Here is a 72,089-nt window from a genome sequence, read left to right as displayed (position 1 = left end):
CTCCGGCTTAAGATCAGCAGAATGCCCCTAAGATGATCGCCTTCGAACTGTGTGCCATTGTACTGGTACTGTGCTCCCTTCCCCCAGGCAGATGTTCCAGCCCACAGCAGTCTCACAACTTGACCTGGGAGGTGATCAGTGGGACAGGGAACGTAGTTTGGAGTGTGTCAAAAATAGCACACCCCTATTCCTGGTGGCCAGACCTGTACCCCGACCTGTGTACATTAGCAATAGATGCAGCCAATTGGGGTTTGGAAGGACACACAGACTTCCAAAAACCCCCCTCCTCCCCTGGGAGCCTAGGATCGCCCCCTTGGGGAGGATGCGGAGAACCCAGCAAGAGGAGAGAGTTGAAAACCCTCACTTTCTATGTCTGCCCTGGTTACCATCGTAGCCAGGCCCTTAATTGGAAGTGTCAAGGATTATCAGATTTTTACTGTGCAAGCTGGAGTTGTGAGACCTCAGGTGACACCTACTGGCGGCCCTCCTCCTCATGGGACCTTATTAAAGTCACTGCTAATTACACCCACTCAAATCGGGGCAACGATGGCACGTGCAATACATGGTGTCACCCGTTGCGTATCGAATTCACCAATCCTGGGAAACGGAGTACTAGTTGGACAACGGGGGCCACATGGGGACTGAGACTCTACCAGAGTGGCTATGATAATGGAGTCTCGTTTACAATCAAGCTTAAAGCAGAGCCTCTTCCAGCTGTCCCAGTAGGACCCAACGCTGTCTTGCGAGACCAGCCGCGTCTCCCAGCCCCGCCCGCGCCAACCCTAGCCCCACCTGCAGACGCTGCCACCCCTTCCTTCGCCTCCACTCTTAACCGACCCACCTTCCTTCCTAGCACCGGATGGCGCTTTCTCAACCTCCTTGAAGGAGCTTTCCGAGTTCTAAATACCACCAACCCAAATTCTACCGAATCCTGTTGGTTATGCTTTTCCTCTTCACCTCCTTACTATGAAGGACTAGGATTGTTAGGCAATTTTAATAATACGACCAGCCACGAAGCCTGTAGCTGGGGCTCGCAAAAGTTAACCCTGACTGAGGTAACTGGAAAAGCTACATGTTTAGGAACAATTCCCTCAACCCATAAAAGTCTGTGTAATCACACCCTACCTATAGTTTCCTCAGGCGAGAACAGGTATCTAGTCCCTCCCCGTCAAGGATGGTGGGCTTGTAACACTGGACTAACACCGTGTGTTTCCACCTCTGTTTTCAATTCCTCCCATGATTTCTGTGTTATGGTTCAACTAGTACCAAGGCTTATATATCATGATGATTCCTCATTTGTCACTGAGTTCGACCCTAAAAATAGGTACAAGAGAGAACTAGTCTCGTTGACCCTAGCCACATTAGTGGGAGTAGGAATTGCAGCAGGAGTGGGAACAGGGACAGCTGCCATCATCCAGGGGAACCAAAACTATGAAGGGCTGAGAATCGCCATTGACGACGATCTAAAAACCATAGAACAATCTATTACCAAACTTGAAGAATCTCTGACTTCCCTTTCTGAAGTCGTCTTGCAGAATAGACGGAGGCTAGATCTACTGCTCCTAAAAGATGGAGGTCTGTGTGCAGCTTTAAGAGAAGAATGCTGTTTTTATGCAGACCACTCCGGAATAATAAGAGATTCAATGTCAAAGCTTAGAGAAAGGCTAGACCAGAGAAAGAGAGAGCGAGAAGCTAGCCAAAGTCCCTTTGAGTCCTGGTTCACTAAGTCCCCATGGCTCACAACTCTGATCCCCACCATCCTTGGACCCTTAGCAGGACTCCTCCTTTTAGTGTCTTTTGGCCCTTGGGCCTTAAGAAAACTAACAGCCTTTATTCGAGAGCAGGTTGACCAGCTCGTCAAGCCAGCAGTTGCTGTTCATTATCACAGACTTACAGCCTGTGATGAAGAGTCTAATACCGAGCCAACCAACGCTCCCGGTCTCCAGTTCTCAACTTTACAGGCACCTCAACCATGGTACCATCGATTCTGGCACCGTAATTAATGTGGCCCATATGCTGGTCGGCCAGAACCAGACATACCCCATTACCATTTATGAGGGTATAGGCATCGAGATGAGTGCGAGACAAAGTACCGCAAGGGAGGGTTCTTCCTAGAACCTCTCTGGTCCTCCCTGAGAATATGCCTGGCTTGCATAGAGGTTGGTATCCATATGTACATAAAGCCTTAATATCAGCTAGCAATTTGGCTTTCAGCTCTGCCTCTCCTCCCTAAAAGATACCGAGAGCATATAGGTAGACATTCGCAAGATGTTACCTTACTGGAGGAGCCAGGCCTCTATTCCCTCACTCGATTAAGGCCCACCTTTCTGAAATAAATAGAAAGGGAGGAGATGTTGGGAGCCACACAAAGACAACAAGATGGCCACAGTTCATGAGGTTCCTGCTTCACTTCCTGGAGATTAGCTGCGAGCCCGCGCGCGCCAACAAGAAAGCCCGCGCGCGCCAAGAGATACTCTTCTCCCCCTCCTTCCCCATTATCATATGCCAATCAGAATGTAACTCGCTGCGTCATCCCTGCTGTGCAGCCAATCCCCTGCTTACAAGTATCCTATGGCCCACTCTGCCCCTGAACATTAGTATATATGTACCCCCGTCTTACAATAAAATTTGAAGGCTTGATCAGAATACTGTCTTGCCTTCGCTCTTCTCTCGCCCCCATTTTCTTTCAGGTCGGATCTCCCTCGTCCCCACAAATAACTAGGTCCCGCTGGACGGGACAAGGGGGATAACTTGGATGGCCCTTTTTGATCTACCTCCAATTTGGTCTAAAGCAGGAATAGGGAGGCTCTGATTATTAGGGACCACTCCAATGTCAGGGAAAATTACAGCTGGAGCACAAAGCCCCATCCAGTCTGTCAGGAGAAAGCCAAATGCGTCTTCCCCACAAATGAAGACTGTTCCATTAGGGGGACAGAGAAAGGTATTGTTCACAGTAATATTTTGTTGGCAAAAAGAATAGTGGATTCGACCTACATCTATCCTACTAGTATTATCAATACAGGGTTCAGCTTTGAAGCATAGGCCTTTAGGGGAAAGAGGGTCTAGATAGACTCTAGAACTTGGGGGTAACAGCTGGCACTGGGGCTTGGTCTATGACAGGTTAACAAGAAGAGCATTGACTCGTAATGGTCCTGGCTTCAGGCACAGCCAGCAATCCTTAGCTAAATCGGGATTGGTTCTATTGAGTAAGGTAAAAGCAGCCTGTATGATTGATTGTGTCTCAGGATCAAGAAGCAATTCTCCCCTGATCTCCGGGAGGCTAAGAGGGTGGTAAATTGGGGGATTTTGGTCTTCAATCAGCCTGTCTACCAGTTTTTAAATTTTGGTACTGTCGAGCCTGATCTTGGACTCCGCCCCCATCAGAGGCACCTATAGGGTCAAATTTATTCCAGCAGACGTTCTCTCCCCTATTCTTTCAACAGTCAGCATATTCATCCTTGCCTTTTATCAGAGTTGCATACCAGTATGTTTTGTTCCGGTGAGTGCAGGGGATAACCTACTGATAGCATTGAGCATGAACAGAGGCAAGAAAAGTGGTGCAAGGACACTCAGAGGGGGATTTCCCTTGGGCAGGTGAAGATATTTTGGGGCCTGGCCAACAATAGTGAGAGAGAACTCTCCCAGGGCATCCATTTTCTGTCCCTTGCATAAGTGTAACTGCCTGTTGCCCATTAGGGCAGGTTTTGGTAGAAGTATAACAGTGTGCGGGGGGAGGGGCCTTGGAGTGAGCGCAGGCTGTGCAGGCGTCTCCGATGGTTTTTCGTAGTATGGCTCTTGCTTGACCGGGATCTCCAAATCCTGTCCTAGCTAATGGGAGATTTATTGCCATTAACAGGAAGACCAGCATCATTGGGTTCATTGCAGACCCTGAAAGAGAGAAAGAAGAGAGATATCCTTAGGAGGCGAGGGGCTGTCTGGGTCATCATTGACATTAGTGAACTCCCCCTCCATAGGGGGGTAATACTTGAGATCCCTTGCAGGGACCCATAACGGCCTTTTTTCATTGGTCGGAAAGAACAGCCGAATCCCCTTCCAGCTGTAATGAGGGGGTCTGGGCCCCTCCATTCTCCAGTAAGGGGGTCCTTCCATCAGGCTCTAATCATCCGATAAGTTAACAGTTGTTGTCCAGTGCTTTTGGAAGGGCGAGAAGTGTTCACCTTTGGCAAAATTTAAAATATTTAGAGTAAATAATGCCATCTTTAGTTGATCATGGGGGGGGAGTGTTCCCCCTTTTTGTTTTATTATTTGACATTTGAGGGTATGATTGTGTTTTTCCACGATTGCTTGTCCTTTAGGGTTATGAGGAATTCCAGTGGTATGGGAAATTTGCCATTTACTCAAGAATTCAGTGAAAGATTTACTAATAAAGCAGGGACCATTATTGGTTTTGATTTGATCTGGCAGGCCAAGAACAGCAAAGCACTGGAGAAAATGGCTTATGGCATGTTTAGATTTTTCTCCCATATGGGCTGTAGCCCAACAAGCATGGGAGAAGGTATCAACTGTTAGAAATATGTATTTAAGCTTCCCAAAAGGGGCAAAATGTGTGACGTCAGTCTGCCAAAGGTTATTGGGCCTCAGGCCTCGAGGGTTCACTCCGCCCTTTTGAAGCGGAGGAACTTGTAGAAAAGGCTGGCATGACTTACATGTCCTAATGATCTTTTTTTTAAGTCTCTGATGGGGACCTGAGGGAACCAATGGTGTAGTCCCCTCCAATTAGCATGTGTAAGTTGATGAAAAGAGGTGGCCTCCTGTACTGTGTAGGCTGAAGCTAGTCAGTCGGCAAGAACATTGCCTCTCGACAAAAAGCTTGGCAAATCTTGATGTCCCCTTAGATGTTGTACAAAAAGGGGAACTAGTCTCTGTTTTAACAAATTGCGGGCTTGAATCATTAAAGGAGTGATGGGATTATTGTCAAGTCTGATGTGAGTGCCCACAAGGTTGGGCAGTAGATTGACAATGTAAAGGCTATCTGAAAACAGATTAAGAGGGCCTTGGATCTCAGATAGAGCTAAAACAACAGCATAAAGCTCTTTAAACTGGGCAGAGCCCTGTACCTCATGAAAGAGGGTTACTGCTGGAGAGCATTCACTCGTGCCTTGGGGGAACATTACTATAGAGGCCCCCCATTAGCCCCCATCGGTAAAAACAGAGGGGAAAGAGGGGTCTGCCTCAGTGAGGAACATTTTAGGCGGCTGCCACACCAATTGGCTAAAGGAACTCATCCACTTATAGGGACCATAGTGACAGTCTACTATCCCTCGAAAGCCCTCCATGGCTATTGCCAATCTGGAATTATTTCTCTGTAGCTACGAGAAATCACTGACCCGAAAAGGGATGATCAAAGAGTGGGGTTCACTTCCAAAAAGATGGACAGAAAGATCTCATCCCTTGACAATACAGTCAGCCATTTGATCCACCATAGAGTACACCCAGGGTGCTCCTCCCACAGATAGATGTATCCAATGTACGGGATCTCCCTCCTGAGCCAAAAGGGCAGTGAGGAGGGTCTCTCCCACCATAATATAGAGGATTAGTGGCAAGTTTGGATTATATCTTTTTAAGGCAGCGTTATTAATGGCATGTTGAACTTTTGTCAATGTGTCTCTATGTATAGGGGTTAAAGTCACTGTTGAGGCTAGGTTAAGGCCTTTTAATAGGTCGAAAAGAGTGATAAGATCAGCTGTGGTTATAGGAATCCAGGGCCTTATCCAACTGATTTCCCCCAGCAGTTTCTGGAGCTGTGGTAGTGTATACACTTCCTGAATACATAACTGGGGCTTAACAGGAGAGACAACATCTAATGTCAAAGTAGTCCCCAAAATTTAAAAGGAGCTACCTGTTGAACTTTATCTGGGGCAATCTGAAACTTATAGTTTTTGAGCAGGGAAAGGCACCTTTTAAAGAGGTCATCTAATTTGCAGGAACAAGTGGCCCCCAAGATAGTATCATCCATATATATGTAAAAGAGTATGTCAGATTCTTCTCAGCTTGTTGCTGGCATTCCTCTTTATACAAAGCACACCACTTAATATAAAGGGGGCCAGGGAGAACCGCCCAGGCAAGAGCTCTCCAATCTGCGGTGGTGCATGGATGGTGAGCAAGTCCTTGGAGGATGGTCTCAGTCCAAGGAGCATTGGGGCCGTCCTCAAGAACGGCCTTCTTTGATTTCTTAAGGTCACCTGGCTCCCAAGGGTACCAGGGGGCAGGGCGGTTACCTCCAGGATTAACATTGACCGGAAATAGCTGACATGGCCCTGGGTTGGGTTGTGGGTGGAACAATGGATTCTCTTGGGGTTGGCAGTCAATGGGAGAGCATGAGTCCTTATATGGGAAAGGAGCTGGAACCTCTGCCCGTTCGCAGCCAATAGGAGAGCATGAGTCCTCATATGGGAGAGGAGCCGAAACCCCTGCTCCTTGGTATGGAGGAGTGGGGGCTGATGATGATTTGAAAGGGTTAGAAGAGGAACTAGTACCAGGAAGTGGTGGGTACAAAGGAGCCATGGATTTGGGAGGCCAGGGGGTGGCATCAAAAGGGTCGAGGGCGCCATTGCCACAATTCTCATCCGGCTCTTTATGGCTTTCTTGTCCTGCCAGCATGGACTCAGCCTGAGGAAGGGGATCAGAATCTCCCCAAGAAGAGGCTCCCGACCCGGTGGTTTCCCTGTCTATTAAGTTCTTGGCAGCTGGCTTCAATGGCCAAGGAGGGAAGCAACTCTTAAGGGCTGCTAAAGTGGGGAAGGTCCCCAGAGGGGGGATATCACCCCGATTAACTTGGGCTTTGCATACGAGTTGCTCCACCCTGTCCCAAGTTTCCCAGTCAAACAAATTACTTGCAGGCAGCCACGGGGCGACCTTAACTAAGGTCTCCCAGGTTTTGATAGCTTGGCTGTCAGAGAGCTCTAGGCCTCTGCTTCGAAGGAGGACCCTAAGGGATTCAAGAGAGGGATCGGGCTTGGAAGAAGAATGTCCCATATTTTATGGGATTACACTTACCCGCAGTCCGATTAGCTCGTCAGCGAAGTTCCTTGTTCCTCACACGGGGCTCCAGTTGTTGCTCTTCAGCAACAAGAAGGCGGGGGGACAAGCAGGACCAGCCTGTTATCCCCGGGGCTGAGTGAGATGGCAAGTGTTGGCGGCTTGGACACCCTCCCCTGAGATCCGGGGAAAAACAAAACCACACCAAGCCGGGAGATGTGTCAGCCTCAAGGGCGCAGCAAAACTCAGCTTTATTCCATCAGAGGCTTAGTTATATAGGGGAAGATAAGGAAGTAACAGAAACCAATGGGAATTGATTATCTCATCTGTCACTAGGTTCTTTAGGCAGGTTTCGGGTTAGGTGGAGAGGCAGAGTTAGGGCCAAGAGCACGCGCGCAGGAAGCTAGTTAGGCCATGAACGCGGAAGTAATGAGAGAGGATGGAATCCTCCAGTCAGCAGCCGTCACAGGCCTAAAAGAGGCAAAAGGTCCCAACAGATACTGCCATGCCTTCTGTAACCTAGCCTCAGAAGTCATGTGCTGTCACTTTCATAAGTCCTTTTGATCACACAGGTCAGCTCTGGTATGTGTGGGAGGGGACTGCAGAAGGGTGTGAACACCATGTGATGAGACCCATCAGGGACGGTCCTGGGGGCTGCCTATCACACTGGTCAGTTCACACTATGCCTGGCTCTTCTGAGCCGCAAATAGTTAAAAAGGCTGTTGACCAAACAAAGCTGACAGGAGTCAAATTCTGCCTCTACCAAGAGTCAGGAACCGGAAATTACCTTCTTGGAGAAAATATGGTTGAACTAAATGGGCATGGTTAGCTCAAAAAAGATTTCAGGTGAAGATATTGTCAATTATTTGAAGGACTATAACATAGAAGAAAGGGTAAACTGTTTTGTCTCCCCAGAGACTGGAATGGAATTAACAGATGAAGATGTATTGAATGACTTGGATTCCAGGCAGCCTTCAAGGAAATTGGGCTAAAAAAATAGCTAAGACACAGTCTTACACCCTGAAGAACCCAGTATTTAAGAGCTGTGGAAAAACATAATACTTTTGTATGTGCTTAATATGATATAGATATTTAATATAATTATTGGTGATAATTTAGACTAAAGCATGGTTTTAGAGAACAGTGAGGATGAGATGGCCTCTGGGCTCTACTTTAGTTTTATGATGTTGGGAATAGTCTTCAGAAGTTTGTGAATTTAAAAGATAGCATTGAAGAAAACCCAGCACAACTTGTATGTCACATTTATAGCATCAATTTAAATCATGTGAGTAGCCATAGATATTATTCTAGTGTAATCTAAGAGAATTGACATGGATTTTACAGATTTATTATAAAAATCTTTGGAGGCAGACATTGAACTAAATATGTATATACAGTGTGAAATGATCAAGGAAAAAATGAAAACAGGATGATTTCATACATGCAGCCATCTAGTTAATATTTACAAATCACTAACTATATGCCAGGCTCTGCTGCAGGAATTGGGAAGACAGAGAGAAATAACCTGAATATTTCTCTGCTGGTGTTTAAGATGATACAGCATAGTGGTAAGAACATGGGATGAAGAAACATAGTGTTTAGGTTCAAAATCCTGGTTCTATCACTTTCTTGTGTGGCCTTAGACCAAGTTATCTAATGTCCTTTTGCTTCACTTTGTATATATGTAAAATAGGGATGAAAATTCTACCTACATTATAGGGATGTTGGTGAGGCTAAATAGGTTGATATGTGCGAAGCGCTTAGAACAGTGCCTGCAATACTATGTACACTATATATACACGTTTGTTTCCTTTCCTAAAAAAAATAGATCTGTCCTCAGGAAGCTCCCAGTCAACACTAGTTACCTTCTCCCCCTCTCCCTCAGTCACTGCAGTTGGGGAGATGACTAGGAAAGCATACGGAATCTCTGTTGCTCTCCAAAGGCTTCGCACATAGCTGTACTGTATGCACCCTTCTTAACCCTTGCACACTGGAGCAACAGAGCTATTTTCTACTGCTTATACTCTGAGAACCATAAACTCTAACCTTGGGATACATCATGCCAATTTTATGCCAAAAAGAATTTTTGAAATGATCGGTGTGGGTTGAGGGGATTCATTTCCTTTTTTGAATTATACTATGAGTAAAGACCAAGTAAAATACCTCAATCACTTTCCCAGAGGACTGAGAAGTTTGAATTTCTCAAGACAATTCTCAAGACAGCTCTCCTGATGCAATTTAAAATTCTTCCTCTGGAACTGAATATTTCTGTTCCTGAACCACATTTCCTAATATCACATCTACTCTGTCCAAATAAATAAGGTTCAAGAACAGAAAACATCATACATTATTATTACTATTACAGTCCCTATCACTATAATTAGATATGAATAGCCATAGAATACTAAGAAGTAAAATCGTTAATGAAGGGCCCTCAACCATAAGATGGTGAACTTCCTGCTTCTCTTCCGGGTCCTCGGTTCCCGCTGGCGCCACCTGAAGCCCAATCACCCCTCACCCATCTAATCCCAGCACCTAGCCAATAGCCACCAGCCCCGTAGAAGTGACACATCAATCAGCTCATGCCCCTTCCTATATAACCCAGCACCTTTCCCTAATAAAGTGGAATTCTCCGGTGAATTGCTGCTGTGTGTCGCTCCTTTCCTTTCATTGGTGCCGAAACCCAGGAGACGGGACACCCCAACTGGGCCCCGTCTTCCCCCGACACTAGCAGCAGCTTGCCCTCGTCCTCTTTTTCTGGCGCTGGCTCCTCACACTCACAACTTCTCTTTGGCCTTTGGGTAAGTTTTCCCCTGGAGTGGGCTGCTCTTCCCTGAGCTATCGCAGTGCCATTGACCGTGATCGTCTGGCAAGGCCCTGATGCTCCGGGACGAGGAGAGAACTCTCCCACCTTAGGCCTTCATGGCTGCGGCGGACCCTCAGGCCCCTCCTACAACAGCCATAAATGAGGTGACTCCTTTGCTATCCCCGCCTTAGGCCTTCATGGCTGCGGCGGACCCTCAGGCCCCTCCTCCAACAGCCATAAACGAGGTGACTCCTTTGCGGATGAGAATGCTCCCTACTCCCCCCTTTCGTTCCTTCCGCCGAAAATTCCTTCCGCCGAAAATTCCTAGTACTAGGTACCTCGTGACTCCGGCACTTTGCCTTCTTAGAGAAGTCTGGGTGACGACCCACACTTCCTAAGAAACCGACTCATATATGAGTTTCCGCAGACCACCAAGGATCATCGGGGATGCCCTTTGTCTCCTTGCCGTCTGCTCCCAGTCCAAGGATCTCCGTTCGTCTTCCCCTGTTTGTCTCCTTCTCTGTCCTTTAGCCATGGGAGCCTCGTCATCCCTCCCTGAAAGTTCACCTCTTGAATTCCTGCTCAAGTATCTAGCCACCCGCTCCCTGACGCCTGATATAAAACCAAAACTTCTCCTTAAATACTGCTCCCAAGATTGACCGACATACCCCCTAGACAATAACAACCAATGGCCCGCAGGGGGAACTCTTGATCCTAACATCACTCGCGATCTCTTTAACTACTGCCAGCGCCTGAAAAAATGGAAGGAGATTCCCTATACCGAAGCTTTCCGCCTCCTCCTCCCGGCTCCCTCGCTGCCGCCATCTCCTCCTCCCCCCACCGCCCCCCAAGTTCTCCTAGCCTGCAAGCCGTCTCTCCCGCAAAAGCCTCCCGTTCACTCCCTTCCCCCTCCTCTCCTACAACAGCCCCTCCCCCTTCCTCCACCACCATCTCCTCCCCCACCTCACCCCCCTGCAGATCAAGCCTGAGCCTTTCAGTCCCCCTCTAACTAAGTCCCAGGTGCCTCCTCCATCTTTGCCCCCATCACCTGTTTCTCCCCAACAGACTGAGCCAGAACCCTTCAGTCCCCCACTGCCGTGGGTCGCCGCTCTCGAGATATTTTCACCTCCTGCTTAATAGCAGGTCTGAAAAAGGCAGCTTGTAAAGTAGTCAATTTTCAAAAGCTCCAAGACATAATTCAAAGGAGGGAGGAAACTCCCTCCGAGTTCTTAGACAGATTCACTCCAGCCCTATTACAGTTACCAGCCTGGACCCAGAAACGCCTGACGGGAGACATGACCTTATGACATACTTCCTAGCTCAAAGCTACCCCGACATTAAAGCTAAACTCAAAAAGTTAGAACAGGGCCCCGCTACCCCAAAGACTGAGATCCTAACAGTGGCCTTTAAAGTCTTCCATAACTGGGAGGAGGAGAAAGAACGCCGTAAACAAAAGGCTGATCAGGCCAATTTCCAAATGTTGGCCCAGCTGATAAAACGACAACCTGGACGCCCCTTTACAAACAAGCCCCCCCCCCAGGAGCTTGTTTCAAATGCGGAAAAGAGGGACATTGGTCAAGGGCGTGCCCCTCCCCAAGATCTCCTACCACCCCATGCCCAAGATGCCACAAAAAGGGCCACTGGGGGTCTGATTGCCCAACCACCCGAAGGGGAGGCTGGACGAACAACCCCCATCCTAAGCCCACCATAGTGGGGCTGGCAGAAGAAGATTGATGGGGTCTGGGGGCTTCTCGTCTGACCATTTCCATCACCAAACAGGAGCCCAGGGTTACTTTAATAGTAGACAGTCGCCCCATCTCCTTCCTCCTAGATACAGGAGCCACTTTCTCAGTCTTGCAAGAATACCGGGGCCCTACCACGCCTGTCATTACTCCTATAGTCGGGCTAGGAGGTAAACAGATTTTCCCATTAAACCCCCCCCCTTTAATGCACAATCCAAGACAATCCCATACCTTTCTCCCACTCCTTCCTGGTTATGCCACAGTGTCCCATCCCTTTACTAGGACGGGACATCCTTTCTCTCCTCCATGTTTCCATAACTATAACCACTCCCATAGCCCCCAGTACTCCCTTTCTGATGGCCCTCATAGCCGACGACCCCCCTCTACCCAATGAAAGCTCCAGTTCCGCCCTCATAAACCCTGTAAATCCCAAAGTTTGGGACATTACAAGCCCCTCCGTGGCTCTATGTCCTCCTGCCTCTATCAAATTACGACCCCTCTCAGTATATCTGTCAGGCCCAATACACCCTAACCACTTCAGCCCTCATAGGCCTTCAACCCATCATCCAAGATCTTTTAAACAAAAATTACCTCAGACCCACTCACTCCCCGTTTAATAACCCCATATTAGCTGTTAAAAAAACCAACGGATCTTTCTGCCTCGTCCAAGACCTTCGCCTCATCAACATGGCCATCGCCCCTATCCATCCCTTAGTCCCAAATCCATACACCCTTTTATCGCGGATCCCTGCCTCAGCCTCCCACTTCTCAGTCCTAGATCTCAAGGACACATTTTTTTTCCCTCTATCCTTCTGGACCCCTCCTCCCAAGATTTTTTACAGAAAACGGCTCCTCTCTGACCTGCCCGTTCCCAAAACCAAGACAGACATCCTTTCCTTTCTAGGACTGGCTGGGTATTTTAGAGCGTGGATCCTTAACTTCTCCCTGTTGGCAAGACCCCTATACTACATCAGCAAGGGCCCCCCTGAAGAACAATTATCCTCCTCACCCCAACACTCCTTCACTAAGCTCCGTCAATCCCTTGTGGAAGCCCCAGCTCTCCATCTTCCTGATTTGTCGAAGCCCTTCTCATTATACATTCATGAGAGGTCCAGTCAAGCTCTAGGAGTCCTAGGCCAACATTATGGCCCATCCTTTGCCCCAGTAGCTTATCTTTCCAAGCAGTTAGACCCCACAGTTTGGGGATGGGTCCCCTGCCTACGGGCATTAGCCGCTGGACAGCTCTTGCAGAAGGAAGCTCATAAACGGACATTCGGGGCACCCCTTACCATTCTGTCCCCACATCACCTAAACGATCTCTTAACCTACAAAAGTTTACAGACTCTCCCTCCCTCCAGACTCCTGACCTTACTGTCCTCTTTCCTCCAAAATCCCATTCACCCACTTTGCCATCCATACCCGAATCATGACTTTTTCCTCCTTTACTGCTCCCTCGCTCTCTCTCGCTTTTTTTCCTCATTCCTATTGTCTTCCTCGCCACCCCAGCCTCCTTTGTATGGTGATTCAAAGTCAGACAGACTTACACACAGCATCAAACAAAAATTACTGCCCTCATTGCCACATCAGACTGCCCTCTGAAAGGCTGCTCCGAGCCTTAATACCTCCACTTTCCTCCCTCCACCAAGTGTTCACTAGCAGCTACCTTTATTCTCCCTACCTCTGCTTCCTCTATGACCAAAAACAAGCCTGTTGCAGGTGATGGCCAGACACCTACGGGGGATGTCCCTACTGGTCTTGCGCCATTCACTACATGGGTAACTCCCGGTACCCACAGTATTTCTCCTCCAACCCATTCTCTTCAATACTAACAAACCCCTTCCTTACCTGGCTTTGGCCCATTGCAGGCCCTATAATAATCATTCTCCTCGCCTGTCTCTTCTTGCCTTGTAAAGTTTATCAAATCCCAAGTTGGTAAAATCTCTAATCAAACTTTCAACCAGCTTTTACTCTGGAACTACCAGCTTTTAGCCACAGAAGATCCCTCACCCTCACGTAACCTCCTCATCACACGCTGAGATGGACCCCTCCCTCCGCTGGAAACTGTTCCTGGAAACAATGGCTGCAGATGCCTGGCTTCTGGCACCCATATCCTCTTGGCACCATTAGAATCAACAAGTCCTCGACCTATGGTTACAGGGAACCTTCATTGATCTCCAACCTGAAGAAGTCCACATCTACTCGTCCTTACTGTGGGGAGTCCTATCAACCCTTTCTTCCCAGTCCTCAAGCCCTCACTCCCTTCTCCGCCCCCGTTCAGCAGCAAGCAGTCAGAGAGAAGGCAACGTCCACAACCCTTTAGAGGAGAAAGGGGGGAATGAAGGGCCCCCACCCATAAGATGGCGAACTTCCTGCTTCTCTTCCGGGTCCTCAGTTCCCGCCGGCACCACCTGAAGCCCAATCACCCCTCGCCCCCCTAATCCCAGCACCTAGCCAATAGCCACCAACCCCGTAGAAATGACACCACAATCACCCCATGCCCCTTCCTATATAACCCAGCACCTTTCCCCAATAAAGCGGAATTCTCTGGTGAATTGCTGCTGTGTGTCACTCCTTTCCTTTCAGTTAACATACTCTGCATGGTTACTATGTTCCAGGCACTGTATTCTAGACCCCATCCCATTTGCCTTTTTTCGAAGTCATATGCTAGATATGATCCCTTCCTCAACTAATTTCTTTATTTCAGCCACTTCTTTATCACAAATTAGGTGTAAATTTAGATATGGCAGTCAAGCAGGGTATAGGCCTGGGGCTTTGATTTTTCACCAGAGACCTTTATTTCTCCAGCACAGAATTCCAGGAGAAAAAGTTTTCACACTGCTTTTGTGGGCCCATGGGCACAGTTCTTCTGGTTTCTCTGGCAGCTCTTGCTGGTTGGCTATGGTGGTCCTGCCATGAACCTGCCCATGTCCAAGTCTCTGATCACAGCAAGAGTGTTCAAAATCTTGACTCTAGCTGCTTGGGCTTACTTCTGGTCTCTAATCCCCTGAGCCTCTCCACCCCACTCTTCCTCCTCCTAGCTCCTCAGTGTAGTCTATATGATCCCTTCCTCAACTAATAACCTGACAAACTATCAGTCTATCACTCAAACTTTAACCTTTATCTTTGCTTCTGGTACTAAAAAGTTTCTCCTCAGTTTTGAATTCAATATTTCCTGGATGACTATTTCTTAATAGCCTTTATTTTTTAGAGCAGTTTTAGACTTTAAGAAAAATCGGGAGCACAGTACGGAGAGTACAGATACTCCTGCACACCATTTTTTCTATTATTAACACCTTACAGTATGTTTGCTAAAATTAACAAATAATTGATTCAATATTATTAACTATAGCCCATGGTTTATTGTGATTTCCTTAGTTTTTACCTAACTTCCTTTTTCTGTTCCAGAATCACAACCAATGTACCAGATTACATTCAGTTGTCATGTCTCCTTGGGCTCCTCTTGGCTGTGATATTCTCTCAGATTTTCCTTGTTTTTGATGATCTTGATAGTCTTCAGGAATACTTTTGAGGTATTTTGTAGGATACCTCATTATTGGAATTCATCTAATGATTTTTTTTTTACTTAGAGTGGGGCTGTGGGCTTCTGGAGGAAGATCAGGAAGGTTAAGTGCCATTTTCATTATATCAAATCAAAGGTACGTGTGTTAATGTGATTCATGGCTGTTGATGCTGACCTTGATTACCTGGTTGCAGTAGTGTTTATCAGGTGTCACCACTATAAAATCAGCAAATTTTACTAACAATAAAATATAAATTTTATTATCTAAATTTATTACACAGATTTATTTTATTTATAATAAAATAAAATTGCCCCCTTTTCATAATGCACTATTTGGAAGGAGGTCTCTATGTATAGTCCACACTTAAGGAGTAGGGAGTTATGCTCCCCTTTATTACTCTTTTTAAAATGACTATATCTGATCAAGGTTGTCTATGTGTTTGTAGAATCAAGGGGTTCTGTGTTGGCTCTGTTTGTCAAATTGCTGGTTGTGGAAGCTGAGTCCTTCTCCTGGATTTGGTGTTCTGCTAAACACAGTAGACACTGTTTGGATCAGCTCTGCAACTTAGAGGGACGATTACTACCTCCTTCTACTTTTCTCTCCCTATACTTTAACACCACACTTGCAGTTGACCTCTCACCACTCTGGCTACTTCCCCTCAGCCTCCTTTGTCATTCACTCTCCCTCTCTCCATCTCTAATCACTGAAATGCCTTGTCTTAAATCCTCTTATCTTCTCACTCTCTCCCTAGACCACCTCTCCTCTTGGCTTTTGAGCCATCCTGGTCACTTCTATGGCTACTGATACCATCTATGAGCTGATGGATACCAAACATATTTATTTCCTGCCAAGACTTCTCTTTTGAGCATTCCCTCCATCCTTATTCTTGTTCTTCCTTTCTGTCTTATCTATCCATCCATCTGCACATCTATCCATTTGTCTACCTTTATCTATGTGCTTCTTGACATCTCTACTAGGTGTCTCACATTCCACAGACTGAATCTATTATCCTCTCTGACAAATTTGGGACATCTTGAGGTGTGGTTGAACTCCGGGGACTTAAACATCACGCGTGGTTCATCCCTTGGCCCTGCTTTCCTCATTCTTAGGCAAGTTTCTACCATTGCAAGAGCACTATGGCTTCTAGTAGATTCATAGAAAAAGAGACTCCGCCACCCCAATAGCTCTATTGAAAGTCCTGATATTGAATCTCATTGGCTCTATCTGAATTGTGTATCCATTCAAACCAATTACTGTGCCCCAGGGCAACTCATGCTGTCTTATCTGCCAGCCCAAGGCCATTTGTGCACTCTTGGGACTGAGTATGTGGTCAGCTTAACCCAGTCACACGCACTCAGAGTGGGGGAGTTACGATTTACCACAAATCGTCTGGACACAGGGGTTATGTGCTGTTGTCAGAAGAAGTAGGGGATGCATGCTGGGTAGGTTGGGCTCTTGGTCTCCTGTTTGGGGATTTTAAAATGCACATTTGATAATGTCACAGTCTGGCTTCACATCCTCAGTGCAGCTTTTTTACTTCTAGGGTAAACTTTGACTCCTTACCAAGGCCTTCAGGTTTCTAACAGCCACTTTGATCCCATGTCAGTTTGGCTCGGCCTTCCTTACTGTGGTCCAGCCACACTGGCTTTGGCTTGTACCTGATTTGGTCCATGTTAGGCTGGAGAAAGGAAAAACAAGGACATGCAAACAGCACAGAGAGATGCCATAGGGGGAGAACAGACCAGACCCCAAAGTCCATGCCGTATGTGGAAAGGGGACAGCTCTCCCTGAATTCCATCCTGATGTGCCTACTAAGACCTGGATGTCAGCCTCCTCCCTCTTGGAAGTTAAAAAGTTTCTAGTTGTCTATTATGTCACCTTTAGCCAATCACACCTCTCCACACCCCCTAGGATAGCTTGCCCACTCCTCCCCCTCCTAATCCTTTATAAGCCCCCCACCTCCCTAACTGGGTGTGACTTCTCTGGCCTCTCGCAAGAAAACCACAGAACCTCACCTGGGGGTATTTAAATAAATTACCTGGCCCTTTGTTGCCTCTCTTTGCCTGCTTATTCCTGTTAGAATTTATCTTACAGTCCATGCTCTTTTTTGCCTTGGGATCTTTAAACATTGTTACTGAGTGAATGTTTGTGTTCCCCCACAATTCATATGTTGAAATCTTCACCTCCAATGTGATGGTATTAGGAGGTTGGGGCTTTGGTAGATGACTGTCATGAGGGTAGAGGAATACATTTCTGTTGTTTATAAGCCACCCAGTGTTCTAAGTGGTATTCTAACTAAGACAAATATGCTGTTCTCACTTCATGGAACTTTCTCCTTTCTTCTATTTCCCTACCCTTATATTTTCGCTTAACTCATCAACTTAAATGTCATTTCTCCAGAGAAGAATTTCTGATTTCTCAGAGACAGGTAGGTCTGTTCACGACACTCATGGTCCCCTGTACATCTCCACAGGACTGATCACAGTTCTAATAGTTCATTATTTTTATAATTATCTGTCAGCCCTCCATAATGGACTTTATGCTCCATGAAGCCAGGGACTGTTTTTTGTTTACCACTCCTAGTTCCTGGCACAGAGTATGACACATGGGAAAAATTCAATGCATATTTGTTTAATGAATGAATGAGTCAACAAATGAGGGATTAAATGTTGTCTTAGCTTGGCCTACCATACCAAAATACCATAGACTAGGTAGCTTAAACAACAGACATTTATTTCTCACAGTTCTGGAGACTGTAAATCCAAGGTTAAAGTGCTGCCCTATTTGGTTCCTAGTGCGAGTCAGCTTCTTGACCTGAAGGTAGTAATCTCTTTTCTGTGTCCTTACAGTGAGGGAAGGGTTGTGGAGATAGCAAGCTCTCTGGTCTTTTCTTATAAGGACACTAATCCCATCTGAGGATCCCACCCCCTCAACTTCATCTCAACCTAATTACCTCCCAAAGACCTCTCCAAATACCATCACACTGGGGGTTAGGGCTTCCACGTATGAATTTTGAGGGGACACAGTACAGTCCACTGCATGTGCATTACTTCACTTCATTCTTGATAACCCCATGACATAAGTTCCATTTCAGGGTGAAGGAAAGGAAGCTTAGAAAGTTGAGTCAGTCCAAGATCATTTAGCTAGGTAGTGACAGACCTTGGAAGTTTACAAATCTAGGAATATTTGCCTTAAAAACAACTGAATATTTGTTGCCTCATGAGGGCCCTGAGGCATTATCCTCTTCGGTTTGGAACCATTTGGTCTGAAGGTAAATGTGAGAGTGTGTGAAGCAGGAGTGTGGAGCAGAACGTGTCTAGGGAGGACTCCATCCAGCAGAGAGCAGGAGAGCACCTGAGCATGAGGGACAAGGTACTGAGAAGGGGGTTCAGTAGAGACAAGGGAAGGGGTGCAACAGGATCCTGGAGGGTTGAGGGAGCAGTTTGGGACTATGATGTCAATGAGCATCAGGGAGACTCATCTTTCTCACCCTCTTGGCCTTGTTCCCAGGCCCCACACCCCTTTGCTAGCTCTGACAGGTTTTTCAGAGCTGGAAAAAGGAAAGCAAAATAGGAAGAGCAAAAATAAGGCAGTCGCCACTTTGCATTGAGGCAATGGGGGTTACAAAGATCTCTGTTGAATAGATCTTAGAATAAGAACATTTTACCACAAAGAACCAGTGTTAAGGGAGAGGTTCTCACATTTATCAGAAGCTAAGTTAACTCATGATATTCTAGAAATAGTGCTGGTAACAATATATCTCAATTCACATGACATTTATTGAGCTCCTTCTCTGAAGCAGAAACTGTGGAAAGTGCTGGAGATTTAAGGAGGTATGGGTGACATCCTCTGCCCTTGGAAAGTTGTCAGCTATGTGATGACCTAGATACTTTGAGGCACTAGCCCCTTATCTTGGCCACTGTTTCCACAGAAAGGTGAATTCTCAGTCACAGCACTCTGGATGTGGGCCATGCCTGAAACATACTGACCTCCTTCTTCTAGGTCCCTTTTCATACCCTCCCATTTGCAGACTCTCCTTTAACTGAATACAGCCACTGGTCTCCTGCTTCCTGCCAAGATGGAAATTCAGGGGCCTGGCCTACCCATTGTACTGGAGTCGAAACTCTGAGTTTCCTTATTAAATAGCCATTTGGCCATGAGAAGGTCACATAACATTTCTGAAAGTAGGGAATAAGTTATATCCTCCTTGGCTACCTCACAGAGTTCTTGGGGAATATTAAATGATATGTATGTATGTGCTTCATAAATAGTAAAACATTACATAATGCAAAAAAAATTGTACAGATCCTCATAGAACTGATTAACTGAATGGGAACTAGAGATGCCCTTTTGTTGCCCCATATTTACCATGTGCCAGGCCCTCTTCTAAGCATCTCACATGTATTAATCCATTGAACCTGTAGAGCAGTCCAGTGACTTAGGTGGTATTATTATCCTCATTTTATACATGAGGAACAGAGAGGTTATGTGACTTGTGCAGGGTCACACAGTAAGTGGAAGAACTGAGATTCAAAGGCAAGCAGTCAGGCTCCAAGCCCATTGTTAACCACCAAACTATGCTACCTTCTGTGCTATGTTAGACCCTCTGTATATTACTCTGGCAGCACTTGACAAAATAACAAGTGCTTGCCTTAGTGATAAATAACGCACTTGGAGGCAGGGACTGTTAGCTCATCCATATACACAGATACACCCCCCCCCACACACACACATGCACATGCACAGTGCCTGCCACATGTTTGGAGGTCAGTAAATATTTGTTGAAGGAATAGATGAATAAACGTACTCTGGGGAAATATACAGTAGATACATCTACTGTGTTTTCCCTTCATCGTTTATTAGCTAACCATGTTCATTTCCTTCAACCATTCCAGGAGGAGATTTTTGGCATTTCTCTCTGTCCTTGTCCTCTTTTGCACTTTCTCAACTTCAACAATGACCCATCTAAGGAGAAGGGAACTGCAGGACATGAACACTGTAATAGGCCAGCTTTGGGTCCACTATGCTACCCTTTCCTGCTCGCACAGTATATGCTCATTATGCAGGACTCTTTAAGGAGCCTGCTCCTGCCCCTCATGATATGTATGCTCAGGCAGGTTCTTGACCATGAAATCAAGTATCCGAAGTGACACTTAGCATTTACTAATTGTCTGGGCAGGTAAGCTGGATACATTAAACTCTTCTTCCCCTCAGTTCCTCTCTCCTCCCTTTTCTGGGAGGAGCTGTAAGGAAGAGAAAGGGCTTCCCGAAGGTCTTAACCAGAAGAAAAAGTTATGTTTGATGAGGTAGCCGGGGCAGGAAACTGCATCTTGCAGTCTGGAATCCAGATAATTTATCAGTTTTGTTTCATGCATGACGAAGTTTTTCTTGTAAGAAAAAAAAAAGTAGCATTGTTGGCCTCACATATTGAACTATGTTTAAGGGGATGGTGGTACAAGATGTTTGAATTGGGACAAGTTTTGAAAAAACCTGTATTATAGTGAACAAAAAGATTTGCAGCTTGTCTGTTAGGTTCTTCGAATTGGGAAAGTACAGACTCTGCTCTTTATTACATATTAAAAAAACAACAAAAAGTGAGATTCGATTATTAGTTAAACTGGCAATCAATCCCACGCCAAAATAAATTATCTTCCAACCAGGGCTTTTATTTTTAGTCGTTTTGGTTGGAAATTACTTTGGGGAATTAAGCGTCCCAGTGGACACTCGACGTTCTGTTTCTGGAGTCGGTCTCACAACCTCCTGCCTTCAAAGGCCACCCTCTGGGTCGACGACCCAGTTGCTGGAGGGCGGGGTCACGCCGGCGGGAGGGCGCGTCCGAAGCGTCGACGGGTGGAAATGGAGGAGGGAAGGAGGCCCGGGAGCGCGCGAGGCCTCACGTGCGCGCTCCCGCCCCCCAGCCCGCCGGCCAGCCCACGCGCCCACGCACCCAAGCGCCCACGCACCCGCCCGCACTCCCGGGAAGTCTCGCGATGCTTTAGCAGGCTGCTCCCGCTGCGGGTGGCTTAGGCTTGTTGCTGTGGTTGCCTGAGTTGCTGCTGCTACGGCGGCGGCGGCGGCAGAGGTGTCGGCCCTTGGGCGGATGTTGACATTGTGCTGTTATTGCTGACGGTAATGGCGGCGGCGGCGATAGCCGGAGCAGCATCTCCTGTGTAGCCGGAGCCGAGACAGCCAAGAGGGGACTCTGCGGCCTCCGAGCCCACGGCAGCGACTCCGCTCAGTCTGCGCCGCCGCGCCAGCCCGTATCCCGGCCCCAGGCCCTGGAGTCAGGTCCCGGTGGGCAGGGGGCCTCGGAGGCACAGGATGGCGGATTTCGACGAGATCTATGAGGAAGAGGAGGACGAGGAGCGGGCCCTGGAAGAGCAGCTGCTCAAGTACTCGCCGGACCCGGTGGTGGTCCGCGGCTCCGGTCACGTCACCGTGTAAGGCCCGGAGGAGGGCGAGGACGGGGCGGGGGGGACGCGGGGCTTGGGTGGTCCCCTACTCCTCGGGAGCCCCCTCGGCCTTCAGGAAGAGTGGGCGACCGGGAAGTGGAAACTTGCTTTATTTTCATTTGTGGCGCTTTCGGCAGTGGGGACAGACCGTGCCCTCCCTCCCCGCACACCCCTTTCACCAGGCCTTACAGGCCTGGGCAAGGTGACGGATCCCACAAGACAAGGTTTTTCTTTAGGGTCTGCACGTCGGGCCGCCTCTTCAGCTTCCGGGTGGAAGTACACTTATTTATGAGATGCCTACTTCTTGTTTTCTTACCCAGTTACCTGGGTTTCTCTCTCCTCGTCTGTGCCTTTGAGCGTGGTGACATATGGCTCAGAGACCAGATCTGGGCCGTGTGAGACCCCAGTGACAGTCGGTACTGAGAGGCTCACTGTCGTGTCTTAACGTCTTTCACCCATATCCAGTATTTCACACTGGGAAATAGGTCTTCCCAGTTTCTTGCAGAGTCAATTTCTGTGGAACTAATGTAAGTTACTGTAATTGTATAAGATAAAAGGGTACATGTTTACAGTTAAAATTGAAAAAAAATCTACGTGACGGTTACACTCTGTTAAGGTCACTGAGGATTCTCTGTAATCTAAGTCCTTCCTTTGGGCATGAACTCTGGGTTGACTTCTTCATTTGATGAGAGTTCCTGTAAGTCCGATTAGCAACATTTAAAAGTCTGGTATTATTTAAACAATGAGGAATGAGTGCTTTCCAAACGTCATGACTAATAGAGGAATGTGAAGACTAGACCCAAATAATGAGCTGTCCGGAAGCAGGAAGTTTGGTAATGTTTCTCTGAGAAGTACAGAATTTTGTACAATTTGAAGTATTTATACTCTTTTTCATTTTGGATCTCTTGCTCCAATCATAGGCCAAACTTGCATGCTTGTCAAATATCTCCACGCTTCAACTTTTTAGTAAAATAAAAGGGCCAGTAAGTCTGAGGCTATCTGTAACAGTTTTCATTGTATTTTTGGTATAGGGTGAGTGGGATGTGCAGTGAATAACTTTTAGTGAAACAGACTTCTCATGTAAGATTGTCAGCAAAATCCTTGTATTTCTCAGTACATAATGTGCTCAGCCATGTTGTTATTTGGGTATGCTTATGTAATGCTTTGATTTCTTTAGCACCTGTTAGTTTATATTCAGGTGACTTAGGGTAAAACACTGTATAATCGCTGTCACAGCATGGTGAAAAGACAACGAGATTTATCACCACGATAACAGTTGCATAGTGTTTTAACTGTCATCACCAGCAGAATTAAGAAATACAACCAAATATGGATGGTAAATATTTTCTTTAACATTTATCACAGAACATTTTTACTCTCAGAGCCTGCCATTTAGTTTAACCTTAGGACTTCTTTTAAATTGTATTAAACCTAAGGAGTACATAGGTACTTAAAGAAGCATTTTTCAGACTTTTCGTGCTAACTCCCCACCCTTTCCCCTGCATTCCTCATGTCAAAGAAAAGCTAGCAACGTTTTGTTATTTAAAAAGGTGTAGCTATGGTTGTAATGTTTCCTCTAAGGAAAAGAAAAGCTAAGCACTTTATTGGGTAAATGGAAAATACAGTAGGCAAAGTACTCAGAACCAAATAGGTTATCAGTAAATTTGATTGTAGTTGGCTACTTAGATATGTTAAACTGGGGGCTTTAAAAAAAGTATCCCTGCTTTTGTTGCAGGTCAGGCCAATTTCGGGCCAAGTATCTGAATGAGGTCCCCAGGATGGACAGTTTTTTTTTTTTAAAAGTCCCACAAGTGATTCTAATGTGTAGCCAGGATTGAAAACCATTATTCCACAGTATAAAGAGGAACTCTATGCCACCAGTAAACAGTGTGCCTTTCTACATTGGGACTTACTATTTCTGTATCTCCCTCAACTACTTCCCTCTCTTCTAGGTTACCTTGTTTCTAGGCTCTGGGTTCAAATCTACTCTCTGCTGCTGCTTGGGTAAATTATTTATGTCTCTTCAGTTAAAATGGGGATAGTTATAATCCCTAACCTGTAAGATTATTAAGGATTAAGTGAGACAACACGTCATGAATTCGTAACATTGTGTGGTACTGTGCTCAGTAAATATTAGCCTTTACTGATTGTCCTTCACACATATAGTGTTCTACTTTGAGAAATATATTTAAATCTGAACTGCCGTTTTCAAACCTAGTGGTGATTCACTGTAGTCTTACTTTTCCATTTCTAAACAATTTATGTGAGGTTAAGTTTGTGAAATATATTGTGATGGGAATTAATAAGCATCTTTCTGCATTGAAAACCTAAACCTGTTTTGTGGTGACATAGGTAAGTACAGTAATAGTAATACAAAGCTTTATTTTACATGACTCTGTCATGCATAATTCACAGGCATACTGTACCAAGTTGAATTATTTTTGCCTTTAACGATAAATGGAAAGAGCTATTAGAACAGTTACAGGAAAACTGGCTAAGTCTGTCACTGCTGCTACTCTCCTCCATGCCTTCTTTAAGAAGTTGTTCTGGTCTTTCCTTACCAGTTTGAAAGTAAATGATGGTGTAAAATAAACTAAACCATCTGTAATCTAGATCAATCTGAAAAATGTAGATCCATCCATATGTGTTTTTCACAGATTTCACTTTTGGGTTGGCCTTTATAATAGAAAATTTCTGCTCTTTTTTAACTCCCTACTTTAATATATTACAGTGTTACTCTTATTTTCAAAATCACTGTTTGTCTTGTCATTATAATGATGTAAGAAAGTAAATTACCTTCCATTTTCTCCTATACAGGCAGCTCTTGCTTAGTTTTGGGGCATAATCAGATCTTTGGGACATAGGGTGCAAAATATATAATTTGTCAACAAAATCTGCTTTAATGTAGTTTTTAATACAAATATTTTCATATTGACTCTAAATCAGACTTGTACTGTACTTCCATCATGATATATGTTCTTTCTTGACATTTTTCTGGGTGAGAATAATAATTTCCTTCATTGTTAGATTTACAGGTAGCAGTGTGGAACAGGGTGGCGGCTTCATCAGGAGGAAATCTTGTGCCGTAGCGTATTTTGAGGAATAGTGGTGTTTAAAAGAAGACAGGGAAATGATAACTTCCTATTACTGCATAATATTTTTGTACATGTAATTTAAAAGTCTTGAACTCACACTTCAGTTAAAAGTAAGTTTCCTATTTTTGTGTGTGTGATTTCTCATTATGCAATGAATGTGAGGAAAAAGTGATTAACTTACTAGGTAGTATTCACCAGGTTGGTTAATATTTTACAGTTATGGAGTTCTTTATCTCTCAGAATAAGTTTGTACAAAATATAATAATCATTTGTTGAAGACTTTGATTTTTCACAATGATGATAGCACTAAAGGATGTGTTAATATAAAAGTTAGAATTTAAAGCTAGCTTTAGGCCAGTAGTTCCTAGCTAATCAATCATTGTAACTGACATTATTTGCTCCTGTCTCACTTCCTGCCCTCCTATAACATAATCAAACTTGGAACTTTCATAGGGCATGTATAACCTTTGACTTCTAACATTAAGTCCTGTCATAGAGCCAAGTTATTTTATGTGGTTTGTTTCTAATAGTATTCTCTTATAATTTCACTAAATTACTGGGTCTTTGTGTAGTCTCTTTTGAGGTAATAATCTTCCTACCATCTTCCTCATCTTTCAGCACCAGTTTTTATCTGTGGCTGTGGGACTTACTATCTTTGTTTGTTTTCATCTCAGGTATGCTGTGGAAAATGGAAAGATGCAGAAATGTGACTTGAAGTGAAAAATTTTGGAAACTACTTTGGGGTACAATAGGACCTTTGCATAGGAGACATCACAAAAACACAGTAATATTTACTAACCCTTCAAATGGTAGAGTTAATAAAATTGTCTTGAAATGTATCAGTATTTCAACACTGTTACTAGATGCTATCGTTAACAAGAGACCTGAACATTTTGCCCAAATAACGGAAGCACTTCAATTGAACCATTTTTAAAAATTTTGTAACTCCAACCTCCTTTCTCCATCCAGTATAATGTAAAAGGCATATTTCATTTTTAAAGATTAAACTTTTTGTTTTGAGATTTTTGAACACCTTGTTGATATTTCTCCACAAGGCTGTTAAGTTTTTTGAGTGCAGGGGTTGTGCTTATTGCTCTTTATTTCTCCAACATTTAATGCAGTTTCTATAATATTATAGGTCCTGAAATGTTCTCTAAATAAATGAGGTAATTGCTTGCATCTTTGGATCTTGTTAGCATTGCCGTGGAATAATCGTTTTCTTCCCTCTCTACCTCCTAATGAAGGCAAACTATTTTACAATAGAACTCTTGTTAAATGATATTCGAAAGATTGAATGGCTCCTCTTTTTTTTTTTCTTAAACAAAATTTGGTAATTATGAGGAAATTATCAAATTAGGGTACATGCTTTTTTACCAGAGATTTTTCTTATTCTATAATTTGACAGGAAATTAGTTTTATTTAGAATATAGCATTGAACATATCTTTGATGGATCAGAGGAAAAAAATGCTAAACATACTAATTGGACCAACTACTAAAACTTCTTAATGGGTGAACTTTCTTTTAAGCTTGAGAAATGAGAAATAAGGTAGTAAACTGAGTTTCAAAATTTTATTTGTATTTCAATCTGGAATTCATGTGGTGTTCCAAACAATTCAGTGTTGGATTGCTGCCTGCCAACAAATGTGAAATTGACTAGTACTTCAAATTTTATGTGATGAGCTAAGTGGAATAGGGGGACTAAGTGGTAAAAAAGTAAATTACATGTAATTATTTATGATGGTAAATCAAATGCTATAATTCTAAATAACATTACTCAGTAATATTATCTGAAAGATACTATTTTAAATTTAAGAGATGCTTTTGAATCCAGCTTGAGTTTATTATATTCCTAACAGATTTAAAGGCCCAGGATATTAGACCAACTATATACTCAGAAGGGAATCTTTTAAGTCTCTACAGTATGTATGCCTGGCTTCTTTCTAATTTACAATGAAGCTACTTGAGATTTCATTCTCAATAAAATTAAGCTTTAAATATAGCATGTAGCAACAGATATTTTAGGTATCCTTACTCTAGTATCTTCTGTGTAAGGTTTTTTTTGTGACTTTTCATAATTTGTGTCTGAATCCATTTATAAAATCAGATTTTATACCAGTGTTTCCATGTTCATGCAGTCTTGCTTAATCCCCAGTGCAAGATTTCTTAAACTTGCCTGATTATCAGAATCACGAAGGGCATTTTTAAAAATAAACATTTTAGGTTCTTACTGTAGACAGGTATGTTTAATCAGATTTGTTAAAAAAGAGAGAGGAGTCTAGGAATTTTTATTTTTAAAAAGAATGTAGGTGATTCTCATATCAGACACATCTGGAAAGCATTGGACATGTAAAGTATAGTGAGGCCCTGGTTATATAGTTACAACTGAAACATAGTTCCTCTGCCCTCTTGGAACTTACAGCCAGTAGATAAATGATGTCTCAAAATTACTGTGAAGGACATCAGTAGAGTGCTGTGATTGAAAATAATGTGATTAGGGAAAACCTCTCTGAAAAGTTAACATTTGAAAAGGATGAAAGAGTCCTGTGAAGAGCACCCCAAGTCTGGAGAACAGCAAAATAAGCTTGGCCTGCTTGAGGGACTGAGAGGATACTTCTGCTTTATGGCTAGAATGTAATGGACAAAGGGAATAGTGCCTTGAAATGAGGTTGGTGAGCTCAATAGGGGCCAGAAAGGATTGTACAGGGATTTGAGTGAAACTGGGGAGAGTTTTTTTATTAACAAGTCAGGAGTCTATTGAACAGTGTAGATGAGACATGACAATGGCCTGATCTAGGGTGTGGTTTTTGGATAAAGGAGATATTATAGTTCTGGCTATAAGTCATCAGATCTCACAACTTTCCTATGAGGTATGGAAAAATACAGCAGTGGCCACTTTTGCCATCTCATTCCCCAGTTGTAGTTTTTTTTTTGTTTTTTGTTTTGTTATGTGGAGGGTGAGGTCAGAGAACTGTGGCTGCCCTTAACTGTTGATTCATGGCTGTCTTGATGACATACCTGCATTTCCTGTTCCACTGCCACAAGGCAGCTCATATGCCACCAAGAGAACAGCATATGCTGGAAGCGGAGAGGGGCTTTCCCACAAGATCATAGATTTGAAGGGAAGATCTTTGTAAAGTGGTATCCTTTAACTACAAGATGTATGGTACTTGACAGTGAACTGTTCATTAGATTTGAGAAAAAGATAGTGCTTTGTATATCTTTACACTTAAAACTGAATTGGGTACACAGGGACTGAAATTTTCTCACAAAGGCCTTTCTAGAAAAATGATTTTTTCTTCATGAGCTCTTTTCCATTCAACAATCTAGTAAATGAAGTTTACTTAGCTTAGAGTTGGTTGGTTGGACTTTGGGGGTGACCTCCCCTTTTTCTTTTTTTTGATTACTAAGAAGTGAATGTGTGTTTACTTCTTGTAAGAGCTCCTTGTTTCATTCTCTTTTATCTGCATTGTAGTTACAGTGGAGTCCTTGGTTAGTACAGTGAAGGAGTTTTTATGCAGCCAGCCTTCTTTCTCTGCCCTTTCTAAACTATTCAATTGTAAATGTTACCTGAAACGGTATTTTTGCTGGTCTGTACTATAAACCAGTTGAACCATATGTTTCTCAAGTGAACATAATTTATTATCATTGTTACTCATAAGATTTATGTAAGTATGAAGAGTATTCAAAAAATAGATATAAAATATATAAAATATTTTTTCCTTTGGAACAGATAATGTAAAACCATTGAGCTAATTAGTTGAATCCTTGTGTCATTAAGAGTTAAAATCATGAAGTTTAATCAGTATACATTTACCTAACTTTCACTGTTTAACAACATACATAATCTATCTGTTAATACTTGAAAATATAATCTTAACTGAAAATCAGTAAAATTCTAATGCTAGAATGTTACAGAACTGTGTATAGTGATGAGGTTTATGTTAGACAATTTAAATAATTAAGTCTTTGATTTATGAATAAGATTGTACTTTGACAGAGTTGGATGAACCTACATACTCAGAACTGGCCACACAGTTAAAAGTTTTAGACTTATTCTAGGTTTATATACAAGTCTTCAATTCCAGTGGTTCTGCATCTTCTGGGTAAACAGTACACTTTTCATTTCTGTCCCTCCCTCCTTGGACCATGTTAATATTCTGACATATAGTAAGTCAGTCAGATGAATTTAAGGATGATTTCTATGCATTAAATCTGTTAATTTCTTCTACAGTTACAACTTTCTCTCCCAAAATAGCTAAAAAACTGATTCCATTGAACTCAGGAGTTCAGCATTAGGAAATAAGTGCTGTCTTTACAATAAGTGCTGTCTTTACTTGCCATCTGTATAACCCATATATTAATGTTTCAGAACCTGAAGTTTGTAGTTCATATATTCATAGGTCTTGTCATATCTATAGGGAGATAAACATTGTGAGCCTATAGATTTGTACAGGTTGAATGTCTGAGAATCCAAAATATCCAAAATTGATTTCATAATCTACCCCCAAATCAGCTTTAACTGCCGCCTTCCCATTCTCATTTGATGGCAGCTCTGACGTTCTATTTGCTTAGACTAAGAAATCTTTGATATGTGCTTGATGTCCCTCTTTCTCTTTCATGGCATCCAGTCTGTTAAGAAATCGGCCCATTGGCTTTAGCTTCAAAATCTTACCACTTTTTACCATCTCCACTGCTGATGTGAGTTGTCATTGTTTCTTTTCTGCCTTACTTACCCTAGATACTTTTCTTCTCCCTACTTCCACTTTTGCCTTTCAGCCTTTATGGTCTTCTTAGTACATCTGCCATAGTGATTGTTTTTGTCCTTTTCTTTTGGATAGCATCTATTTTTGTCTATATGACCCTTGGAGGCCAGTTGTCTTACCTGAGGCAAATAAAAACAGAAGGGAGATTTACTTTCCTGAGAAAATACACCTAGTTGAAATCTGAACCAAGATTAGAATTTGGGCATTCCTGTCACTCTATTGCTCTTCATCTTCACCACGATAACTTCATTGTGCTTTTCAGCCTTAGTCTCACTTCTATGGATTTCTGGCCTAATTCCTATTGATAAGAGCTACAAATGCTTTAATATTGCCTGGCTTTCCTGAACCCAGCATCTTTCTGTGTACCCTGTTTTCATTCATACCACCCCCTGACCAACAAAGAGGCTGGCAAAAAGTTAGAAAATGTTTGACAGGTAACATTAGGCAATTTGATCATTGGCTATTCTGTTTGCTAAGCTGTTTGAAGAGGATATTTGTGAAGTCCTTGAGATCTGGACATTCTCTAATTTATCAAGTCATCCATAGTAGATAGTAAGTGATAATGCCTACTTTATTAGAAGGATAATGATAATAAAAACACAGCAGACACATTGTTTTGTAATAATAAAAGCAGTTATATAGGGTTTATGTCATGCATTGTTGGTACTTCATGTATGTGAACTCATTTAATGAGTTAACTAAGAAAAGGTAACTAACTTGCTCAAAGTGATATATCTAGTAAATGGCAGTGTCAAAATAACAATTCAGTCTGCCTCCAGAGTCTGTTTGCTTAAACTACTTCTTTTGTTTTATTGAACCAAAAGCAACAAAATTATATGTTATCTGTATTACTCATCAACACAAACATTTATAATAAAATCCTATGTATTTTGGGATTTTAAGTACAAATGTGAAAAGCTCAAAAACATTTTTTTCCCTAGATCCATATGAAAATGTTAACATTTGTTATGTACTAGTTTTAATTGTATAATTTCTGTTTGATGGGAAAAGAGATCTTTTTCCCAGATGTCCAATTCTGTCCAATTCTGAGATGTTTTCTCAATTTAGAAGTTGCTAGTTCAAGGAGATAAATATTTTCTGTGCTTACAGAGTAAGTTACTGGAGGCATTGTCTTTAGTAGAAACTGCCCCTGGCTTAGGTTCTGAAGAGTAAGGCTCTAGCCTAGATCCTACATGCTAATTAGATCCATAAGATCCAAGTTGCTTGCCTCTTGTATCAGTTTCTTCATCTGTAAAATGAAATGTTTGGACTAAATGATAGTTGTAGTCCTTTTTAGCTCTCAGATTCTGAGATTCTACTCATGTAGAATTAGGAATTACTTTTTCTCTTTAATTTCTTAATTCATTATAATATATTTAACATATTTAAACATACTTTAAAAATTCTTAAAAACATACTCTAAAGCCAGTAGAAATTAGCTTGAAATCTAGACATCGATTGTCATGTATTTCCTTAGTTTGACTTAAAAATAAAAACAAAATCCTTTAAATCATGTTTTTTTCTTGAAGTTTAGTCCTCCTTTTTGTAATTAGAATGAAAACACAAAAGTGATGTAAAGTGAAGCAGAAAATAAGCCATCTATAACCACCAAGAGGCAAAGGCCATTTAATATTTTGATGTATTTGTTCTTTATTAAAATTTTTTTCTAGAAATATTAGTTTAAAATAGTAGTATATATTAGCACTGAAATGTTAGAAATCATGAAAATATATATAACATATTGGGAACATTTGTCACTGTCATTATGGGTTCTTAAAAAGCATGAACCACTAGGCTCTATTAGATTTTAAGAATAGAACCACCAAGGGGAGCTTAAGCAGTGAAAGTGTAGGAGTTGTAAGAATGCATGGAGTCTAAGGAAGATAGGAATCTTTGCCATTGTACAGCCAGGCTTCAGGGAGAGTGGAATACGTTATTTTAGATACAGTGCGGCTCTGATGAAGTTATTCTGTCATTTTTCTCAGCAGCATGTGTCCTTTGCTCCCTCGTATAGTGATCGGTCACAGTGACTAATCTACGTTGAGTTTCGGCTTCTGCTGTTGCAACAGGAACTGGCAGACTGCTTTTTCCCTCTATCTCATAGTTTCTGTTTACTATTGGCCCAACTTATTATTGACTTCTACTTATTCATGGATTTACTGTATCTTGGCTTCAAAGCTTTATGTTACCAACTATTGTCTTTTATTCTGATACCGCAAGAAAGAGGATCAGATTGAGTTAATGTTCAAATTGTCTTTTATTCTGATACCTCAAGAAAGAGGATCAGATTGAGTTAGTGTTCAAATTGGGCCCTGCCTCCCTTATGCTTTTGACCAGTCCAGTAATTAGCTGTTCTTAAAACAGATGCCCTTTTGTGGTCTAACTGTCCAGAGCATAGGGAGCTCCTAGTCAGGTACTCAGAGTTAACAGACTACTCTCTAGTACATATAGTTTTGAGCTTAGTAGTATCTTTTAATATTGATGTATTATAATTAATTTAATTGTAGGACATTTATCTTGTTTTAGAATTTACACTGTTTAAAGAATAGCACTGCAACTCCAAAGCAGGCAAAATAAATACAGAACAAAACAAGTGGAAGCAGATTCTTGCAGTTAAGTATTTAAAGGGAAAATCCACCCTGGGTAAAAAATACATTTTAATTCAAAATAATAATGTGTTAGTGAGTTGTAAGAAACATTAATCTGAGGAGATACAAGAGACGTAGAAGAATTAAAAGTGGAAATGAAAAGGCCTAGGGGTTATATGGACTTGAACTATAGAAACGTTGAAATGCATTCAGGAAAACTATTGATTAGGGAACCCACAACTCCTTGTTTACTTATGCTAAAATACCTAGTTAATATCAAAAAAAAAAATTCAAATAGAAGAAAAATACTGTGAAATACTTCTAAAGTAATTACTTAGCAATTACTTTACATCTACTGAAAAATAGATCCTATTTTAAGAAAAAAACATGAAACAAAATGTCTCTTAATATTCTCTCACTAATGGCACTGCAGGATACTTGCTTATTCATTAATATATCTCTGTCACTGTAATTTCTCTGGTACATTGCTAGAAGTAGAATGACTGAGTCAAAGGGTATGAACATGTTCTAAGACTATATACTACCATATTATACTCTTGAAGGTTCTGTCATCTTGTAAGTTTTCTTTACACTTGAGATTATGATGTGTACATTTTTGTATTTTCTTTTTTACTTAATATATGTACTTTCCTTGTTATTAGTTTGGCAGCTTCATTTTTAATAGTTGTTTAATATTCTGTTATACTGAGATATTATAATTTACTTAACATTCCATGTTATTTTGTTTATTTTCTCTATTGTGAATAGTTTCAGGGAATCTGTACCAGAGAGAATGTAAGTCAAGTATTATGGGAATCTGGAGGATGGACTCCAGGGAGTAAGCTCTAATTGAGGATTTCTAAATAAAGAGTGGTTAAAGTGAAGAAGAAAAGAATTATTTCAAAGAGAAGATAATAAGGAGGTATCTAGGTTAGAGTTACTGATTAGGGATTTCAGAGTTAGATCCTTCCCTTCCAAACTCCTTTTAATATTTTTCAGGAAACGGAGATTCTGAATTGGATGAAGATTAGAGTACAGGGTACCAGATCGGATTGGTTTACACTTCGAGTTACGCCTATAGGTTGTAGGAAGCAAATGGCAGTGAAATGGAAATAAGTAGGATATGACTAAAACAAGCCTGTTTTAAGATTCTATTTGGATTTAGATATAAAATTGCAAAAGCTTTACGAGGAACTTTCAAAGTTACCTTAAATTACATAGAAGTAAAAATTGGCCTTATACATACATGCCTTCTTTTTCTAAACAATTTTTTGAAAAGCTATGTAAGCCTTCTGTTGTAGGACATTATGATCATGAAGTATTACATAAAAGGTGCTCAGTAGTGATTTGAATTAATTCTCTTTTCTCCAAGTACTAGTAGACTTGTGAACTTGTAATAGGTGAAATAGATTGAGTTGAATGTATTTTACCTTCTTGTCATATTTGCCATTATAATTTAAAACTTTTATCAGTTCTAAAGCTGTGAGTATTTTAACCATGATTCAAGAAAAGTCTTTTAATGCTAGGAATAGATGTAGTTGTAGTGCATGGATTTACTTTCATAGTGCCTAGTGAATTGACATTTAATAGGTATTGAACAATAAGACAGTTGATGGTAGTACTTTGCCAGTCCCCATTTTCTTTTTATTTCTTCTCTTGCTCTTCTATTTCCTCTGCTTCACTTTTTCCTTCTCCCACTTTTATTGCCACTGTATACCAAGGACACCTGTTAAAATTCACAGCCATCATTTATCTCCACCAGTAACATTGAAAAAAGTCATCCATTAAAATATAGTTGACCCTTAAGCAACATGGATTTGAACTGCATGGGTCAACTTAGAAGTCGATTTTTTAAAATAAATGTATTGGAAAATTTTTTGGAGATAAGTGATAATTTGGAAAACCATTTTCTTTAACTTTATTGTAAGGCTACAGTATATAATACATGTAACTTGCAAAATATGTTAGTCATCTATTTATGTTATCAGTAAGACTTCTGGTCAACAGTAAGCTATTTGTAGTTAAGATTTGGAGAATCAGAAGTTGTGCATCGATCTTCGACTGTGCTGATGGCTGGTTCCTCTAACTCCCGTGTTGTAACTGCTTAAGGGTCAACTATAATACAGCTTTGAAGTAGTTTTTAAGGTATAGGTGGTAGTGCAAATTAAATGAACTATTTTCTTTTGTTTATATAGTGTTAGTTAACATTCAGCCTCTTTTTTTTTAGATAAATCAAGGCTGTCACTTCAAGGAAAATAACTGATAATATTTGTTGCCAGTAATAAAGTTTCAGATGGAAATTAGAATTTTGGAAAACTTCTATCTGCCACCTTGATCTTGTCAGCTTCCTACTACCTGAAAACCTTTCTGATGACATCAGTGGTCATAGTAATAAATGTTATGATATTGATATCAAACAATGAAGTGTACCAACATTTGGAAGATCTGTATAATTCAGTCTATAAATACTTTCCAAGGGACAAATGCATGAAGTTACAAAATCAGGTATGGGTAAAAAATAAAAATGCAAAATATAACAGAGGATTTAATTTAGCAGTATTAAAAGTTCATTGATACAGTTTCAGTTTCCGAATTGCAAAAAAAAAATCCCTTAAGAAACTATCACTTGGCAAATTTTGATAGGTAGACATACATCAGAGACATTGTGGGTTTGGTTCCAGACCACTGCAATGAAGTGAGTCAAGTGAATTTTTTGAGTGTGTAGAAAAGTTATATTCCACTATACTGTAGTTTCTTCAGTGTGCAGTAGTATTATGTCTAAAAAAATGTACATACCTTAATTTAAGAATATTTTCTTGTTAAAAAGTGCTAACCATCATTTGAGCTTTCAGCAAGTCATAATCTTTTAGCCAGTGGACGGTCTTGTATCAGTGTTTATGGCTGCTGACTGACAGGGTGGTGATTGCCAAAGGTTGGAGTGGCTAAGGCACTTTCTTAAAATAAGGCAACAATGATGTTTGCTCCATCAATTGATTCTTCCTTTCATGAACAATTTCTCTCTATCATGTGATGCTGTTTGATAGCATTTTACCCACAGTGGAACTTCTTTCAAAGTTGGAGACAGTCCTCTCAAACCGTGCTGCTGCTTTTATCAACTATGTTTATACTGTATTACTCTAAATCCTTTGTTGTCATTTCAACAGTCTGCACAGCATCTTCACCAGGAGTAGACTCCATCTCAAGAAACCACTTTGTTTGCTCATCCGTAAGAAGCAACTGCTCATTTGTTCAAGTTTTATCATTATATTGCAGCAGGTCATTCACATCTTCAGGCTCCAGTTCTAATTCTGGTTCTCTTGCTAATTCTACTACATCTGCCATTACTTCCTCCACTGAAGTCTTGAACCTTTCTAAGTGATCCATGAGGATTGTAGTCATCTTCCAAACTCCTGTGATTGTTGAAATTTTGACTCCTTCCCATGAATCATTAATGTTCTTAATGACATCTGGAATGGTGAATCCTTTTCAAAAGGTTTTTAATTTACTTTTCCAAGAACCATCAGAGAAATCACTCTTTATGGCAACTATAGCATACAAAATGTAATTCTTAAATAATAAGACTTGAAAGTCAAAGTGACTCTTTGATCAATAGCTGCAGAATGGGTGTTGTGTTATCAGCAGGAATGAAAAAAAAAAACATTAAACCCATTGTATATCTCCATCAAGGCTCTTGGGTGATTGGGTGACCAGGTGCATTGCTGATGAGCAATCATATTTGAAAGGGACATTTTTTTCTGAGCAGTAGGTCTCAACAGTGGGCTTAAAATAATTGGTAAACCATGCCGTAAACATATGCTGTCATCTGGGCTTTGTTCTATTTATAGAGCATAGGCAGAGTAGATTTAACGTAATTCTTAAGGACCTTAGGATTCTCAGAATGGTAAATGAGCATTGGCTTCAGCTTAAAGTCATCAGCTGCATTGGCTCTATTGAGAGAGTCAGCCTGTCCTTTGAAGCTTATAGCCAGACATTGACTTCTCTCTAGCTATGAAAGTCCTAGATGGCATCTTCTACCAATATACAGCTGTTGTGTCTGCATTGAAAACCTGTTGTTGTTTAGTGTGGTCACTTTAATTATCTGAGATCTTCTGGATAATTTGTTGCAGCATCTATAGCTGTTTTACCTTGTACTTCCATGTTATGGAGACAGCTTCTTTCCTTAAACTGCATGAACCAACCTTTCTGGCTTAAAACTTTTCATCTGCAGGTTCCTCTCCTCTTAGCCTTTATAGAAGTGAAGAGAGTTAGGGCCTTGTTCTGGATTAGACTTTGGATGAAGGGAATGTTGTGGCTTGATTGATCTACCATCTAGACTACTTAGACTTTCTCCATATCAGCAGGAAGGCTGTTTCACTTTCTTATCATTCATATGTCCACTGGAGTAGCACTTTTAATTTCCTTCAAGAACTTTTCTTTTGCATTCATTCACAGCTTGGCTGTTGGACACAAGAGCCCTAGCTTTTGGCCTGTCTCAGCTTATGACATGCCTTCCTTCTAAGCATAATCATATCTGTCTTTTGATTTAAAGTGACAGATGTGGGCTCTTCCTTTCACTTGAATACTTAGAGGTCATTATAGGATTATTAATTGGACTGATTTCAATATTATTGTATTTCAGGGCCTATGGAGGCCTGAGAAGAGGGAGAAAGATGGGAGAGTGGCCATTTGGTGGCAGTCAGAACACATACATTAAGTTTGTCATCTTAATATTTGTGTGGTTCATGGCACCCCAAAACAATTATAATAGTAACATCAAAGTTCACCAATGGTGGGTCATCATAACAAATATTATAATAATGAAAAAGTTTAAAGCATGGCACATAGACATGAAGTGAGCAAATGCTGTTGGGAAAATGGCGCCAATAGAATCACTTGATGCAAGGCTGCTACTAACCTTCAGTTTGTAAAAAATACAGTATCTGCAGAATGCAATAGAACAAAGCGCAATAAAATGAGGTATGCCTGGAGTATCAAAGAAGAGTACACACAATATACACAATATTCCAACTATGTATCTGGTGAGGTCCACTTCTCTTTATAAACATCAACCAAAAGAGCATATCACCATAGATTGAATTCAGAAAGAGATGTGACAATCTAGCTGTCTTCCATTGTCAGGCATTAAAGAGTTATGTGAAAATGTAACAACTTCCATTACAGAAGTTTTTATTTTTGAAAAATAGTTACTTTTCGACAAGGAACAACAAATGCTGGTGAGGATGCGGAGAAAGGGGAACCCTCCTATACTGCTGGTGGGAATGTAAACTAGTTCAGCCATTGTGGAAAGCAATATGGAGGTTCCTCAAAAAACTAAAAATAGAAATATCATTCGACCTAGGAATTCCTCTCCTAGGAATTTATCCAAAGGAAACAAGGTCTCAGATTCAAAAAGACATATGCACCTCTATGTTTATCACAGCACTATTTATAATAGCCAAGATATGGAAGCAATCTAAGTGTCCATCAGTTAGATGAATAGACAAAGAAGATGTGATACATATACACAGTGGGCATTCAGCCATAAGAAGAAAACAAATCCTACCATTTGCAACAACATGGATGGAGCTAAAGGGTATTATGTTCAGTGAAATAAGCCAGGTGGAGAAAGAAAAGTACCAAATGATTTCCCTCATTTGTGGGATATAGCAATGAAGCAAAACTGCAGCAGCAGACTCACAGACTCCAAGAAGGGACTAGTGGTTGCCAAAGGGGAGAGGTGAGGGAGGGTGGGTGAGGAGGGAAGGAGAAGGGGATTGAGGGGCATTATGATTGGTACACATGATGTAGGGGAGGTCATGGGGAAGACTGTAGCACAAAGAAGACTAGTAGAGACTGACATCTCATTACACTGATAGACAGTGACTTCAGTGGGGTATGGGGGGACTTGATAATATGGGTGAATGTAGTAACCACAATGTTTTTCATGCGAAATCTTCATAAGAGTGTATATCAGTGATACCTTAATTAAAAAAAAAATGCAAAAAAAAAGAAACAGTTACTTTTCATAAAAATGTTATTTAAGCATTTCATGGGCTCATTTATGAATAAATTTTTAAATGCTTTAGGTCTTAGTTCTAATGTCTGATCTAATATATTGACAAATATAAACCGCATAAACTTAATAAGCTCATTGAGGTCCTCAAGGATTTGAGAGAGCAAAAAGAGATCCTGGCACCACATGTGTGAGCACCCCTGTAGCAGAGTACTATATTCCAAATGGAGATGAAGAAAGGGTACTTGATTATTATAGCTCATTCTGCCCAAAATCATGAAGTACTGATTTAAATATTAAATGTTTTGTTTAGAGACTTCTAAAGGGAAAGCAAATTGCAGTTGAGATTCACTCCTATGGTCTGGGAAGACCCCAAAGCAGTCAACAAGATCCAAACAGCATCTTCTTGACACTCCTTCTGGGTGTTCTTGTTCAGCAGATGGGAAACAAATGCAAAGAGGAATGGAAAAATCAGCCCCAAGTTAATGGCTGGTGGGAAAGCTAAGCACACCCATCTAGTGCGAATTGTCACTGGTCATTTTTCCTGGGACATTTCTTTTGGGAATGAGTTGAAGGAAGAGGACGAATCACTATCTCTTTCTAAGAAACAACTTAACCAAAAGTATAACTGAAGAGGAACTGAGTGCCTAAAGAATGTCCTTGGAACTACCAGTTCTTACTCAGAAGTAACTACTAGCCTGACATATAAGGAGCCTGCAGAACAGCAGGGCAATTAGTAGGTAGTGCTCCCTGGACAGAGAATCACCATCAGCCACTCAGCCAGTAAGAAACTACTGAGGCTCTGGAAAGAGAGGATATTAGGGTTTAAATTTTCCTATAACTTAGTGTATTACCTGGCATCCATAGTATGGATCTAGATCATGATGCAAAGCACAGCCTGACCCACAGAAGTGTTTTGTTTGATTTGTACAATATTTTAAAGGTGGGAAATAGTGCACAGAAATCTAGTTTTCCAGCTCCTCATAGAAAAAAATTATGCAGTTTTCCAAAAGTGGCTTACATTCTAGTGTGATAGTAACCAGCTGGATCTGACCCATGATGCTATACACACACACAAATTCTGTACCCTCCATTTGGCCAGTCTATACCACTCATTATTGCTTTCAAACAGCCCACCTTACTTGATTTCTCTATCTAGCTCCACTGATGACTGAGTTAGAAACCCCTGACCCGGCCAGCTGTTTTATACAGAATATCTCAGCAGATCCCTCTTAATCACTGCCAGCTATGTAAAGTATAATATTGTGTATTTAAAGGTCACTAAAAGAGTGAATCTTCAACGTTCTTATCACAGGAAAAAAAAATTGTAACTGTGAGGTGAGGGATGTTAATAACTAAGATGATTGTGGTAATCATAATATATATATCAAATCATAATGTTGTATACCTTAGACTAATGCAGTGTTATATGTCAATTATATCTCAGTAAAACTGAAAAATATTTTGTCCTTTTTTTTTTCTTTTGTTTGTTTTTGTTTTTTCTTCTTTTGTGAAAAATATTTTGGCTCCAGGATCCACAAAAGTCATATTTAAGTTTGTTAATTTTTGTTTCCAGGGTGCAGTCTTTTACCAGTGTGTCTATTAAGATATTATTCTTTCCTAGTCATTATTATTTCCTAGAAATAATCACGTGTCCAGTCAATCCTTATGATCTTTGCAGACATTTAAAAGCTTAAAGGTACTAAAACTCACTACCTTGGTTCCATTTCTTTGGTGGTATGATGGGAAATATCTTAGTACTTGAAAATTTAAGTAGCCAGGCCAGCTATCTCATTGTTCCAGATGGATTTTTTTAAAGCATTTTTTGTCTGTAATAGAATGCATTAATTGATCTCAGAAAGTTCTAGCTTGTCAATTTATATTCCTACGCATTACTGCTTTATTGAGTTAACAGATGCTCTTGACCTTAAGAGTACTCAAAGCAGAGATTTTAGCTTCTCTTACTTAGTTGGGAGACTCTTAGTATTTTGACAGAATTGGACAATTGGGTTGTTTTCTGTTTCATTAATACTTGGCTCACAAAGATAGTCCCAAAGAAGTCAGTCCTTTTTGTATTCTCAGCTTCTTAAACAAAAGTTTTGATTGAGCTCCTTAAATTGCTTGTTAGATTTCCTAGATTGCTGATTACAATGTTTTTGTCTCTCAAACTTCCATTCTTACTCTGCATTCTATTTACTTGACCTTCGGTTAAGTTAAATGGTCTTAATTTTTTTCCCAGTGATGACATGTAATAATATATTTTTCTTCTTTTTTAATAGATTTGGACTGAGCAACAAATTTGAATCAGAATTCCCTTCTTCATTAACTGGAAAAGTGAGTGTCTATCAGTTATTTAGATGCTGTTTATATGCCTCAAACACTGAAGTGTTTTCCTAACAAATTAGAAAAAATTTATGCTTGAGACATGTTTATTGACATTAATATTGCAGTGTTGTTATTTCTTAAAATCTTTCTTTAGGTAGCTCCTGAAGAGTTTAAAGCCAGCATCAACAGAGTTAACAGTTGTCTTAAGAAGAACCTTCCCGTTAATGTACGTTGGCTGCTTTGTGGCTGCCTTTGTTGCTGCTGCACGTTAGGTTGCAGTATGTGGCCAGTTATTTGCCTCAGTAAAAGAGTAAGTTCAATTATATATTTTAATTTACATTTAGAAGTAGATCAGTCTTGCATTTATCTAGTTTTATTTTTTGTGTTGAATGAGTCACACTATCCTGAATACAGGGGTGATTAAATAAATGATCTCTACATGCTGTTATATTACATAGCTATCATAATTTTTATGACGTAGGAAATTAATAGTAGACTAGAATGCAGCATTCTGTATACATACACTAATGGTAGTATGGTATAGTGATCAAGAATGCTGGGTTCAGGTCTACACTTAGCTCTGTGACCTCAGGCATGTTTCCTAACTTTAAACTCTATTTGACATACCTGTAAAATGTCAGTATTCACCTACCTACTTGAGCAGGATTGTTTGTAAAGCTCTTAGATAAACAGCTAAAAGTAAGTGTCTAATAAATATTGGTCAATAGCATTGTTACTAATATGTAAAACAATACCCATTTGATGAAATAAAGTTTATGTAAATGCTTTTTTCTATTTGGTAAAATTATGAGGAATTTTGTTTCGTTTTTTGTTGTTGCTGTTTTGTATTTTTCAAGTTTCCCAAGATGAATACATAGTGATTCTGTAATCAGAAAAAAATAATCTAAGGAGTCATAATTTTGACTGGTTTTAGTAAAAAATTTCCAAGAGGTGGGTAGAGATATGGCAAATTAGGTTGAATGCAATGCATTTTTGTTAACGTTTTAAAAAATTGTGATAATTACATGTATGAAAATGAAGTACTGTTAAGTTGAAATTGAATGGTTTTTTATGGCTCCATTTCATTTTATTGTTGAAAAATAGGAAATATGGAAAAGCAAATTGTTTTTCCCTTGATTTCTGTTATATAATATTTTAGTGATAGGAAGGAAATAGTCTTGATAATAGAATTTTTGTAATATTTACTGTAATATTTGTAATACTTGCTTTTCTACAAGAATATTTTTCCCCATAGTTCTCACCAGATCATCTTCAGATCATAGACTTTTAAAAATCTCTACTTTTCCCGAGGTGCATAGTTTAACTTGAAGCTTTTATAATTTAGATTCTTTCACTCCCTCCTACTGTTTGGATCTTTCCATTGTTTAAATGACTGCTGTATCTCATTGGTTGGCAATTTGCTGTTATTTAACACAAAGAATTATAGAGTTTTATTACTGTAGAAACCTGTGTGATTTTGAGGTTTTGAGGTCTTTTGTTTTCTACTTTTTTAAACAAGGTATTTCAGTGTGTGCACAGTGTAGGATTTAGAAAACTAAAGTAAACAAAATTAAATTTACTATCTTTCTCCACACATTCTCAGCAACCTAAGGTAATTTTTCAGAGGCTTTGGTTAAGTTCCTTTTTATTTGAGCCATAAGGTAGATTAATGTTTTTTAGACTATTCCCTTATGTAGTTTCAGAAAGTACATTTCTTTTTTTTAAGGAATTCCATTTTTATTTATTTATAGTGGTTTTTTTTTTTTTTTTTTTGTAGATAATTATTTTTTATTGAAGGGTAGTTGACACACAGTATTACATTAGTTTCAGGTGTACAACACAGTGATTCAACATTTATATACATGATAATTCTAGCTACCAGCTATCACCATACAAAGTTGTTACAATATTTTGACTATATTCCTTATGCTATACATTACATCCTGGTTACTTACTTATTTTACAATTGAAAGTGTGTACTTTTTTTTTTTTTTTTTTGAGAGGGCATCTCGCATATTTATTGATCAAATGGTTGTTAACAACAATAAAATTCTGTATAGGGGAGTCAATGCTCAATGCACAATCATTAATCCACCCCAAGCCTAATTTTCGTCAGTCTCCAATCTTCTGAAGCATAACGAACAAGTTCTTACATGGAGAACAAATTCTTACATAGTGAATAAGTTACATGGTGAACAGTACAAGGGCAGTCATCACAGAAACCAGAAAGTACATTTCTTTTAACAGTGTAGTATTCAGTCTAATGTCTCTCTGTATAAATATGATTTAGTTTTATATGAACTGCTTTGACAAAAATCTGTGCATTTTGCTGTTGTGGGTGTAAACTATTGTATAACCATAAAGAAAGTGACCCTTCATGCATGTATTCAAAGTATTAGAGGTCTTGAAAAACGGTTGCTTTGTAAGATGAGGGCAGGATAACTAGTTTAGAGCTCAGATTTTTAACCTTTTATTTATCATGGACTCCTAGTACTTCGGGGAAGCCTATGAACCCTTTCTTAGAATAATGTTTTATTTGTATTTTAAAAGATGTAATATGTTCCAAATATATAAAATAAAATACATGGGATTTTAGAGGAAACCAATTATATAGTTGTTAGAATACTAAAACCCCTTATATGATTTATAAATGTTTCTTTATTAATACATACAAAATAAGCAGAAGATCCAAAGTAATATGATGTGATAGAAAAAGCTTTGATTTCTGTGAGTGATAAAGATACAGGTTCTGTTTAGTCTACCACAGTTAGTTGCATACATTCATAACCTAAGAAAAAATTATGCTAGTTTAGTTAGAGGTTAGTGGAAAATAAAGATGTATTTTTGTTCCATCCATTTTTATGAACTCTTTGAAATTCTATCTAGGTATTCCATTTTAAGAATCCTTGATTGAGAGATACTATTATAAATAAAGGCTAAAACTCTGCCTGATTGCCAGCCTCTGAACTTTTCCTTTGTCCTCATTTGTGATTGTCTCAGACTGTAAGATAAATGAGGACCAGAGGCGCACTCTATATGCAGTCAGCATTTTCACCTTTCTGACATTATTCAACAGTTTCGATAACTACGTTTCTGCCTTGCCTTTGAAACCTATCCTCAACTGAGTGCCTCTTTTTATGACCTGGTCTTGTTCTGGAGACCTTGTTTTTAATCTGTCATATTATCATTTGTAGACTTCCAAATTGCTTTTTCCTTTTTTAAAAAAAATTGCACTGGCCTATTTTTGAAAATTATTTAATATATTGTGAAACTCACTCTTGGTGTATAGTTCTGTGATTTTTGACAAATAGAGTTGTGTGAACACCACCACAATCAAGATGCACTACAATTCTCTCACTCCAAAAAACTTCTTGTGTTGTCATACCCTTTGTGGTTGTAGTCATAACCTCTTTGACTTTTAAACCCTGGAACCACTGATCTCTTCTCTATCCCTACAGTTTTGCTTTTTCTAGAATATTTTGTAAATTGAAATTATAGAGTATGATGTATAACCTTCTGAATCTGGGTTCTTTCATTTAGCTACTACATTTGAGATTCATCTATTTGTTTTGTGTTTCAATAGTTTATTCTTTACTATTTATCAGGAATAGATCATGGATTTTGTCAAATGCCTTTCCTGCTTCTTTAGAGATGGTTGTATGGTTTTTCTTTTTAGTTTAGAAATGTGTCGAATTACATTGATTAAATTTTTGGATGTTAAACCAACCTTAAATTCCAGAATAAACTCCACTCAATCATGTCTCTTTTTCTTTCTATATTTTTGTTGGATTTGATTGACTAGGTTTGTTTAATTTCACATTTATGTTCATAAGGGATGTTTTTCTGTAGTCTTCTCTTCTTGTAATATCTGAATTTGGCACAGGGTAATCATAGCCTCATAAAATGAATTGAGAAGTTTTCTCTCCTCTTTGGTTATCCAAAGAGTTTGTGCAAAATATGTGTTCTTTCTTTCTTAAATTTTGGAAGATTTCACCAGTGAAGCTGTCTGGGCATGGAGTTTTCTTTGTTGGCAGTTTTTAACTACAAATTCAGTCTTTTTAATAGATGTTGGACTTTTCAGGTCATCTGTTTTATCTTGGTTGAGCTTCCAAGCTTGTTTTTCAAGGGATTTGTCTATTTTACCTAAGTTGTTGAATAATATACACACAGTTCATAATGTTCATTAATTTTCCTTTACTATCTGCGAAATCTCTAGTGATGGCATCTTAACTTATTCCTAAAGTTAAATTATTCTTTGTGTGTGTGTGTGTCTCTCTCTCTTTTTTTTTTTTTCCCCCTGACCAGTCTGGTTAGTGGTTTATCAATTTTATTAACCTTAGAGAGCAGCTTTTGGTTTCATTGATTATTTCTATTGATTGTTTTTTTTTTAAATATTTCATTGGTTTCAGTGTGACTTGTATTATTTTATTTCTTATTACTTTGGATTTACCTTGCTCCTTCTTTTCTGGTTTCTTAAGATGGAAACAAAGGTCATTGATTTGAGACCTTTCTTCTGATGTTTTAGTGTTATAAATTTCCTTCCTGTGAGCTGTTAATTGTATTGCCCACATTTTGATGTTATATTTTAATTTTCATTAATTTTACTTTTGTATTTCTCTTTTGATTTCTTCTATGACCAATGCATTATTTAGAAGAATTTTATTTAGCTTCCAAATATTTGGGGGATTTTATAGATACCTTTCTGTTACTGATTTTTTAATTTCATTGTAGTTAGATAATACTTGGTATGTTGTGGATCCTTTTAAATTTATTAAGATTTGTTTTATTGCCCAGAATATGAACTGTCTTGGTAATTGATCCTTGTGCCCTTGAAAAGGATGTATATTCATCTGTTATTGGATGGAGTGTTTTATAAATGTCAGTTTTATAAAAGTTGTTTGATAACATTGTTCAAATCTTCTATATTCTTACTGATTTTCTGTCTCCTAGTTCTAGCATTTATCCAGAAAGGACTATTAAAGTCTTAGACTTTGTGTAGTTATGGGTTTGTCTATTTATTCTTAGTTTTGTTTCATTTATTTTGATACTCTAGGTGTATAAATTTAACAGGTTTTTTGTCTACTCCATGGATTGACCTCTTTATCTCTAATCATATTTTTTCTCTGAAATCTACTTTGTCTAATAATAATAGTCATTCCAACTTTCTTTTGGTTAATATTAGCATGGCACAGCTTTTCCATCATTTTAGTTTCAACTTACTTGTGCCTTTATTTAAAGTTCATTTTTTATAAAAATATGTTGGGTCCTGCTTTTTTTATTCAGTTGGATAATCTGTGCCTTTTAACTAGGGATTTTGAGGCATTTACATTTATTGTGATAATTGATATGGCTAAATTTAGGTCTTCCGTTTTGCTGTTTTCTTTTCTTCCCAGTTTTTAGTTTCCATTTTCATTTTCTGCATTCTTATTTTTAAAAATAATTTATTGAGGTGAAATTCACATAGCGGAAATTAGCCATTATAAAGTGGATAACAATTCAGTAGCATTTAGTACATTCACAGTGTTTTGCAACTATCACCTCTGTCTTGTTCCAAAACATTTCCATCACTCCAAAGTAAAACCACTTACCCATTAACTAGTTTCTTCCTATTACCCTATCCCTCCCACCCTTCAACCACCAGTTTGTGTTCTATCTCTTTGGATTTATCTATTCTGGATATTTTGTATAAATGGAATTATACAATATATGACCTTAATGTGTCTTGCTTTTTTCACTTGGCTTGATGTTTTCAAAGTTCATTCATATTGTAGCATATATTGATACTTTATTCTTTTTTATGGCTGAATAATATTCCACCATATTGTATGTATATGTACACCACAGTTTGTTTAGTTATTCATCCACTGGTGGATATTTAGACTGTTTCCATCCAAAAGGTGACTAGTGCTGCTATGTGGGAACATGGGTGTACATGTACGTGTTTGATACTTGTCAGTTTTTTTAGGTATATACCAAAGAGTGTGGGGTCATAAGGTAATTCTGTGTTTAACTTCTTGAATCAGAGCAGTATTAGTCTAGGAGTAGTTATTTCACACTAGTGAGATAAGATCCTGGATACTAGACTAATGGCTTAGGAATTTTGATGCTTTCTAGTCTGTCTGATGGAAAGTGGCCCTGAGCTGGACCTTTGTGAGCTTTGGGCACTGTTGCCTGTAGTCCTTCCCAGTAGTTCCTTTTTCTAAATCTGGTAGTTTTCTTACCTGCATTTGCTGCTCAATACTCACCTATATTCAGTAGGAACTATCTGCTGATCTTTGATGTTCATTCTTTGTGTAGCACTCTCCTCTGTGGTACTATGTGTTGTGGCTTCGAGCTGCCCTGGTCTTCCAAGATTCTCAGCTCTGTTTCTCAGGGAGTCCCAGGCTTTTTCTGGGCTCTCCCTTCCTTTGCTGTGGCCTGGAATCTCACCTACTTCAATAGCGTGGGAATTCATAGGGCTATCTCATTTGTTTCTGGTCTATAAGGAATCACTGTCATTTGTTGTCTGTTGTCCATTGTCTTGAAAACAGTTTTGTATATTTTTGTCTCTCTTTTTTTTTTTTGGTTGTTCTAGGCCAGAGGGTACATATGGTGCCTATTTCTTTGTCTTTGCTGAAATGAATGTCTGAAGGTCCTCTTTTTATAGAAGTGTTCTTGACATAACAGTACCATATTAAGGTGCTGGGGATAGAAAGATACATATTAATGCTTTACTCAAAGAGCATATAGTCTGTTTGGAATATGCGCTAGGTAAATACACAGTTTAAGTTTGTAACTACTTGTCATATTTTTCATGAAGTAGCATATCACAAAGACAATAAATATGTGTTCTAAGGGTCTAGAAATATGAAGTAGCCACTTGCAATCACAGTGACAACATGTATTTGAGGTCTTGTGTTATATCTCAAACACTCATTTGAATTTTTCATTTTATTATATAACATATTTGTTTTAATAATGTTTAAAATGACTTATTTGTAACATTGTAAAGTTGATAACTCTTGGAAGATAAGCATATATATTTAATGAAATTGCTCATTTTTGCTGGTATTTCTTTATGCTGCTATTGTGCCATTCTTTGGAAGTTACTTACTTAATATTTTACTTAATATTTCCGAACCCACAATGTGGGCTTTGTACTTTTCTAGATGCATTTAGGTACTGTTTAGAAGTTATTTGGTTCCTTTTGTGGACTTAAAAGATAGGCAAAAAGCAGTGAGGTCATTACAAGTAGTGATAAGTGCTTGGAAGACAGTAAAACAGCTTTTTTTTAAAAGGAAGCCTCAGCCTTTTAGTAGGTTCTCTGTAAGAGTCCAAGGAGCATATAAGTGAATTAAATGCTTCAGCTTCATTAGATTTTATGATGTCTACTTTGTAAAAGCTTATTTTTGTTTATATTTCTGTTTCTATTTTGCTTCTTGATGGTGCCTTAATCGTAGTATTATAGTTGAGAAAATTGATGTCCAGGTTAGTGAGCCCTCTATGACTTGTGTGTACTTTCAGCCTGCTTATTTTTTGAGGAAACAAGTTTCATAATTTTACTGTATGTTGTATTGTAGTATTTCTTGTTTGTTTTGGTTTGTTTCCATCCTAAAGTATTAGTTTCAGTCTTCTGAGATTTTTTGCACACATGTGCGCGCCCATGCACACACACGCACACACACATGTAATATCCTAACTTCAGTGACTTTATAGGCTTTGTTTACATGTGCTCTCAGCCATTATCTTTTCTGACTGAAGAACCCTAAGTTTTAGACAGTTTGTACACTCACCAGCTTCTTAATCTTGTTAGTTGTCTTAACCTCTTTTTGGTTTTTGAGTGCTTTAATCTCTCTCTTACATATGGTGACCAGAATTGTATGGCTTTCTAAAAGTGCTCTCTATATAGACTTGTAAATAGTGTGTATTTCCATTCCCCTTTATATTCTTAACTTGTATTTAGTCCTGTATCAGAGACTTAGGAATAGGAAAGTAGGCTGCAACATGTGTTCTGCACTTTGGTTTAAGAGAGAATTGGTTTGGAAAATGGCACTTACTCTAAGTGGATGATCAGTTTATTCTCTCTGAACCTCAGTTTTTACCTGACTAAAATGGGGCTATTAATCTTTTCCTTGCAGTGTTATCTTAAGAATTAGAGCAAGTGCCTGTAGAATCCTTAGTATAGTATTTTGCCTGTAGTAGGTGCTTAATTAATGGCAGTTGTTGTTATGATCATTTTATTATTATTGTTCCCAGTGTCAGTCTTGCTAATTAACTACTGTATCCCCTGTGCCTCTCACAGTGCCTAGCATCTATTTGTGTTCAATAAGTATTTGTTGAATGAATGTACTCTCTGGCTTTTGAAATCCTAGAGTAGTCAGATTGTAACATTTTAGGAGATATGATCCTTATTATTAAAAACAAGATTCCTAAGTAAATAAAAGCATCTTTTTTTAAGAGTAAATAACAGACTTTTTTTCTGCAGGGGCAGTGTGATAAAGTGTAAACCTAGTAAATTACTGTTTGAAGCTGGGTGACCTTAAGAGTCACTTAAAAACCTCTCTGAGGCTAAAGTTTTTCTCTCCCCCTCCCCAACTTATGCTTCTTTTTCTTTCAGTCTGAGGAAAGGAGAGGCTGACTGATTTCTCAGATACTTTTCAGCTCTGAAAATTGATAATCCTTTGAAAATTGAGCTGTGTAGGTCTACAAAACATCTCTGCTTCCAAGCTTTCAGTAAAGAAGTTCTCAATGTTGATGTTTATTTCAGATCTAAATAGTAACATTTCAGTAAAATATTTTCATGTAGATTGTTTAGTTTTTTTTTTTTTTTTTTAATAATTATTTTTTATTGAAGGGTAGTTGACACACAGTATTACATTACATGAGTTTCAAGTGTACAACACAGTGGTAGAACATTTGTATACATAATTCTAGGTTCCAGCTATCACCCTACCAGGCTGTTACAATATCTTGACTATATTCCTTATGCTATACATCACATCCCGGTTACTAATTTATTTTACCATTGGAAGTCTGTCCTTTTTTTTTTTGTGAGGGCATCTCTCATATTTATTGATCAAATGGTTGTTAACGACAATAAAATTCTGTATAGGGGAGTCAATGCTCAATGCACAATCATTAATCCACCCCAAGCCTAATTTTTGTCAGTCTCCAATCTTCTGAGGCATAACAAACAAGTTTTTACATGTAGAACAAATTCTTACATAATGAATAAGTTACATAGTGAACAGTACAAGGGCAGTCATCACAGAAACTTTCGGTTTTGCTCATGCATTATGAACTATAAACAGTCAGTTCAAATATGAATACTCATTTGGTTTTTATACTTGATTTATATGTGGATACCACATATCTCTCTTTATTATTATTATTTTTAATAAAATGCTGAAGTGGTAGGTAGATACAAGATAAAGGTAGAAAACATAGTTTAGTGTTGTAAGAGAGCACATGTAGATGATCAGGTGTGTGCCTGTAGACTATGTGTTAATCCAAGCTAGACCAGGGCAATAAAACATCCACGTATGCAGAAGATTTCTCTCAGAACGGGGGGGTGAGGTTCTAAGCCTCACCTCTGTTGATCCCCAATTTCTCACCTGATGGCCCCCCTGCGACTGTGCCTGTCTTAGGTTGTTCCTCCCTTGAGGAATCTTACCCGTCTCTGGCTAACTGTTTAGTTTTTTATTATCATTTTTTTTCTTCTCTGAGGCTTGTTTTTTAGATATTTGCTAGTTGGTTTTTGAAACTTTGAAGGGTTTGTATCCAGTCTGTTTTTCTTGTAAGATAAATTGTGCTTTGATTTACTTCTGGATATCTTTCTTTCATGCTGAAGTTTAGTTATCTGGTAATTATGAATTGCTTCGTTTAGGGTATACTAGGGGTTGGGAAGCCAAATGGGAGAGGTCAGGAATAGGGGTTTTTGAGTGAGAATGCAGCCTTGTAAGACCTAAAGAGATTTAAGGCTAAGTGAACTTGCGTGAGTCATAATTAAGAATGCTACAAAAATTTGTATATGGGAGAAATTTGAAATATACTTACTCAGGTATATTGACAGGGCTAAAAGTTACCCAGAGCTTTCAAAACTCTAAATTTACTCTGGGTTTGGGTTTGAGCGTTTATATTCAGTAACTGAATCATAAAATGAGAATGGCATTGAACTTTTGGGTGAATATTCTGAAGAAAAATTCCTGTAATATATTGTAGATAATGAAACAAAGCAAACAAACTTAAAAGCATCTTAATGAAATTTTAGTGAAGGAAAATCCTGAAAAGTTTCTAGTGAACAAGGGATGATGAATGAAATGTATTCTTATGATAGCCATTATTGTTGATTGAAGATATAGAGAGTCACTGCTAATTTTTTAAATGTTAACCAGTTTGTTTTATTTTGGTAAATATAACAAATACTTATGAGGTTTCCATATGGTCAATAATATTCTTCAGTTTCCTTTTTTCTCCACTTTCATATGCTCTTATTACAGAGGGGTTTTAGGAGCCTGATGTTTGTGATAGAGAAAGATTTATGTGCTGTTTTAATGTACAGTAATAGACATAGAAATATAAAATATGATTTATGGAAATTTCTATCATGTACCCAGAAGAAAGAAACTTATACATTTGCATATTTAAATAAGAAACATTTTGATTTTATATTTAAGAAAACTTTTCACATAATATTAGATGTTTGATCTTTACACCTGCTTTAGTGTAATTTAAGATACTAACGTTTGCTTTATAATACAGATCACTCCACATTGCTAAATTCCTGATGTATGTACAACTTAAGACGTTTTGCTATAAAATGTAAATTGTAGTGGTATTAATGGAATAATAGACTCCAAGGAAAAAATGAAGAGAAGGATAATGATTATAAGTGTCCCCTGTTTTTCACAAGTTGATGTTATGCCACTTCCCTTTTATGAAAGACCTTCATTAGTACCTGTTTCCACTAACCAAAAGAAATCTGAAGAGAATTTTCACTTTCACAAAAAAGCAAAAAGCAAAAATAGTGTTCAGGGTTTGTTTTGCAGTGAGCCATTACAGAGACATCACAGACCCCAGGAAATGAGAGTGGTGTCACCAGACTCCTTTCCCAGGAACTATATACTCAGTGTCTCCGCATCAAGCTGCCACAGCTTTGAACTGTGTTTGTGAGCATCTGTGTTTTATCTTGATTTACTTTGTGAATCTTTTAGCAAGATGTGGCCCAAGGTATCAGAAAAACCCAAGAGAGGTTATTTTTTAGGTCTGGAAATGGTAAAAAAATATTTCATTAAAGGTAATTGTTTCTTTGCTTTACTCCATTGTGGCTTAAGAAAACTTTTATAGGAATGTTCTACTTTCAGAGAACAAGAAATCTGTTGTATATACCTGATATTAGCAAGATGTTTTATATGCATTCTCTTTTTGAATTTCTTTGTCTTTTTTTAATTGAGATATGACTGACAATACAAAAAAGCTGCATGTTTAATGTATACTCCTTGATAAATTTGAAGATAAGTATATACCCATGATGAAATTGTCACTATAAAGAATGCCATAAATGTAACCACCACCTCTAATAATTTCCTCCTTCCCTCTCTCTCCTCTGTGTTTGTAATAACATTTAACATAAGATCTACCCTATACATTCTCCCCTTTTTTCCAGATTTATTGAAATACAGTTGCAAAATGTGCAAATTTAAATTGTACAACATGATGATTTGGTACACGCATATATTGTAAAACCCATACATTTTCTCTTTTAATCTTGACAACAGTCCTGTGTTATAAATACCATGATAGCATCTAATTACTGAGTGTTTAGTATATGCTAGGGATTGATTTAATCATTTTGCTTGTACTATGTAATTTAATCTTCACGAAATGCTAATAGGTTTTATTCATATTATTCCTATTTTAAGGGTGAGAAAACTGAGGCCTAGAAGTTAAGTGATTTGTTTGAGGTATCATAGCCTATAAAACTAAGCCATGACTTAGGCTTGTAACTCAAATCTCATCTGTTTTTTCACTTTCCAGTAATGATACAAAAGCTATTTTTTATCATAATTTGATTTTATACCTAGAAGTGGGTGATTTTGGAGGTTTGGAAGAAGTTTAAAAGATCATTATTTTGTAAGTTAAGAAGTTCAGGCTCATAGAATGTTGTTGGAACTTAACTGAGTTTATCCAGTTGATTTATAAATGATAACAGTGTCCAAGCATTTTATATCAGCTTTCGCAATACTTTATTTAGATTTTCAGCATATTTATCTTTCTGCTAGTTATTTTTCTAATGCTTCAATAAATTTGTGTTTCTTGACGATACAAACTCATTGTAAAGGAAGGAGACCATAAAGTAGATAAAGTGGATGCAGTAGAAAAGTACATTTTACTTTCTCAAAGAACCAGCTCTTGGTTTCATTGATTTTTTTCTATTGTTTTATTCTTCTCAATTTTATTTATTTCTTCTCTGATCTTTATTATGTCCCTACTTCTGCTGACTTTAGGCCTCATTTGTTCTTCTTTTTCTAATTTTGGTAATTGTGACTTTAGACTATTCATTTGGGATTGTTCAGACTTTTAAAAATATGCCTGGATTGCTATATACTTTCCTCTTAAGACTGCTTTTGCTGTGTCCCACAGAAGTTGGGGCTTTGTGTTGTTGTTGTCATTTGTTTCCATATATTGCTTGATCTCTATTTTAATTTGGTCGTTAAGCCATTGATTATTTAGGAGCATGTTGTTAAGCCTCCCTCCATGTGTTTGTGAGCCTTTTTGCTTTCTTTGTACAATTTATTTCTAGTTTTATACCTTTGTGGTCTGAAAAGTTGGTTGGTAGAATTTCAATCTTTTGGAATTTACTGAGGCTCTTTTTGTGGCCTAGTATGTAGTCTATTCTGGAGAATATTCCATGTGGACTTGAGAAGAATGTGTATCTTGTTGCTTTTGGATGTAGAGTTCTATAGATGTCTATTAGGTCCATCTGTTCTAGTGTATTGTTCAGTGCCTCTGTGTCCTTACTTTCTGTCTGGTGGATCTATCCTTTGGGGTGAGTGGTGTGTTGAAGTCTCCTAGAATGAATGCATTGCAGTGTATTTCCCCCTTTAATTCTGTTAGTATTTGTTTCACATATGCTGGTGCTCCTGTGTTGGGTGCATATATATTTAGAATGGTTATATCCTCTTGTTGGACTGACCCCTTTATCATTATGTAATGTCCAAAAAGTATATTTTAAATATTTTTTATACAGAGTTCCAGTTGGACAGCTAACAGTTGATATATTGCTTTTACTTCTGTTTTACTTCTACAAAAGTAAATAGAAACCAACATACCTGTCTTTGAAAAATATTTATTAGTTATTCACTCCCTAGCAGATAATAGCACATGATTTTTTTTTCTTTGCCTGTACATCGTATGGATAATGTGCCTGTGTTGTAACAAGGTTTGAGGGAGGCACATGTCACATGAGAGCATGAATACCCAGTCATCATTCTTATGCACTACGAAAGGATCATGCATGTGATTTTCGATAAAGTATTTTTTTTCCTAATACTATATTCTTCCGTGAAACTTGTGTATTTACTCTTAGATTGAGAATGCTGTGAAATGAGTTAACGCAACAGTGTAGGAGGGACAGGGACTCGCACTGAAGGGAGATTTGGGTTTTCTATGTTAATCCCTAGGTGCTCAGTTTGTAGTTTCTTGCCCTTTCCTCAGTATCTCCTATATTATAAAATTGAGGAGGAATATATTGTTATTTAATTTTAAAGAATATCTTAGGCTTGACACTTAGAAAATTCATTCTTAATATAAGCTAAATAAATTATGGCCATTAGTGTGAACAGCACTGACAATTTGTTTTTAATTGTAATAAAGATATGTTACTATTATAAAAGAGGATACTCAAAAAAGTATAAACTTTGAGCCTTAAATGTGCAGAGCTAGCACTGGGACTTTAAAGATGTGTTAAACTCCTTCAAAAGTGTGATCTGCCAGAAGTTGGCTGACATTCAGTTCTCTCTGAATATTTAGGACATAGTATTGGTTTGGTGGTTTGTAGAAAGATTTGCCTATCTTCACTGGTGTCCAGGCTGTTGTTAACCCATTCAGTGAGTTCTTAAGATACTGTATATTTCAGTTCCAGAATGTCCATCTGATGCTTTTATAGAGTCCACTTCTCTTTTTAAATTCTTCATCTTTTCACCCAAATTTTTGTCTGTCTTTTCCGTCTATTTTGTTGAGTGTCAGCTAACACCAATACCTGGATTACCGGTAGGTCTGTTTCTGTGGGTTCTTTCCTTTTGATGATTGGTCACATTTTCCTACCTCTTACAGTTCTTTATTTTGTATTAGATATTATACACAAAATGAAGTAGAAGCTCCAAATGAGATCTTCCACGATCAAGGATCCCTTCTTTCCTCTATTAGGCAGATAAGGTAAAAGGGAATGATCATTAATCAGAGACTGAGCTGGTCAGTCTGGTTTGCAAGTTTTGTAAGATTCAGTTCACCTCTGGTTTTCTCTGTTTCTCTGGTATGGCTATTCTAGACTTTTGATTAAGGCCTGGCAGGTCTTTGTCTCCTCACCCTAAAAGCTGTATACCTTAGGATATTTTGAGATTGGCTTTTTAGCCTTCCATCTCATTCAAGTTCAAGTGTCTTGAAGGGGTAGACCAATCATGTGTATGTTTCAGATCCTCCTTTCTCTCCTAAGCACTGGGAGACTGAATAATTTTTTTTTGCCTTTCTGGCTTGGTCCGCCATCCTTCCATGCTGCCCCAGAACTCAGTAATATTTCTAGGGAAAACTGGCTTTGCATTTAAGATACATTTAATTTCCGGTCCATTGAGCCAACCCACACAACCTGCAGAAGCTCTTTTGATTTCCCTTTCCCCCAGTAATGTCCCACTTGTGCCAGGCTTAATCCTCAGCCCACTCCTGAAATCTACAAAGTAAGAAAATGGCCAATAATTATCAAATAATTTAGGAAGGGCTCTTTCCTTCTCTGGATTTTATTTCATCTAGTGCATATGGCTTCTGGAATTTTCTGATGGTTTAAAAATACGATTTTAAAAATAAACCTGTGTTGTGTAATCTATAAAATAGAAATATACCTCAAGTCATGTTTTATTGCATGAGGAAAGGTGTTAAAACCAGATAAAAGACACTTTGGATAAATCTCCTTGAGACTGCAGAATACAGTAGAATGGTTATTTCCCAGACCTTAGAACCACAGAAAATTAGAGCTGGGAAAAGTTTAGTTTTAGAGTAAGTTGGTTGTTTAAGGCAGACAGCCTGATTAGTGGCTTAGATATCTCCATGTCATAGGCATATTATTTGACAAGTTATGGGTTCTTTAGAAATTCATAACTCTGTAGAATAATGGAAAGAGCATAATGTTGAAGGAAGGCTATGTAATCCTTGTTTCGAATCCTAGCACGATCCTTTCCTAGTGTAGCTTTAAGTGTCTTAACTCCTCCAAGCCATAGTTTTCATTTGTAAAATGAAAGGAATACAAGGTGCCATGTAGATTAAATAAAATAACAAAGGGAAGACAGCTGGTATGGGGTCAGATCCAAAGTGTGAATCAACATATACTATTCCTTACCTCTTTTGGTTTCTCTGGTTATTCATTATAATCAATGAGCAGGTGATTTTTCTTTTTTTCCACTCTACCTAAGTTGGTCCTAACCAGTGATTTTCTTGTGTAATTATGTGTTTTTTACAAATCCCTGATAGTAATACTTTTGATTAATTGGCTTAGTTAACTCTATTTGTGTTATGAACAAGTTTTTGTAATCTTCTACTGTCAATTGAAACTCAGTTTTAGTTTTTTGAGGTGTTAACTAGTATTTTCTGAAATGTTACCAGAAGTTAGTGAATAACCCCCTTAAAATTGTGTACAGCATTTAAATATCTGTGCATATGTGCCTTTTCCATTATTCACAAAGTAGTCAGGTAAGTGATTCTTAACCTAAAAAAGTTAAGAATCACGAGCCTTGGTCACAAATATTGAAAATTGCATGTAAGAATCCCTTTTTTAAGATTAGTATCTATGTGTTACTGCTCAGGATTAAGAGGTTATTTTTCGTACCCAAATGTTTGCAGTTGTTTAGCTTATCCTCATTTTGAACATTACATTTAATAAACATTAGTAAAAGAAAGGGTTATTATAATGATACTTTGGTGGATGTTTTAGTTTATCTAGGTTATTTAAAAGTTATGTTCACATAAAAAATTTTTAAAGGAGCCTTTAAGTACAAGAAGGCCATTTGTTTAAAAATCCTTTTGAGGAATCTGATCAGATTCTAATTTGTCTTTTTGGTGAATCCAGATTTTTCATTTATCATCATACTGAGTATGCCTTTTAATTTTTTGCATATCACTGTAATAAAAGATTTATATTAATCCAGAACAAACAAGTGAATCACATAATTTTCTCTGAAGTTGAAATAATTCAATTAACATTTTATATGGTTTCCTTCTAATGACTTATAACTAAGAACATTTTTGTTTCACTTACTGTAGCAATTTGAATTTGCACAGATGTCAGAAGATAAGTATGGTTCTTTTTTGAAAAATACTTAAAAAAAAGATTATGAATATATTTAAAGCATTATTCCAGTTAAAGCTTAGTTAATGCATTATAAACTTAGGAGTTTAAAATTAAGCTTGTTTTCAACAAGAAGTTAAACACTTGAAATTGCACTTTGACATTCTGTGATGTTATGAATAAATCCCATTCAAATTTTAATTTCAAATTAAAGTAGCTGAACTTCTATAAATAACTATTTGTGAGATATTCTGCTTATACATTTTAACATATCTTGGCATCTTTATGTTCTAAAGACTGAGTGCTATTTCTTCGGTAACAGTTCAGAGAAATTTTATTAACAGTTTTAACACTTAACATTTTTTCTTTGGCTTTAAGAACTTTAAAATTCATGAGATTTCCACTGATTTTTATTAGCAACTTCTAGAAAACCACTTTGAAAAACCACTTTTTCAAGCAGTGATAGGAGTATGTCATGCCTACTGTAGTTAACTGTTGATTATCATAGTTTAGCCATTTGTGAATTATTCAGGCTATTTTACTTCCCTTGCAATTTTCATATTGTGATTTATTTTCACAAACCTACCAAAAATTTAAAAAGAACCAAAGCAATAGAAACAGATGCCCAACAGTACAGCACAGAGAAGACAACTAATGACTCTGTAGCATCTTACTACACTGGTAGACAGTGACTGCAATGGGTGGGGGGGGCACTGAGGACTTGATAATACAGGTGAATGTTGGAACCACTATGTTGTTCATGTGAAACATTCATAAGATTGTATATCAATGATACTTTAATACAAAAAAAATAGGTGCCCGAATTTCTATCCTTCTGTTATTGTAACTTGTTATTACTCAACTTAAATCTGTTCAACAAATATGTCTATTTAAGAATTGAAATGATGTTTTTGAATTTCTGTTATTTTTTACTTAAACATTGCTGAATGGCTATATTAGAAATAGTTCACCAGTGAGAAAAATATAATTAGCAAGGTGTGAAGTGACATATTTGTGGGGGGAAAAAGTGAGCTGTGTGATGAGGGAGAATGGATGGCAGCCCAGATGATTGGAGCTCTCCTCTTACAGACCAGGCTAGTGATGTGACATCATTTTCATCAAAAACTTGTTCTGCTTCATATTGTGAGCTGGGAGCCTTAGTTTTTTTAATTAAGGATAATAATCTATGATAAAATAAGGTTTCTTGTTGATCATCTTAGACAGGAGGACTGAGGATTCTTTGGTAAAGAACCACTAACCTGTCCTCTCACCCCCAGGGTGTGAGCACTGAAAAGGATTAAGGCCCACTGTAGGGAAGCTTGCACTGAAGGCTGTACTGCCCTTTCCCCTGTTCTTTCAGTTAAATAGAAGATTTTTAGTTCCCATGACTGTCAGTCTGGTGCTTTTCACAAGCACCAAATTCTTTTAAGAAAATTACGATACTTGTTTTTAGAAGTCTACTGACCTAGAATACTGAAAGACTTTTTTTCGGGGGGGGTATATTTCATATTGACAAACCCTATACATATTTTTTCCTGATGCCTATTAGTTTCCTTTAATTTATATTGAATTTGGTAGCCTTTAATATAACCTTCAGAAAATCAGGGACATTTTTACATGGTTAGGTTTGCTTGTCCAGTGATAATTATAGAGTTTGGTAGTTGAATTTTACATTTTATTAGAAATAGCTATCTGACAACCCTGTGGACTTAAATTCTTAACTCTTATTTCTAGATGACTGCAATTATAAGGTGCTTTCTTTTCATGTTTAAAGACTTTTAAATAGCTTTTATAAATGCTGAAATGTCATATATTTTTTTCAGTATCTGCCAAATTGGTATTGTATTTAATCTTGAAAATATATTTTGATTTTGTTAACTGAAAATAATTGCAGAGTATTAAACATTCCCAGTAGTTAAAGTTTTTTTTCCATTTAATTTAAGCTTTTGTTGTTACTAACAAATAATTTGTGGCACAGTTTCTTTCTTTAATTAAAAAAAATTTTTCATTACTGCTAGAATCCACATTCTTGTCACCTTAGTGTGCTAGAAATGTTCCACTTAGATCAAGGGTTCCTTTCTGGTTTTGTATGTTCTCACCTGCTCCTCACTGTAAATCATTGAAATGTCAAGTGCAGTGATTAATTAAGCTGCACGTGCAAGTGCTTTTTTTTCACCTGTCAAGCAGGAAAGAAGTCTTAAACCACACGATTAGAGGGTGCTAATTCAAAGCTTTTACTCCAGACTGTCAAGTGTGTAGAAATATTTTATATTTAGATGCTTATTCAGAATATGGCCTACCAGGGTTTGGTTCAGAAACCTTCAATATTGTAAGTACAATTATATCAAACCCTGTCATTAAACTCCTAATTAGAGGCAAAGAGTAGATTCAGAATTCCTACATAAATATTTTGGAGTTTAAGGTTCACACTTTATAATTATGTTTTATTCAAAATACTGGTAGTTAAGTCATTTAAAGTAAGTATTTTTAAGTTTCTAAATTGTGTGTGTTTATGTATCATATACATCATGGGATCCATTCATAATGAGATCCACCCTTATTATAATATAGCATGGATTTAAATTTGTGATGAAATGATGGCAACTACACTTTTTTCTTTGAGTAATGAGTATTTGCAGAGTGTAATGTTAAGCTCTTAATTTTATGCATTAATGTAAAACAACAGCCTTGGAAATCTTGTTTTGTCCATCCTTGTTCTTTCTTACCCCATTTTCCCCTTCTCAACCATCAGTAAAAGTAAAACCTCAAATTGTATAGTAATCTTAATCTATTATTAAAAGGTCCCAGAAAGGAAGATTACAAGGTAGATTCAGGTTTTGAGTCGGTTTTACCATTGGTTTAGCAGCGGGTGGGCAGGCAGATGCCTGCTCGGAGTAGAACCTATTGCCATTTTTCCCCATTGATAGAGTAGCCTTTCAGAGTCAATGAGCTCTGTCAATGTGAGCTTGTCAAGGCTACAACTTCATAGACCTGAGAGGCGGTTTGAGAGGTCAGCCCTTTTCAGGTTCGCTGTGATGCAAATGAACTTTAATGCTTAAACAACTATTGGAATTTTTATGTCTGCTCCTTGTTCTTTTTTCTTCACAAAGTCATTGACGAGACATTCAGTGCTTTTTAAATTGGAAGTTGCATTGTGCTAAAGACCTAGTACAGATTTACGGAGGGCTGAAAGCAGTTAGATCATGTTCTTTTCATGGTGCGATTAGAATCAAATCGATTTCCCTACAGCCTTCAGCATTCAGATGGCAATTTTAACAAAGCTTGGGGGCTAGACAAGGGACAAAACGACTGAACTGAATGTTAATTACACTCTGCAGCCTTATTTTCTTTTGATTTGGGGCTGACTGGCACCTAAATTAACAAAAAGTGTGACCATAACTGCTGCCCTATTTTCATTTAAAAGGAGAGCTGCCTCTAAAAGGCTATCTTTACAAAGAAACAAGTGAGGTCTGCTGATCATTGTTAACAAGGGCACTTTTTTCCTTTAAAATTCTTGCCCCAAAAAAAACTGTTCAGAAAAAGTAATGTAATAAATTAGTCATTGGCTTATTATTACCTAAAGAGTAAGTTGATTTTCTGATTTTTATGAAATAAGCTTCGAAAATGTAATTTGTTGTAGTTGTGAACTATAATTGACACCTACACATGCTGAACATGCTGCGTCTTCAGCATGTTCAGCATGCTCAAAGGTAATAAGGTAACTATAGTAGATATTAAAATAAATATTAACTATTTTATTATGTAACACTATTCAAAACAATCTTGATCCCAACAGTTTCACCTAGCTCATCCTTGCTTGAAATGCATATTTTCATATTTATTAGTACTTTAGTTGTGCCATATTAATAGCACTAGATGCTTTTTTCTTCCTTTGCAAGGAAGCTGCAGCTGCACCAAGTTGCAGTTGATCCTTGTGGCATCACTGTCCTTTTTGCACCTGCAGCTGTGTCAGTCTCATCCTAACACCTGGCACCATGAATTATCCCCTCTTTTATTCATATTCCCAAGCAAGAATATTTCATGCTGCATAGCATATATTGCAAAAAACAAGTGATCTTAAATGTAAATTTCTCAGTTGATTCCTTTAACAGTACTATTGAGACTTTGATTTGCTGTCATTTTTTTGTTGGTTTAAATACAGTTTTGTCTCTCTTTGAAAATCTTTATCTGTGGAATAATAAATTAGCTTTTAAATTTGGACATTATTTTTAAGTACAATGTGAAAATAGTTTGATAACTAATTGATTTCTTTCATTTATTAACTTTTAATTGTTTCCTTTTTGAATTTGCCCTAAAGGCCATTTGCATTTTGTTAACTAACACTTAAATAACCTTGGTTTTAAAATATATATTGATGAACTTACAGTGCTGTTTACATAGTGCAAAAATATTTTTAAAGAAATCAGGATTTAAATTTATATCATTTGGTAGTTAACATTAGCTTTTTATACTTCCATAGTTTTAAATCAGAGGCTAGTAAGTTTGAAACAGTTTAAAAAAGATGTAGTGCTAATAAAAAACAAAACCACATCTTTATTAAAATAGGATGCTATTTCTGTTCAGATCACTCTTTAGTACTAGAATGTTGATACTGTTATAGACCACCCTATACTCAGTCACTGTCTGTATCTCTTTCCTTTTCACACAGAAAGCAGCTGCAAAACAAAGTTTTTCTAAAACCAGTCAAGAGTAAACTTCTTTCTCATTTGTCTTCCAGACACGAAGATCGATTGAGAAGTTATTAGAATGGGAAAACAATAGGTTATACCACAAGGTGAGTACCACAGGGAGCAGCTTCGTACTGTTGGGGTCTGAATTGCGCAGTATGGTAACAGATGCTTTTGTTGAACTAAAAATATGAAAGGTGGACAAATGGGTTAGTCTGTGTGCTGCAATAAAACAGAGCTCATTTTTCTTCTTTTACTCTCCTACTTGTCTAGCTGTGCCTGCACTGGAGACTGAGCAAAAGGAAATGTGAAACGAATAACATGATGGAATATGTAAGTTAAAGGGCTGTTTTGTGAGTTTCTCTATTAAATGATCATTTATTTTGCTTCTGATCTTATTCTTTCCATGATTATTAATCAGCAAAGGTGTCAAGAGCTTAATCTCCTGAGTGCAAGAATTTTCTACGGTTCACAGTTGCATGGTTTCATATGCAAGACTGATTTATAAAGTTATGAATGACTTGAAAACAAGGCTTCACTGTGTTCTGAAAAATAATAAATTAATTGCCAAGATAAAATAGGCTGAACATGTGTTGATGGAGTGTGAAATTTTAGATGCTGTATAAAGAATAGCCACAACTTTGGTTACGCAGCAAGTCAGATATGGCTTTTTTATATAATGCTAATCAAGTTTCCAAGTATGGAAGAAAACCTTTGAGCCAAGCCATTGGAGCTTAAGAAACTTTAGCCTTTATAGATTTTAACTGCCCGTACCTCAGAGGTCTTTAAAGAATCTTTCAGTGTATAATTAGAATTTTTTTGTAAAAATTATCTTAAAAGTAAGCAGAACATGAGACATGTCTCTTCCTGTGTTTATCCTTTAAAAGATATCTAACCTATATTCAGTGAATTTTAGAACTTACGTTCAGTATGAGATTTAATTTATTGACTCCTTGATTTACTTAAACAACATTTCTTTTGAGAAATTCAGAAAACTATAGAAAATTATGAATTTTTATTTATTTTTTCCTTGAGTTTGGGTGTTTGAAATGTGGAAAGGTTATTGTATTAAAAGAAGAAGATCTAAAGAAAGAGTTAATTGTTGAAAATTAAAGTCTTAGCCTTTGTGAGGTACCTGGCACATTATTTCTGACAAATTTTGTCTATTCTTTGAAACAGTATAGCCATCACAGATGGTGTGTGCATGTATGTGTATAAATTGATTAAAACAGTGCTTAAATAGTTGGAAATTACCATAAAATCATTTTTCTCTGTAGCATTTTTCCTTACTTTCATTATCATACAGATCTAATTTCTAGCCTAGAACATAAAAACATATTAAAAATGTCTTTTTTCATAGAATAGCCCTTTTCAGTGAACTAAATAATGTAGATTTATCATTATCTACTATATTAAACATGATAATTTATAATGATAAGAAAGACACTTGATGCTTCATTATAATAAAAAAGCACATTCAGATAACTTGTTTTGAGAGTGACCTGTGAAAATGCTAGTCTTTCGATGGTAAGAGTTTGTATTTTGTGGGAAGAATGGATAAGTAGGAGTTTTAAAGGATTTTGTGAAAAAATATTTGCTATACTTATGAACCCAAACACTAAGCTTAAAACTGAAGCTTTCACTGGTATATTTTTTGCACATTTCTAATTTACTTTGGAAAGAAAAACTTAAAAATTATTCCCAGAAAAAAATATATAAATGTCATTCATTCATAAAATATACTCATTGTATTCATGCTTATTTTTGTGTCATTCTTTTATTAACTAAAAATAATAATTTACTAACCTTCAAAACATTCTGATATACTTTGTGAAATAGTTTTCTTTATCATGAATTTTTAGATAAACACTTCCCCTAAAGTCATTACGTTATTTCTTACTCCTTCATAAGATTTTCAGAATAGTAGTAAAAATAAAAAGTAATGTATAAGAATTTCTTAAAAAGTGTATTTTTTCTGAGTTTTCTCAGAGTGTGTATATTTGTGATAGTTGAATGGAGGAATAACATAATTTCTAAACATCCCTAAAAAATAATTTTTAAAATTAAGATGGCAAATAATCTAGTAAGAAGGGAGTGTGCTTCCTCACCTAATGAATTTTAGGGCCTTTTACTGAGTGTTTCTCTTGGCCTCAACTTTCTTTTAACTTAACAGAAATTTCATTTTTTATGGGAAAATAATTCTCCTTGATTGTATTTTGAACATTGGAGACAGTCTAGAAAAACCAGCTTGATACCAACTTTTCTTTCATTCATATGTGGTAGAGCAGTATGATTTAGAAGAAATGAGAGTGAGAAATTTTTGTGTGTGACTTCTGAAGGAAAAGAGTTCATATGATATGTTCTTTAAAAGTAGTACAAATTCAAATATAGTCAGATAGTCTTTACTTTGCATTGTGTAGTATATACTATAGAATGTAATGCCTATGCCCAAGAACTGAAATCTCACATACTGCTTGATTGAGGACATGTTTGAAGTACAGAAGTATTCATTGAATATTGATTCATAAGTAGTTTAGACATTTAATTACTGAATTTTAGAGCTTCAAAGAATCTATCTACTTCAGTCCAATTATTTTGTAGATGAGGAAACTGAGAAATGGAGGGATCTAGCTCAAATAAAATAGCTAGACAGAAAGCTCGTGAACATTTTGTGGACAAGTAAGTCAGAAGAGTGGTAAATGTGGTACCTAAGACTACTGCAGGATAAGTAAACTAGGAAAGCAATGTTTGGGGACAAGGTATAGAAAGACCTTCTTGACTGAGGCAGATCAACAACCAGAAGAAGCAAAGAGCAAAAATGAAGGTTTCTGCCTCCGATGGCTAAATGTAAAAGAGTGTCCAAACCGGGAGGTTATATCAAGGCACAGTTTCTGAAATAAATGAGGAGTTCATCGAATTTGGAAGCAATTCAAATAAAAAATTTTTGTTTAGCATCTGTTTCATACAGAATTGGAACAAGGGAAAGAACTGATTGTAATTTAAGACAGTTCAAGTTTGAAATAAAAATTAACTTTGCTGAACTTGTGTCTTTCTGTATTGCTCTGTTTTGTTTTTGTCAGTTTTTCTTTAGTTTCCTAGTAAAAGGTCCTTTGTAACAAATTTTAACTTTTATTTTTGCTAATCTAAGAAGAAAAGGACCCTTTAGAAAAATAAGAGTTAAAGGACCGATACCTTTTTACTAGAGATCACATATCCTGGTACAGTAAAATGAGAGCAACTCCAGAACTTAAAGACCCATGGAATTGGTTTACATAAAAGGGAGGAAGTCTGAAGAAATAAAGATTGGGTAAGTTGCAGTCACATATAGTGCAGTAGAAAGGTCAAGGCTTTAGAGTGAAGATAATTCTCTCTTCAGATACTGAGTCCACAATCCATGGTGTTAACACTCCTTGCATCATCAGTTTCCTCATCTGTAAAATGAGGACGATAATACATGCCTCATGAAAAGTTCTTGGGATTAAATAGATCCATATAGTATGAAGCACTTCATATGTAGTTAGTACTCAGTAAATAAATGCTAGCTCTCTTTTCTTATTCATTAATGCATGCATTCTACTTCTGTAGGTCCAAGGCACTCTCAAAATTGATTTTAGTGGAATATATCTACACAATTTTTAAGATAAAAAAATATATTTAAATCTTTTTAAAACTTTTTTTTCTCTTTCTACAGGTCATCCTTATAGAATTTTTACCAAAGACACCAATTTTTCGACCAGATTAGCATTTACTTTATTTATAGAGACTTTCCAAGTATGTTGTCTTTCCAATGGTGCCTTGCTTGGTGCTCTCCTGGTGGTAACATAACATTGGTTCTACAGAAATTGTGTGGTGTTTTTTTATTTCTGTTTTTTTTTTAATAACCGCATGTTCTAAGTGTGCATTTTTGTCAAACTTTGCAACAGTTATTTCATAAAGATGTTTAATACTTAAGTTATTGTGCTCTTTACAGTTATGTATTCTGATTTTCAACGACTACTTTTTTGTATTATCAAAAAAATACATTTGAACTTAGCATAAAAAGTGGCCAGCCTTTTTTATTTTGTCACTAAGGTACATGAAGTCCTTTATTTATTAATTCCTTATGGAAAAACACCTTTGTAAGGCTCTACTTATCTATTCTACCAAGCACACTCTTTGTATTATTTTTCTTCCTTTTTAAATTTAACATAGTTATTATTTTGAAATAGTAAGTTTTCTTTAATAGCTTTTTGGAACCTAACATACCCTTTCTCATACAATTCCTAATGCTCTGTTTACAGCAGAAATATCTAACATGAAGACCTGTCAAAAAGTTTTGAAAGTATTCTGTCTTCAAAGGTAGTAAGGCAGGATTAGATTATTTTTAATAGAATAGGCAAATCAATGAATGGCATGCATGTATCTAATGGTTACTAGAGCTCAGGATCACAAAGTATAGTAGCATTACAATATGTGTATATTTTTGATTAAGATGACATTAATAATGGCCTTATTTGGGTTATTTTTTATCATTTATCAAATCTTATATACAAAAGTATGAAGATTCTCCTTTTAAAAATTTCTAAGGAAAATATTTCTCCCAATTTAACAATTGTAGAATGGATATATGTTTCTGAAAAGTTTTTGAAAGAAAGCAAAAGTTCTAGAATTAAAAATAAGCTGGTGTTTAATTTCCCATTGATATTTAGAACAGATTATTACTAAGAAATGGAGGACATATATAATTTTCACTCACTAGTTTGCTTTCAGTTATGTATACTTTTTAAATTGAGAGTGTGACATATAAGTTTGAACCACATCAGCTTGTTTCTTTTAAATATATACAAACATGCATTTTTTTTCTCCTTTTGGTTGTACATATCTTCATTTTAAAACTTTCTGAACCTCTGAATGACCTATATGTAAATTTTTGTTTTTATAAACCTGAAGTTATACTTTTAATGTGTGTCAAGAACTTGTTCCATACAACTGTGGTATCAAGCAATAATGTGAATAACTTTTGAAATTATATAAACTATGCTTAATAATTTGTATTAAGAATTGGTACCACTATATAATACCTTTTTTCCTTGTATTAAATCTTTTAAATACCAGTTTCATTAACTTATATACCTGTATTTTTTTTTAAGTATTTCTTTGCACTTCTCTAAAGTACTGTGATTCTGTATAAATTTGAACAGTTAAATGTCCTATATGGGACATTAGAAATTATCTTAAAAACTAGGATTTGGGGGGGGGAGGTGTCTGAGAATTATTTGTTTCCATTGCCCACCAAAACGCTCATCATGAATTTATAAAATAACTTCTCCAATGAAAAGCGCAAAGGTCAAAGAATTCAAATTTACCTTGTATATAGGGTGTGTCCTACTACCTTAAAGTAGTGCAATTAAATGGTAATGTTATTCAAAAACTAGTATTTCTTTGTGGTTCCAGTGTGAAAAGTTATTTTATGGAGAAGGCTAAAATCTGCTTCAGGGTTCAGAAGGAGCAGAAAAATACAATGAATGTGTACACTATGCAACATAGTGTTCCATATCTAAAATTTTGTAAATTTGTAGAGCACTGTATTGATTAGCTTTATAGGAAAAACTCTACCTATTTAGACATTTCTTTCTCCTGTTATTAGTTTCTATAAATTATCATTTTAAAATTATTCCCATAAAATATTTTAACTAAGATAATTTTCATAGTTGGTGATATTAAGTGTAGGATTTTTTAAAAGCTTTTCAAATTTGGGCAAATGAGTCAATCACTTTAATTCCCTAGAAATGTGCACTCTTATATTTCAATGTCTATATAGAAAAGAACCATGAAAGCTTCATATGTGGTATTACCATAACTTAGGGTTAGGTTTCCATACTTGTTTTTTTTATTAGCCCCCAGTATAAACTCTTGGCTATCCTTTCTTGAATCGTGAATCTAAGCAGCTATGTTGGAAATTAGAAATGTCAGAGATGCCTATATGTGAACATTAGTCCAGAGGAAATATTTTAAATGATTGTTATTCTTCAGTTCCTGTTTTCTTACCTAAAGTTTGTAAGACATGAACCATAGGTACTTTTAATTTTTATTATTGGCCAAGGAAAGGTATTATTGGCAGAAACTCTAATGTATAGATTTTACATAGGCTTAATTACTGGCGTTTTACAATAAGTCCACCATTACTGTATAGAAACATTAGTTTATCAAATAATGCCCTTTGCAAACCCTGTTATATTTTAATACATGACTTTTGTATATCTGGGTTATAATACATGTCCAAAAGCTACTGTAGTAAAAGTGAAGTGACACATTTAGCTTCTAAGGTAGATTGCCCCTTCCTCTCAAAGGGTCACTTTGCCTATATAAAATGGTCATCAGATGCTTTATTAAGACTCTTTAATTTCATTCATTTAAAATATGAACATATAATTTTGGCCTAAAATCAAGAAATTTTAAAACCTTGAATAATAGTAAGTAATGTCTTCCTTTTCATACTAGAAAACCTAGTTTTATAATTGAATAATTTTAAATCAGAAAGAACCACAACTTTCTCCATGGTTGTATTTTCAGTGTTATTTATAAGGAGCTTCTGATTGCTGCTTTATATTAGCAGATACAGGCAAACTGTATAAAACTGTAACAACATTCCATATCAATCTTTGTTTATAAAGGAATGATACTAAATAGTAACCTACAGTTGGACCCACAGTTGCGTGAGTTCAAACTACACTAGTTTTATGTAGCATTATATACATAGACTGAGCTTTTTATGATATTGTGCTTTGCAATTATAATCTTTAGCTGCATGCCTGATTTTCACTGTAAATATTTGCTTTGGCTCAACTGTTGGTCAGTAGTACTAAATCAAAAGTACAATGTGTTTAAAACTGTCTGACTGAATTCTAACATCTAGTCTTGGACACTCTTTCCTTCCTTCTTTTTTCCTACTGAAGCACTGTGGGTCCTTTTACTGACCTCTTGATGTCCAGAGTCTTCACCCAGTGATGGACATAGTTCAGAGTTTCTATCTTCTTTCCCCAAAGCTCCCAGTAAGAATATTAATTCTTCTGCATTTTTTAGCTAGGTGTGTAGAAGGCAAATTAAAGTGGGTCAGTCACATTAAGTGATGAATGGCTGACACTCTCAATTTTGCTAAGGTGGTACTTGGATTTTACTTTCTTAACTTAAATTTCCAATTGTCATAGTGGTGTTTTCCTTTTCACTGGACCCTATCAGTCCAGACTTTCCAGAGAGGGCGTAGTAGGGTGATTGCATTTGGGGATTCTTAAATTACCATTTCTGAGGAAAGGTGATTTATTTATTTATTTTTGTATCATTAATGTACAATTACATGAGCAACGTGATCGTTACTAGACTCCCCCCATTATCAAGTCCCCACCACATACCCCAATACAGTCACTGTCCATCAGCGTAGTAAGATGCTATAGAATCACTGCTTGTCTCTTCTGTGTTATACTGCCTTCCCTGTGCACGTCCCCCATTATGTGTGCTAATCGCAATGCCTCTTTTTCCCCCTTATCCCTCTCTTCCCACCCGTCCTCCTGAGTCCCTTTCCCCTTGGTAACTGTTAGTCCATTCTTGGGTTCTGTGATTCTGCTGCTGTTTCGTTCCTTTAGTTTTTGCTTTGTTGTTATATTCCACAGATGAGTGAAATCATTTGGTACTTGTCTTTCTCTGCCTGGCTTATTTCACTGAGCATAATACCCTCTAGCTCCATCTGGAAAGGTGATATATCTAGTATTAAGGAATAAAGAATAGGCTCAAGGCCAATCTTTAACCAAACTTTTAATTATCCCATAATAGTGTTGACATAACACTCTTAAAAATGAAATAAAGTAACTCTTAATTTTCCATAAATATAATATCCAGCTTTACTTTTAGGAACATACCTTTTATACGAGGTGAGATTTGTCTTTGAATCTTGCATTGCTATCTTGTCCTGTACAAAAATTTTTTATAGTAATTTAAGAGAAGTCTAAATATTGTTTCTACTAGTCATAATTCTGTGTTCTTATTTCTGTAATATAGAGCAATATCCTCCCCCCACCCATGGTAAATTGAAACAACAGAGGTTGGTTGTAACTTTAATGGACAATACTGAAAACAAATCCAGAATGCTAATCCTGATTTTGAATTCATTTATGATATTCTATAAAATCATCAAGTTACTTGGCCCCTTTAGTTTTATTTTCATTTCCACAAAAGGAAGCTACTGTAACTACCTTACATTTCTTAATTATTTATTTTGTTGTTATTAAAGCTCCTATATAAAAGTAAATAGCTGATGTTTAACAGTAATGATTGAATAGCTTTTTTTCACTTATTTACATAGGATAATCTTGAGTTATCAAATTTTGCATTTAAAATTTGAGTACTTCCTATATATACTTATAGTAATAACATGTTTAAATAATCAGGTAAACATTAATATACTACTTGAGAAAAATTTCTAATAGGACCTTGTAAAATGTAGTTACATCTTAGATACTTTAGCAAAATCATAACTTCTTTTTTAAACATTTCCTCTACTTCATAAACATGGTGCTCTGAATTTGAGAGTTGACTGCTTTTTTCTCTTTAAGAAAAATAGATAGCATATTGCTTTCCTACATCTTTATCTCAGAAATATTTAAATGAACTAACCATATCAGGCATTCTTGATTTTGGTGGATAAGCCAGCCATTCCTTTTTTTTTTTTTTTTTAAAGGAACAATGTCAATCAGCTTTCAAGAGAAGATAAGTGATAGATCAGTATTTTGGCTCTTCTCCTTTATTGGACTATCATTTACCCACAAACTGCAGATTTTTCTCTTCTACTCTTACTGGTTCTTGATTCAGTAAAAATGATTCCAATTCTTTCTTGACATAAATACACTATAAATGTAAAATATTATAGAAGGAACGAGTATCCTATGCTCTCAAGAAACCTTTTTTACTTAATAAAAGCCCACATCTTTTTTTCTCTATTAACAGTTTATTTAATTAGGTAATTACAACAGTCTCATTGCATTGCCATAAAGTTTTCATGAAAAAAGAGCTTGTTTTGAAGTTATCAAAGCCCTTTAAAGTCTCTATTTCTTTTTATATTTGTTGGAGCTAATGACATTTTGTCCTCAGAGGAGTTAAGCATTGTGAAACTGACAGTGGAAGTATGATTGGAAAGCAATCTGCTAAATACTACTGACTAAGAGAAATAGCTGCATTGTTATCCTACACTGTTTTACAGGGTGGAAAGTTATGCAATGGGCAGGTATTGTACACAGCTTTGTGCCTCCTTTATACATTCTTCATGTATTACAGTGGTAATTTTTAAAAATTGTTCTACATAAGAGTTTTCTTCTATCATGTCCTTTGAGAAAATAGTGGGAGGCTACTTAAAGTATTCTATTTTCTATAATTCAAGTGTGACAATTTTCAGAAATACTGTTAAATAAAGGATTTTATGCACATGGATAATTTTTAAATGATCAGAAACTTCTTATGGATGAGCTGTTCGGAAGATCAGGGCCCCTATTGTGCTTTCAGGTATTCTAGTTATATTCATTTTCCAGTAAAATTTTAAAAATGACAATAACTGGTACAGTTAAGTTTTAAAGGTATGTATATTTCTTTCATTATTAAGAAAGCCATTGTCGAACAAACATGGTCCGTTCTTGTTAAAATGAGATTATTTTTTCTTTAGATTAATTTGGTGGCCTGCATGATTGCAAAGAAATGTAGATGGGCTATGTTGAAGGTGGCTTGATTTTTGGTCCCTGGTTGATTGCAGTATATCTGTTCTCATTAAATTAGATCTTCATAAACAGGGTTTTTCTAGTAAGCAAATGGAGACCTAATTTGAGCTAGAGGATTTTTTTTTTAACTTTGCTTGCTTTGACTACTTAAGTTTTTGCTTTTAGGTGAGTCTGTTGTAGCACTTCAACATGTGATTCCATGCTCAAAAATAAAATACTGCTAGCTATTCACAGCATTTAGTCTTTAAAAGACTATAATACATTACATAAAATTTTAAGCCAATTTAGGTGAAGTTGGAAAAGGAAGTCTGGAATTTACAGATCAAAAACCATTTTAAAGGAAATTGACCCAACTAATGATGTCTGTTGAAATGACCATATGAATGAATATACACACAGAAATTGCCCTGTAGTAGAAACATTGGAATAAATAATTGGCATTATGAATGTGAGTTTAGGAACTTTGCACACTAAGCTTTAAGTTTTATACTGTGTGTTCATGAACTTGCATTGTAGTTTGAAAAAGGAATAGGAAAAAAATGCAATTTACATACTGCCTTTTTTCCACCAGATGTTTTAAGTTGCCTGTAAATTTTTAAAGCTGCTGCAGCTTTTAAAAAATACCCTGTAACTCATGTGAAGCATGTTACAGCTCTTAAATAGGGTTCTCAATGATTCTGCTTAGGCTTAGCAATGGTTTTTAAGATTTCATTTAGGAAGCAGAAGTAATTCTAATCACTACTCCTGTAAATACACATATTTAGCTAAATTTTACCTGTTACATTGTATCAAATGACTTTGTGATACAAACTTTTTTCATTTTACTTG

The 72,089-nt window shown here is 37.5% G+C and overlaps 1 protein-coding gene and 1 non-coding gene across 3 annotated transcripts; one reads left to right on the top strand and one right to left on the bottom strand.

The window, feature by feature from the left end:
- The first annotated feature begins 20,895 nt into the window (after positions 1-20,895).
- CHIC2 (cysteine rich hydrophobic domain 2) lies at positions 20,896-66,934 on the top strand. 2 transcript variants are annotated; one of them, XM_057502231.1, is made up of 6 exons: positions 20,896-21,508; positions 40,260-40,314; positions 40,460-40,615; positions 61,575-61,631; positions 61,798-61,857; positions 61,946-63,280. In XM_057502231.1, exons 1-6 carry the CDS (start codon positions 21,390-21,392, stop codon positions 62,030-62,032), a joined length of 534 nt encoding a protein of 177 aa, XP_057358214.1. In that variant the 5' UTR covers positions 20,896-21,389; the 3' UTR covers positions 62,033-63,280. The 2 variants fall into 2 exon arrangements, with proteins under 2 accessions (XP_057358214.1, XP_036751188.1); XM_036895293.2 differs by lacking the exon at positions 61,946-63,280 and adding an exon at positions 65,216-66,934 and having other exon boundaries at positions 20,915-21,508.
- On the bottom strand, positions 53,692-53,795 carry LOC118917443 (small nucleolar RNA U13). Its single transcript, XR_005026797.2, has one exon. It is a non-coding gene; the product is annotated as a small nucleolar RNA U13 (small nucleolar RNA).
- Positions 66,935-72,089: the final 5,155 nt, after the last annotated feature.

This window comes from Manis pentadactyla, chromosome 5 (assembly GCF_030020395.1).
Source record: "Manis pentadactyla isolate mManPen7 chromosome 5, mManPen7.hap1, whole genome shotgun sequence".
NCBI lineage: Eukaryota > Metazoa > Chordata > Mammalia > Pholidota > Manidae > Manis > Manis pentadactyla.
The sequence above is the reverse complement of the archived record's forward strand: the minus strand, read 5'-3'. Positions and strand labels throughout refer to the sequence as shown.

Coding starts and splice junctions, on each gene's coding strand:
- CHIC2 (XM_057502231.1), top strand. CDS start 21,390: ATGGCGGATTTCGACGAGATCTATGAGGAAGAGGAGGACGAGGAGCGG. Junction 40,315..40,459: donor CTTCTTCATTAACTGGAAAA/GTGAGTGTCTAT, acceptor ATCTTTCTTTAG/GTAGCTCCTGAAGAGTTTAA. Junction 61,632..61,797: donor ACAATAGGTTATACCACAAG/GTGAGTACCACA, acceptor CTACTTGTCTAG/CTGTGCCTGCACTGGAGACT.